The following is a 70,568-nucleotide window of genomic DNA, read 5'->3' on the forward strand; positions in this document are numbered from 1 at the left end:
TGGCTGTGTCCTACCTGCTGAGGGAGTGAGGGGTTCTCTGGCATCTCTACTCTGAGGGCGATCAGGGGAGTCCCACCCTCAGGACATCCCAAGGGCTTCACCCCCTGGGGATGAGGAATCCACACAGGGAAGTGGGGGGTCACAAAGGTCTGTTGCACATAGATTGATTTGTTCTCCACACACATCCCAAGGCTGCTGAGGCCTATTGTATGGAGAGAATCCTGCTTCCGTGGAGGGGGCTCTGAACTGGAGGCCCTGCCTGGGCAGCTTCCCGGCCTTGGGGGAAGAGGTTGATGCTGGTCTCCCAAGCACAGCTCCGGCCCAGAAAGAAGGGCTGGAGATGCGTCTTGGCATCTCCTGCAGAGACCCCGGCTGGATCCTCCCAGGCCCGCTGCCTGCACCAAGAGTGGGCCCTGCTCAGGAGCGACCCACCCAAGCTCCCCGGGCTTCTGGGAGCTGCGATGGGCCTGGCCAGCGGGCGCCCTGGTCCCCTTCGCCAAGGAGACTCTGTTCTGTTCTTGGAGGGTGGCCGGTGCCTCCCTGTCTTCAGCGCTTTCCCCTCCCTCTCCGAGAGGCTCCGCCGGCTGGGTGTTGCCAAGGGACGCGCCCGAGCAGGGGGCTCAGTCGTCCTCGTCCTCGTCCTCGTCCTCCGCGTCCTTGTTGGGGGCGCATCTCTGGAAGCACTGCACGACGGTGGCCAGGAAGAAGCTGGAGATGATGGCCGCGATGGAGACCGCCACGCCCGAGAAGATGATGATGAACAGGTCGGTGAGCGACAGGCTGAACTTGCACTCGCTGAAGCTGGCCTCCGACAGCTGCCGCAGCGCCACCCTGCGGTTCTCCGGGGGCAGCGAGCACTGGATTTGGTCCAGGCCTGTGGAGAGGCGGTGGCCAGAGGGTCAGCCTCAGCCCGGGCCAGCGGGAGTCCCGCCCCACCCCAGACACCAGGGGACAGGAGCTGGCCCGAGCGGAACTGGGACTTCTCTAGACCTCAGAGTCACCGTCGTGGGGAGAATCAGGACACGGCTCTTCCTGGGCTCCTGGAGGGTTAGGGGCCGGTTGGGTTTGGAGTTAGGGTGGCATGGGGCGCTACACTCCACTTAGGGCTGGGGACCTCTCTAGACCCGGTCACAGCCAGCCATGGCGGGGAGCAGGAGGTGGCAGCAGGTGCAGGGACTAGGAGCAGGGCCCACCCGGTGGCAGGACCCTCTGGGCTGCAGGGCCATCGCCCCACTGGATGCCACACTCCTCTCCACCGTCCTCAGGGCAGACAGGAAGAGAGGCTTGCCACCGTGTAAAGCCCACCACCCAGACACAGGAGAGGGGAGGAAGAGGGGGCAGCTGGAGGGGGCCTTCCCGTGGCATCTGGTTTTTGTTTTTGTTTTTTTTTTTTTGTACTGGGGACTGAACCCAAGGTTGTTACAGGTTTCATAAGCTGCCGAGGCTGGCCTTGAACTTGGGATTCTCCTGCCTCAGCCTCCTCAGCGAATCACTGGGACAACAGGCATGTGCCACCACCCCAGATGGAGTATTTGGTACTTGGAACTTGAGTGAAGCTTCCATGTGCTGAAGAGTCACCAGAAGACTGTGCTTGGATGCAGGCTCCCCAGGGATCCATCCAGGAGGTCCTGGGGGGGGCGCCTACTCTGCATTTTTTTTTTTTCTTTTTTAGTACTGGGCATTGAAACTAGAGGTGCTTAGTCACGGAGGCACATCCCCAGCCCTTTTATTTACATTTTACTGAGGGACAAGGCCTTGCTAAATTACTGAGGCTGGCTTTGAACTCCCAGTCCTCCTGCCTCAGCCTTCTGAGCTGCTGGGATTTCAGGGAAGCACCACTGCGCCAGCCCACTCTGCATTTTCTAATAACTGGGGTATTCTGTTGTGGCTGGAGGCAACTTTGAGAAGCTTCACTATCCAAACATCCAAGGAAAGGGCCTGAGCCCACCCCTGATACGACCAGAGGAGGCCTCTTGAACTCTGCTTTCTGTATTGGGTTGACTGTAGGATTTCACTTGAGTGTTTGACTAATTTAAGAAGAAGCCTCAAACCCTCCAGTCTAGAAAAATGTTGAAGACGGAGCCCATGCTGAGTAAGGGCCTGCTAATAATAACCACCACACCACCATCTGCACAAGGATCGCTCCATAGGACTCACCCAGGCTCTGTTCTGAGCACCTGACTTAGATGAACTCATTTAATCCTTACAACAACTCCGTAGAAAGGCCTCGATATCAGCCCCACTTTTCAGATAGGGAATGGGCTCAGACAGGTGAAGTCACTACTCAATGTTGGACAGCTAGTAAACGGCTGAGCCCGGATTCAAACCCAAGCAACCTGGCTCTGGAGCCACTATGCCTCCAAAAGGAAAAGAAAAGGAGAGAAGCCGGGAAGAGAGGGCAGGGTGGGAACAAAAGACTCTGGCACTTCCTCCCCAGGGCTGCCATCAGGTAGCCACCTGGTCATAGGAGACGCAGTTTCCAGGGTAAACAGTTCATAATATTTTTAGAGACACCCTCTGATGACTCCCCCGTTTTGGTGAGCTGTTTCTCTTGGGGTCCCCCCATCTGCTATGAGTGAAGTAGGAGGCGGTCAGAGTGGCAGGCAGGTGAAGTCTGTCCCTACCCTGGACTTAGATGAGAAGGGCAAAGATGAAAAAGGGAAGGATGGCACTCATGTTTCTGCAGTGTCCCCTGGTCCTCAGAGACCAAAGGAAGATTGGGGGTTCAACCTTGGAGAGACGCAGCTTGAGAGGGCCTGGGGGTCTCACTGTAAAAGGGGGCAGAGAGGACTGTTTTAAAAGGGGGTTAGGAACTCGATATGGGATGCCACCAAAGAAGTGGTAAGAATGACCCGATAGAGTCCAGTCCATTTTGCAGAGAACTGAGAGGAGGCGGCGGGCTTTTGGGAGTGGAAAAAGTACCAGGTCACCAGGAGACAGAGCGGGAGAAAGAGAAGAGGCAGAATTGGCTTTGCCAGAACAACATCCCTGTGTTGCCAAAGAAGGATCCCAGTGTATGCAAGAAGGGGCCAGAAGAGATGAGGAGCAAGGGGGAGTGGAGAATCAGAGGGTGGTGAGCTGAGCAGGGAGGTGGGCTGTCCCTATAGAAGCTGAAAGGGGAGGTGTCGAGTGGCTTCTTTGGGAGGGCCTGTGACAGAGGAAGAGCCAAGGAAGGAGTTTAGTTCAGTCTAAATGTAATTCAAGGGACAGTAGATAAGGAGGGAGGCTCCCTTTGCCAAAGTGAAGGCTCTAACGGGGGCAAAGGGTTCAGCCTGCTGATATTGGGAGTGGAGGCTAGAGAGACTATTGTGTACCCTGCCCCGTGAATTCCCTCCTGAAGGAAGGAGGAGCCGTCTGGGAACCAAGACTCAGAGTGAACTTGCCAAGGGGAAGGGTTGGGAAGGTCGAGAATCTTGGTGCTGGGCCAAGATCTAAGTTAACTTTTGGGTCTCAAGAAGAGACTTGTCACTGCCATCTCTAGGGGTTAGACTTGTGAGGAGGAGGGGAGGAGAAGGGTACAATCACTTCCCCAAGGTTGCCCATGTGTGGATAAAGAAGAGCCCTCCGTGAATGGAAGAAGGTGAGTGGTCATTGTCCAGGACCCTCAGGCCATGGTCCAAAGCAGCTGAAATCCCCATAGGGGTGATAAAAGCTGTTGGGGTCAAGTCTGCTCTGCAAAGAGAGGGACAGCATCAGCAAGGAGGGAGACCAGGTGTGGTGATTGGGCAGAAAATGGAGGAGTTTTTGAGACAGATGTGAATGGGCTCATGGTGTGATGTGATAGAAGGACTGGAAACGTCCACCTCAGAAGCGGGTCATGGGAAGGCACTGGCCACACAGTAGGGGATGGTCGTAAGGTAAGGGTGAGGGTCGGGGAGCAGCAGGTGAGTCTGCATGGAAGCGACTATGAGGGGAGAAGGAGAGCGTAGCCCCCAACTTTGTGAGGATGTCCCTTCCCATAAGGGGAACAGGACACTGTGGATTGACCAAAGAGGAATGAGTAAAAATTAGAGAGCCACAAGTGCAAACAAGGCTAGGTGTCTGAAAGGGTTGGTAGTCAGCCCCCAGAACATCTTGAGGACTGAACATGTAGCCCTGGTGTCTAGGAGGAAGGAGAGGTCCTACCTGACATTTTCAGTGTTACCCTGAGTTTCCATGGAGTGATGGTGGTGGTTGGGTGATGGGGACCTGGATCTTTTCAGTCCTCTGCAGCCAGTCCTAAGAGTTGGAAAGGGGAACCCAAAGGGCCAGGTGGCTGGGGGGCCCCCATGTGCTCGGGGAATGTGAACAGCCCAGTGTCCCTCTTGATGACATTTAGGACAAAAATCCAGAAATTATGAGGCTTGGGACATGTACGAGCCCAGTGACCCATCTGACCACATTTAAAACAGGGTCTGAGTGGTCCTGAGGGACCGTCCCATGGGCCAGTGACACCAGGGACAGATGGCTTGAGCAAGCATCTGCTATCTCTGCTTTCAGGCCTTCTCACCTCTCTCATTATACACCTTAAAGGTCACTTCCAGAACCTCAGCTTTGGGATTTAGAAGCCCCCTCTCAAATCATCTGTCACAAGGAGACAAAATTGCAATGTATGCAGTCCAGGGGAGAAAGAAAGCATGTCCACGTGCTTCTGCCCCTTTCGGTGCTTTATTCACTCAAATTACTCAATGCAATTTTTTTAATATTTATTTTTTAGGTGTAGATGAACACAACACCATGTCTTTATTTTATGTGGTGCTGAGGATTGAACCCGTGTCCCGCCCATGCAAGGTGAGAGCTCTACCGCTGAACCACAATCCCAGCCCTCTATAGGTTCTTAATCAAGAAAATGACAATCCTTAATGCTAGGCACTATAATAGATACAATCAATTCACAGCAAACAATTCTAGATTAATTTTAAGCTCTGCAAACACACTTAATCGTGACAGGCTAATAAGAGACCTTCCCTCTGCATGCTTATTCTTCTCAAGCCTGCTTGCTGAGCCAATCCCCCCAAACATCCTTTATTTTATAGGGGATCCAAATAATGCTTCTCCCTCCCTGTTCTCACGGGTAGGTTTTGGGAGTCTCTGCTGTGTCTCTAACAACTCTCTTCAATTTATTCTTTTCTTTATAGTACTTATAAGGTTCTTGCTTAGCACCTGGATGACCATCTTAAATGACAGCTGCCATTTTAAGGAAAACATTTCACTTTCCAGCCCAAGGGAGTTACTGAGAAAGGCTCATCACTCCCTCATACCAACCAAACCCTTAACCACCTTCATTAGGGCGCACTGAGCTCTGATTCCTGAGCTTCCCCCATAAAAGTCCCAGAACTCAAGTCTGTTCTGCCTCTCTCTTCTATACAGAGATGGCCTTCACTTGTCCAGTCTGAAAAATAAACTCATGTGTATCTCTGCCTGGTCTCTGTCTTTCATTTGTTGCTTATCTATCTTTCATTCCTTGCTTTCCCTTCACCATCATTCCAAGTTTTCAGGGTTTTTTTTTATTTTTTGGAAAAGAATCTTTAAGGACATCAATTGTACATGCCAGTGCATACCAATTAAATGTAGAAAGTATAAATAAAAATTAAAGAATGCATATCATTGTGTTCATATGGGCTCTGGATCTCCTCTCAGATAGACAATTTTCTTCAAATTAAAACTCCCCCCCTGGAGTCACATCCATATTGGATTTACTTATTCACTTACTGTTCACATACTTTTGTGGTTCTGGGGATGGAACTCGGGTCCTTCCCCATGCTAGGCAAGTGCTCTACCACTGAGCTATGTCCCCAGGTTCTCGGTTATCTTTTATAAAGTTCACTCATTTCTGAAGAAAAGCATGGGTTCTGGGTCCCTAGATTATACAGGTGAAATTGGCCAGTGTTCCAGAAGGGGATCTAGACTCTTTGATGCAGATGCACAAAGGAATGTGCAGCTTTCAGTAGCACTCCAGGGAGTGGAACCCAGTCCCCTTCTGACCCAGCCACCCTTACACACCCGGTCCTGTTTGTCATGACATCCTACATTTGTGGGCTGTCTCACAGCACAGATGAACCTAGAGTCAAAAGATGAGGAGCTCAAAGAGCAGTCTGGGTGCTTTAATCCCAGGGCTGTGTGGAGACACATGCAGCTCACAGTGCTTATAAATTCAAGGAGTCTGGACACACCAGAATATCTTCAAGTCCCTTTTGGGTCATGAAAACCCTTAAAACAACCAGTAATGACACATCTCATATTGCAGATCTTCCTTGCCTTTATTTGATCCTAGAATCCAGCAGCAGAGCAGAATGAATGCAGTTCAGAACTTCCCCCTTGCCACACATGCAAGTTAGACATAGAGTGAGAGGAATGGAAGTGTCATAAAGAGGGGTGAGGCACACAGATCGCTGTGTGGGGGACAGATGGGCTTGCTGTGTAGGACCTGGACTCTGCTGTTGAGGGCCACAGCCGAGTTGGGATGACGCATGGCATTTTTGCCAGAAGCAGTGGTTGAGAGGTGACGCTAGTGAGCCATTAAGATGATGACTTTTGAGTTCTGGCAGAGTTCCCGTTGAGTTTTGCTTTAGCTCTCCCAGGGATTCCCGGAGAGTTCCCATTGGTTGGGGAAGTGCAAGAGGAGGGTATTTCCGGGAGCCGCGTCGCATTCGGGGGAGTTCCCGGGAGCGTGTGTGGAGTGTACTGGTGATTTCAGAAATAAAGTTTGTTCCTGCTTCAATGGCTCATGATTTGTGCCCAGCCAGACTGCGGCATTTGCCGGCCCATGCGGGGAATGCCTGAAGTTTGGAGGTAAGTGAAATTGCTCGCCCCTGAGGGAAGGCAAGAGAATGGGTGACCATTTGAAAAAATAATGTGTTCCTATTTTAATTTGTTTTGTTTTTGTTTCAAGCTGCCTATCCCTAGAACTTTCTTAGGCAAACTGGGAAAAATGGTTGGCTGAAGGTTTGAAGTTGTTCACCCCTGAGGAAGAGATAAAAATAGACCACATGTCAAGAAAATAGGAAAATTGATACAACAATTTTTTTTGTTTGGTTTTGGTTTCATTCTGTTTTGGTTTTATTTTGTGTTATCATGTTAGGTTGAATTATCTTTATAGTAGATTAGAAAATAGTAAAAAAACAAACTGAAAGAGTGTTACGTAAATTGTTAGAGGTCCAGACTATGGGAGAAAACTTGTTAGATCAAGCAAAAGAGAAGGTCTCTTGAGCTAGTCAGATAGAGGAAGAAAATTTAAAGGAAGAGAGCTTAGAGGAGAAACAGCTATCAGGGGGGAAGCTACAACAGGAGGCTGCTACTAACTCTGTTCTATCACCAGAGGGCATAATTCAACCAACAGCTCCACCTATGGAGACAGCTGAGTGGCCCTCAACCCCCGAAGTTGATAGATGGAATCCTGAGACAGGACCTCAAAGATTAGCATGCCCTGTACTTGAGCTGGCAGGAGGGCAGCAAATTCACCGTGCTTTAGATTACAAAATAGTGAAGCAGTTAAAGGAGGCTGTAACAACTTACGGTCCACAAGCACCCTTCACTGTAATCATGGTCGAATCCATTACCAACTTGGACATGACGCCAGCAGACTGGGCTAATATGTGTAAATCTGTGCTAAATGGAGGACAATATTTGTTATGGAAGGTTGCCAATGAGGAATTTTGCATGGAGACGGCTAGGCAAAATGCAGCAGCTGGTTACCCTCAAAGAAATCTAGATATGTTGTTAGGAAAAGGACCCTATGAGGGTCAACAGCAACAAATTGAATATGATCCTGCTATATATTCACAAATTGTTGCAGATGCAGTTAGGGCATGGAAGGCCTTACAAGGACATGCAGATTTACAAGGTCAATTATCTAAGGTAATACAGGGAGCTAATGAACCTTACGCTGAATTTGTAGATAGGCTTATTCAAACAGCTACCAGAGTTTTGGGGGATACAGAACAAGCAATGCCATTAATAAAACAACTGGCTTATGAGCAAGAAAATAGTTGGTGCAGAGACATCATTAGACCATGGAAACATGGAGATTTAAACACATATATTAAATTATGTAGAGACATTAATGAACAAGGGCAAGTCTTGGCAGCTGCAGTACAACAGGCTTTAGATGCCAGGGCAAAAACATGCTACAATTGTGAGCAAACAGGACATTTTAAAAGGAATTTCCCCATAGGAGGAGGGTTTAACAAAACTAGGTATCAAAGGGGTAGAACACCGGGTATTTGCTCACGATGCCATAGAGGGAGACATTGGGCTAATGAATGCCATTCTCAAACCACCATAGAGGGTACTCCATTATCAAAAAATGGACAAGGACCAGCTGTTTACCCATGATATCATGGAGAAAGGCAACCCGCTCCATTGCCAAAAAACTGACAGGGGGGGCCCAATGCTCCAGGGCCCACAACACAATATAAGGGGCACTGGAGGAACCCAGAAACACCATGGAGGAACCCAGCAACACCATCAGGGTAGTGCCCAGGACACATTATCCATCAGATCCCTCATCAGAAGAACCAGAGGGAATGCAGGGTTGGACATCTGCACCTCTGCCAGAGCAGTACTAACTCCAGAGAAGGGAGTTCAAATCATTCCCACAGGAATAAAAGGACCTCTTCCCCAAGGAACAGTAGGCTTATTGTTAGGATGCAGTTCTTCTACTCTAAAAGGACTTATGATAAGTCCTGGGGTAATTGATCTCGTTTATGAAGGTGAAATAAAAATTATAGTTAGTTCTCCAAAGGGTATATCAGTAATTTCACCAGGAGATACAATGGCACAATTATTAATAATACCCAGCCTACATGATAAATTTTCCAGTAGTACTATAGAAAGAGGTTCCAGGGGATTAGGCTCCAAAGGTGTAGATTGGGCTATGCTGTCTTTAAATTTAGATTCTCACCCAATGCTAAAACTAAATATTCAAGGACATGAATTTAATGGGCTACTGGATACAGGTACAGACCTTAGCATCATATCTCATAAAGAATGGCTGAAACATTGGCCATTACAACAGGCCATTCAAACGCTTTGAGGCCTAGGAGTGGTGACTAATCCCCATACAAGTGCAATGGTATTAGATTGGAAGGATCCTGAAGGATGTGAAGGAACTATACAGCCATATGTATTGGATCATCTTCCTATAAATTTATGGGGACGAGATGTCCTAGATCAATTAGGTTTGACATTAACAAATTAAATCAATTCAAATGCACCCACTATTAGGGCTAGACACGGTTTTAGGAAAGAAAAAAAGATTAGGAGAACAAGAACAAGGTATAGCAGCACCAATTCAAATAGATCAAGGAATAGATAGACATGGATTGGGTTTTCAGAAGGGGTCACTGAGACAATAAAAATTACTTGGAAATCAGAAAGACCAGTATGGGTTCCTCAGTGGCCCCTGACTAAAGAAAAGATACAAGCAGCCCATGACCTGGTCAAACAACATTTAGCAGAGGGACATATACAACCTTCTGTATCTCTCTATAATACTCCCATTTTTGTCATTAAAAAGAAATCTGGTAAATGGAGATTATTGCAAGATTTAAGAGCCATTATTAATGAGATGGTTATTATGGGACCTGCTCAATCGGGGATTCTTCAATTGTCTGCTTTGCCAAAAACCTGGTACATTTTAGCTATAGATATTAAAGATTATTTTTTTTTCAATTCTAATTCATCCTGAGGATAGTCCACGTTTTGCATTTACTATCCCTGCACTGAATCATGAAGGTCCGGATCAGAGATACGAATGGAAAGTACTCCCTCAAGGGATGGCTAACAGCCCAACTATGTGTCAAATTTATGTTAACAAAGCAATCCAGCCACTTAGAAATCAAAATCCTGAACTACAAATATTTCACTATATGGATGATGTATTATTAGCACATAAAGATAATAACACATTGCTAGAATGTTATGCCACACTTATAAACTTATTAAAAAAATTATAATCTAGAGATAGCAATAGATAAAGTACAATTAAATTTTCCAATTAATTATTTAGTAGTTCTATTATCCTCAACCATGGTCTGTCCACCAAAAATTCAAATACAAGTAGATCAACTCAAATCACTTAACGACTTTCAAAAGTTATTGGGAGACATAAATTGGATAAGGCTTTATCTAGGCATACCAACAGGAGAGATGGGACCTTTATTTGATATCCTAAAAGGTCCATCAAATCCAAATTCACCCCAGATGTTAACACCTGAAGCAAGAAAGGCATTAAAAATCATTGAAACATATATGGAAAATATGCATTTGGATAGAATTGATATAAGTTTGCCTTTATTATTTATTGTACTACCAACAAAAAATATTCCTACAGGAATATTTTGGCAAGAAGGTCCATTATTGTGGATACATTTATCTTATTCTCCTAACACTATTCTACTAGGTATCCTGGGGCTGTAGGACAATTAATACTCAAAGGAATAAAATCAGCAAAGGGAGTGTTTGGAATTTCTCCCAATAAAATTATTACTCTATATACTATGGATCAAATTGATGAGTTAGCTAATGAGTTAAATACTTGGGCAATAATCATGTGCAAATCTAATGTTTCATTTGATAACCACTTGCCATCTAATCCTTTATTGTCTTTTTGGTCTTTGCATCCTCTAGTTTTTCCAAAAATGACAAGAAAAACACCTATCATGAATGCTCCAAATATATTCACTGATGGGTCAAATAATGGTTCAGCGGCAGTAGTAACCGCTGATCAAACTTTTACATTTTTAGTACCCAAACAATCAGCTCAAAAGGTAGAGCTTAATGCAGTATTACAAGCTTTTGTGATGTTTAAAGATTCTGTATTTAATTTATTTTCCAATAGTCAGTATATAGTTAATGCTATAGTATCCCTTGAAGATGCTGGTAGGATTTCCCCTTTCTCTACTGTTTTCTCTTTGCTTTCTACTATACAAAGTCTAATCTGGGACAGAAAAGATCCATTCTTTATAGGACATATCAGGGCACATACAGGTTTGCCTGGAGCCCTTAGTTTGGGCAATGATTTAGCAGATAAAACTACACATGACATACATATTTTCTCTACGCTAGAAGAAGCTACAAATTTTCATAAAAGGTTCCATGTCAATGCTAATACTTTACAAAAGTGTTTTAAAATAACTAAGGAACAAGCTAGACAAATAATAAAACAATGTCAATATTGTGTGACCATTTTACCACAAATTAATCTTGGAGTCAATCCTAGAGGATTGATACCTAACCATATTTGGCAGATGGACATCACACACTTGCCAGAATTTGGAAAATTAAAACATTTGCATGTTACTGTTGATACTTCTTCTGGATTTTTGATGGGCTCCCTTCATGCCAGAGAAAAAACTAAAGATATTATAGCTCATTGCTTACAAAATTTTGCCACTGTGGGTGTTCCAAAACAGTTTAAAACAGATAATGGTCCTGGTTATACTTCTACCTCTTTTAAACAATTTTGCTCATCATTTGGAATTACTCACATAACAGGAATTCCATACAATCTTCAGAGATAAGGCATAGTTGAAAGCGCTCATCAAACTATTAAAATGTACTTGTTAAAGCAAAAAGTGGGAATTGGAAAGGGGTATATATCCCCCAAAGATAAACTTAAAATTACCCTTTTTACTCTAAACTTTTAAAATTTGGATTAAGCAGGGCTTAGTACTGTGGAAAGGCATATGTATCCAAAAAATGTACATAAGCCCAAGGTACTTTGGAAGGATATTCTAACAGGACAATGGAAAGATCCTGACCCAGTGATTCTCTGGAGTCGGGGTTCTGTTTGTGTGTTTCCATAGGGAGAACAGCAGCCAATTTAGATTCCAGAGAGACTAACCAAAGCGATTTCTACAGACCAAAAAGAAGATGATTTGACTCAAATTCATAACAGCTGATATCCAGAGCTCCAGCTTGGCTATTCTTACATCTGCGACAGTGATTCTCCCACACCTGGAAGCTAATGAATAATGAACACCATTAAGGCCTATTTCAAATGTAAAACACCTTGAGGCTTGCTTGTGGGAATACCTTCATAACCATATGCAACTTACAGGAAAAAGGATGGGATATCCAAATAAGAGTCAAACCCAGGTGGTAACCAGGATGCTTTTTTCAATATCTATTTTATTATTGCCTTTTCCCACATCATGAAGTTTTATTTTATTTTTGGAGCTCATACAGACCTAGGTTAATGTTTTCCTGATCAGTTCTGTTTTTTGACTGTGGAGTTTTTAAACATTGCAATGGAGATTTCACCTGTGAAAAGCTACAAGGCCTTTACTATTATGTTATGTGTTGTATTATTGTGTTATGTGTGCACATTCGGTTTTGTGTTGTATGTTTGTATGGGTGTATGTCATATATCATATATGGGGAGCGCTCATGAAAAAATGGATCCAAATATTTTATTTTATTCACATGATTTATATGGTTTAATTTAAATTGAGTAAACAGCTGTTGAGGATTGTTTTAATATGTGAACAAAAAAGGAGGTTAACAGATCTGTTTGTTTACTTTCACATTTCCTTTTCATTATATTTAATAATTCTGTTCAGGATAATGTAAATTGTTCAGAAAATTGTTTTCTTAGTACCTGTTGGAATGTTACATAATTTTTTTTTTTTAGCCATCATTGCCAGAATTCCTATCTTTATCCCAGTGCCAGTGAAGACAAAGATAAAAACCCAAACTACAGCTTCTTCAATAGCTATCACAGTAAACTGTATAAACTGATGCATCAATGAATAATAACTCAAAAAGTAATGCTCAATCAAGGAGTCGATTTACTTTAGGAGGAAATGGACATATTGATAGATTCCTCCTTGAACTGCTTGCAGAACTTGCCTGGACTATGTATCACTTGTATGCATTGTGAACTATCTGTTAATGCAGTGAATTGTGGTAGTGCTGGCGTATCTTTGCAGACTGTGTCATCGCTGATCATCTGCTTATTCATAACCTTGTGGCCCTGGGTAGGGAGAGATGGGACGTTTTAGGGGAAGATCTGTCAGTTATGTGCAGCTTTCTCTCCCAGCAGGAGGCGGTAATTTATAAAGTTTAGTTTAGAAACATTTGCAAGTGTTATCTACCTATATAATTCTTTTATTTTGATGAAGGCTAATTTGGATGGTTTCCCTGGCCATGACTACATTAATTCAGGAAAGACATTGTAGCAGGATGACAGGAAAGGTTTTGTGAGGCCCAAAGACCCTATTTTATTCTCATTGCATCCAAAGACAAAGACACCAAGTTTCTAGGCCTATGTGGAGACCCACACGGATGGGCGAACCTTGAGTGTCTGGGTGGCACTGAGGTCGCCTAAGAAGGGCATTTTGAAATTTTACTGTCCACTTAGAATGCTCCAGGCTTCCAGTGTTCCCCTACATGGATTATGACACAGTGTAGCCACAGATAATGACCTGATTTCAGTTGGATGCTTTGAGTCTCTGGGAATGAACCTCATTGATCACTAAGTACTTGGTGGTATTTCTCCATCAGCCCCTGGAGAATTCCAGTGTCAAAATCAGAAAACTGGGTGAAACCATCATGGAAGATGTCAGAGACTAATCTTGAGATTCCATTCATTTCAGACAATTTATTGATGGACCATCCATGAAACAAAAAAGTCTCTTCATATGACCATGAAGCCTAAATCCCATTCTAAAAACCCAGGCCCCTTGGGATGACTCTATACAGACATATGGCTCTATACGGAAGGTCCATTCTTCGGGGGCTTCCTTCCAATGTGGCCCCCAGCATCTGATTCCTTTCCCCATCCACACTTCAGGCAGTGTCTGAAATGCTGGCCTCTGAGTTCCCTTCATGATCCCTCTACATCCTGGTTATACATCCAATTGCGTAGAGGGCAGCTTTTTATACACACCCAACTAGGTACCTGTTGGACAGGAACAGTGATTGAGGCCCCGGTTGTAGAGGAACATGTAGCCACATTGAGGACAGGGCACAGTATAGAAAATAAGGACCTGTGGCTGCCTAAAGTCCTTCAATAGTGCCGTGAGCTCAGCACAAAGTTGGGAACATCTCCCTGGGTGGATGGCACCCTGGGCATTGTAGCTCTCCAGAGGGGCAGGGTATAGCTCTACGCTCAACTGGCTCAGCCTGGCAGTGTGATAGAGCAGGTCCCTGAGGACCGACATGGAGATGCCATTCCGGAATAAGCACAGGGTCCTGAGCTGGGAGCAGCGGCTCAGGGCAGGCAGGATGGCTTGGAGCTGGGATTCCGTGATCTCACAGGCTTCCAAGTCCAACCTGTTCAGGGTGGCTGCAACAGTCTCCAGCAGAATTTTGAGGGGCTCTGGACTGAAATTGGTCAGTTTGATGTATCTCAGATCCAGGTGTCTTAGCTGGCTGGTGTTTGGGCACCGGGAGAGATAATTCCAGTCGGAATCCGAGAGCGGGCACTTGGTTATCGAGAGGGACTCCAAGGGGGTCTTCAGGTGCCTAAGGAGGAACCAGGCAGTTAGTTCTGAGGGAGAAGACAAATTGGCTCAAATCCAAGGTCACTGTGACCATCTGAACATGCTTGACATTTTGTAGAATCTGCTCATTCAGGTCACTCCATTTCAACCTGAAACTTTCACCACTACTTGTGTGACCATGTGGGTCCTCCATCTCTATGAATGTCACCCTCAATGACAAGCAGAAAGCCACATATCTAGCCACAGCAAGTCAGGAAGAGTCATGTGCCAAAGGCAAATCCAGGAAAGATGTGTCACAACACACTGGGGTTGACCCTGCAGGGCTCACTCCCTGCCCCCTCAGCAAGGTCTCACTCCCTGCTCTTCACTCACAACCCCTGAGTCATCACCTGGAGCTCAGACCTGCCTTCCCCAGGAGGGCATTAGAAGTGGGCTCCTCTGCTCCCAGAGGGAGGACACAGGGCTCCCTCGTTGAACAGGTACAGGTGTGGGGGCTTCCCTCCTTCAACGTCCTCACCTTTACCCTGCTTTGTACCCCTGTCGCTGGACAGGGCTCCCAGGGAAGGAACCTCACACCCACCTCACTAGCTCCTGTCCGCATCAGCTGGCTTCCCAGCATGATGTCACTTCCCAGACCATGAACCCTGGTTTAGCCCTTTGCTCTAACACAGGTTAGGAGATCGAGCTTCAGGATACAGCAGGAACAGATGATGGGTTATTTACCTTCCAGTGCCTTGTTCACCATGAGAGTGTCAGTGGCTGGCACACAGTAGGTGCCCTTTCAGATTTACTGATACTGGTCTGCAGAGGAAGCTCATCCCCCTACTTACCCTAGCACCTGCTCCAGGTGTCCCTCGAGGAGGTGGATAGCATCCATACAGAACTTCCTCAGGCAGTCCATCCTGAGGAATTGGGAGGTGAGCTGGGCAAGCAGCCACTCCTGCTCCTCTGGGGAGGTGTGGGCAGGCATGCAGACCTCGGAGACAAGCAGCTTCCTCAGGTTCCTCATCTGGCCCAAGAAAGGAGCATAAGCCGCCAAGGTGGAGGGCACCCAGGTGCAGTGCACTTCCACCTTCTGGACAGAGTCCAGCTGCAGCAGTCCCAGGACCTTCCTGGTGTGGTGGGTGGGTTTCCCAAAGATCTTCAGCCTATTGCAACACAGGTGCAGCCTGTCCCTTCTCTGTGTGACCCATAGGAACAAAAGGGTCAGGAATTCATCCAGGGGCCCCTCTATGAGACACAAGTCTATGAATATCTTCAAGGGCAACTTAGCTGCCATTGCTGGACCAAGTTTCAATGTTTGATTCTTCTTAATGTCCTGTGGTGAGCAGGCATCGACCACGACTCCAGACCATGTCCTCCAGAAGTTCCATGGAACCATCCGCAAATCCAGCACCTGCAGTTTCCACCTCCTGCGGGGACCACAGCAGAGTCTCAGCCCTGAGGCCCCTTCCTTCCCCTCTCAGCTGCTGCCCCCTGCTCCACCTCTTCCTTCTGTCTCACTTTTCTCCACCCACTTCCCTCCAATCCAGCCTGGTGCCCCCACCCGTCCCAGCTGAGGGAGGGGCAGGTACAGCCTCATTCAGGGGTCAGCACAGCTGCCACAAGCACCTCCACATCTGGAAGCCTTCCCACATGGGGCTCAGTATGGCCAAGGCCTCTCCACCCCTCCTTGCTGGCAGCACAGGAAGCCTGTGGAGCACACGTCAGCACCCACTCTCCCTGCCTATACCCATCCCTTCCCTGGCACCGAGGGTGCTCCCTCCCAGGCCACCTGGGTCCCCCTCACCTGGGGCGATCCTGCTGGGCAAGCAGCATGTCCAGCCCATCCAGTGCCATTTGGAGCATCTCAGGCTGTGGCTGCCTCATCAGGGCCCCCAGGGGCAGGCAGGGGAAGGGCCAGGCCTGCACCATTTTCTTCAGGACCTCAGTGTGTCCCCTGCTGAAGGCCTCCACAAAGAGTGGTGGGAAGAGCTCTATGGGCAGGTCCTCCAGATCCAGGACGGCCCTGGACTTGTCGCTCAGCAGGCTGCGTCCTGCCAGCTCCAGCAGCGTGGGTGGGGACTGGATGCTCATCCTGGGGAGTCTGAAAGAAGAAGGATCCTGGAGAATGGTCCAGGGAAAGGCCACTATCCCATCCATTGCCAGACACTGGGAAGGGGGTACTGGGGAGTCTAAAACTCACCCCAACCTTAATGGGGAAAGCCTTTGCTTATTACCTTGTCCTTATAAAATGGGAATTGGAGTGTTATGTGACTTAATGCAGTAGGCTCCTCAGTTTCAACAACTTACAGAGGCTCAGAAAGGAGTTGCCCTCACATGGGTGATGTTATTTTTAATTTCAAAAAATTAAATGGGCAATTATAAAGCATGTGCCCATATTATAAAACACTTGGAAATTACAAGAGTCTCATGGATATCTGTTACCCATGTGAGATTCTGCCACCTTAGGGGGAGTTCAAGAGAACAAACAGATCAGAAGAACAGAGTCTCTGAAGTGTTGCATGAGATAGTTTGAAGCTTTTGGTTTATTTGTTTAGAGAAATTATAAAATTACAAAACTACATAAGCCTTAAAGTACAATTTGGGGGATGAGGCGATATTGGCAATTGAATTCAGGACACTGAACCAGTAAGTCACTGCCCCCAGCCATATTTTGCATTTTAGTAGGAGACAGGGTCTCACTGATTTGTTTAGCACCTGGTGCTGCTGCGGTTGGCTTTGAACTCTAATTCTCTGGCCTCCTCAAACTCTGGAGGTGTTGGGATTACAGGTGTGTGCCACCACGCCCAGCAAAACAGTATAATTTTAAGGGCACACAAAATAAATATTTTTATTTTCAGAAAATCGAATTCCAATCAATTAGAATGAAATAGGATTGCAATCCACTTCCTTGCTTAAGTAATTTTAAATTGGCTTTGCCTGGAGCTCAGTGGAAGAGCGCTTCCCTAGGACATGGAGGCACTGGGCTTGATCCTCAGCAGCACGTAAAAATTATTAAATGTTGGGCTGGGGACATACCTCTGTTGATAGAGTGCTTGCCTCCCATGCACAAGGCCCTGGTTCAGTCACCATACCACCAAATAAATAAATGGATAAATAAACTATATTGTCCATTAAACTTTAGAAAACAACAATTGAGAAAAAGAAAAGGTGCGGGGCATGCGTGCACAAGCCTGTAATCCCAGGGTATCCGGAGACTGAGACAGGGGGATCATGCGATCAAAGTCAGCCTCAGCAAGAGCAGACGCTAAGCAACTCAGTGAGACCCTGTCTCTAAATACAGCACAAAACAGGGCTGGGGATGTGGCTCATGTTTGAGTTCCCCTGGGTTCAATAGCCCATACCAAAGAAAGAAACAAACAAAGGAAATTGAAAGTAATCATAAACCAAAGTGGAAGTCCTAGAGTTCAGGATCAAGGTAAAACTACACTGAGAGGCAAAATCGACGTTGTAAATTGGATCATGACAAAAGACAGGGAAAAAAAATTGTTCCTGAATCCGCACAGGGAGGCGGGAACCGGGTGGTGCTCAGGGCAGTGAGGGACTTACGGGATCTGTCCAGGTGTGCAGGGTTCTCGGAGCCTCACCAGGCCAGGCTGGTTCTCCTTGGGCTCCAGGACTCTTGTGTTTCTCTTCTGGCTCCACAGAAGCTTTTATGGACCTCTCTGACCACGCCCCCACCTCCATCTGATTGGCTGGCATCCAATCAGAAAGCAGTATCTGATCAGGTTCTCCAGTCTCCACCCACTTAATCCTGATGGGACTTTCTTCCTCCAGGTTGATTGATTGAATCCGATCTCATGAAAGTGCGCAGAATCCGGGAGAGTGTGAGAGTCAGGGATGCGTCCCTCCATGCACTCCACACCATGGACTCAATTTCGTCCATATGTGACCCTCCTGTTCCTCCTCTGAGACAGAAAAGCACTGAGTCCCTAAGAAAAAACAACAACTGAAAATATCTTTCAAGGGGGTCTTTGACCATATCAAAATTATTTGAATTTTTTCCCCAAAACTTCCATATAAAAACAGCTTTTTGAAGACAGTAGTGTCATCCACGAAGACCACAGAATGGAACCATGTTGACAACAGTCACACAGGTGTCGAGTTACCTTGCAGCAAATCTGGGCACACTCAGAGAGGAAGAGCAGACAAGGAGGGTGGAATCAGTCTTCAAGACTTAGGGCAAGACTACTCCTGTTTGTCTGTCTGTACTGGGGAGTGAACCCATTGGTTCTCAACCACTGAACCACATCCCTGCCCTTTTTATTTTTTGCTTTTATTTGGAGATAGTGTCTCACTAAACTGCTTAGGTCCTGACTCAGTTGCTGAGGCTGGCCTCAAATTTGCCATCCTCCTGCCTCAGTCTCCTGAGTTGCTGTGATTACAGGCGTGGGCCAACATGCCCCTGATGGCGACTTGGAAAATCTGAAACCCACCGAGGGTGGAAACTGTGGGCAACTTGGGAATGGGAGAGAAAGACAGGGGGTTGGACAGCAGGTGTTCCTGACATCAGGGAGGCCACCCACTGGAGAGTCTCCCTGCAGAATCAGGGACCCCCAGGGCACATCTCCCAGCAGCCTTTGCTCCAGGCAGTTTCCAGGGCTCTTTAGGCTGTGAGAAGTTCACAGGCAAAGGAAAAATTGAAGAGCCTGAGTAAAAAGTAATTCAGGAATTGAGGAAGGAGAGACGGAAAGAGAGGGAGTGCTTGGCTGATGAGCCATGTGAGGGGAGGACTTACAGGGAAGACGTAGAAGGAATGGTTTGATAGGCAGCAGATACAGAATTGCATTTCTGCTTGGTTGTTCTGTCTTTGTGTTAGTCAGCTTTTTCACGCTGTCACTACAATACCTACCCCAACAACTACAGAGGAGGAAAAGTTGATCTGGGGACTCATGGTTTCTGCGGTCTCAACGCACACACAGCAGATTCCATTCCTTGGGCCCTCACTTCAAGGTGAGGCTGACCATTATGGTGGGAGATTGTGGCAGAGGGAAGGTGCTCACATTATTAGAGAACAGAGAGGGAGAGAGATGGCCCCTAGCCAGATACAAAATATACACACCATATTCACACCCCCAATCATCAGCTTCCTCCAACCACACCACACCTGCCCCCTGCTATCACTCGGTTATTCCCATTAGGAATTAACTTACTGACAAGGTTAAGGCTATAAACCAATCATGTCTCCTCCCAAACCATTGTCTCACAGGTGAGCTGTTGGGAGACACAGCATCTAAACCGGGATGGTCTTCTTGGGTCTCTTGTTGGAAAATATCCCTGCTCACATCCCAGTTGGATACTTACAGTTGGCTGAGATGATCTTTGGTTTCTGTTTCACATAATGACTTACCACAAATGACCACATTTAATCTCCTATGTGTGCAGTGAAGTAGGACTAAGGCTATTTCAGAGACCTCATTGCTTTTTAGGCTCCACAACAATTGAAATCTAGTCTCTCAATTGAATTCTGAATTTCTCTGCCATTTGTCTGTGTGTAGCCAGCTGAAAGGGTGACTTCACGCCACAGCCCTGCCTTCTCTACCACCCTTGACTTGGTGCAGGGGGCAGGTAGATGTTTCTGTCAACCTGAGTCACAACAGACAGTGGCTCTCCAAAGAACAACGGTAGTCAGACCTAATAGGGCAGGAATGCAGGACACCCAAAGAAAGACGAGTCAGAGCCCCATCCAGGAGGCAAAGGGAGACAGGGTGTCAAAGGCAGCTTTGAGTCAATTCTCACTGGCTCCACAGATTCAGTACCAAAGGTGGCGTCAGTTCAAGGACAACAGGCAGCAACTGGCCAGGTGTCCTAGAAAACATGGGGGTACAGGTTGGGGTAGGTTTTATGCACAGCTGAGGTTGGGGCTGACTGGTTTGTGATAGTTCCTGCCATCAGGCAGAGCTGCCCAGGGACCCTCCCGTCACAGCACCCTGCTTCCCCCTCATCAGGATTTGACACAGTTCCTGCCTGTTGATTTGAGCACCATTATGTTTCCCCCTTGGGATGAAGATTTTTTCTCTGGGTGCATCACACAATGGTTAGGGTTGGATTCTCTCTCAGTGCCAGGATGGACTTTTCCTGGTTGCTCCATCTCCCATTGGAGGGAATTAATAGATGAGTGGGAATCAATGTTGAATCTCATTGAGCCACATTTGAACAAGGTGGGTTTGGAGGGAGTGGCTCTCAGTGTCCCTCCACCAGGAAGTCACTGTTAAATTCAATTTTGCCTGTTCATTAGGCCTTGGCTATCTCATCTGCAAGCTCTGGCCTTTATTATTCTAGGAAGAGTTAGACTTTTGCAGAAATTTTATGAGTACAGGTGTTCATTTTTAAAAAATATTTAGGCCCTGAATTTATTTATTTTTATTTTTATTTTTTTAGCATTGAGGATTGAACCCAGGAGAGCTTTACCACTGAGCTACATCCTCAGCTTTTTTCATTTTTTTAATTAATTACTTAGTTAATTAAATTATTCATTTATTCAGTTTGGGTACCAAGGTTTGAACCCAGGGGAACTACACCTCTGAGCTTACATTCCCAGCCCATTTTTTTTTAAAGAAAGAGAGAGAGAGAGAGAGAGAGAGAGAGAGAGAGAGAGACAGAGACAGAGAGACAGAGAGAGAGAGAGAGAATTTTATTTTATTAGTTTTCGGCGGACACAACATCTTTGTTTTTGTATGTGGTGCTGAGGATCGAACCCGGGCCGCACGCATGCCAGGCGAGCACTCTACCAACTGAGCCACATCCCCAGCCCCTCCAGCCCATTTTTTTAAAAAAATTTGTTTTGAGACAGGTTCTCACTAAATTACTGAGACAGGCCTTGAATTTGAGATCCTTCTGCCTTAGCCTGCTATGTAGATGGTGCTATGGGGAGCCCCCCAGAAAGCAGTCTAAGTCTGAATTTCAAATCAAAAGAGAGCTTTACTTGCCTGACTAGGGACTGTCACCCACCACAGAGACTCAAGCTCTGTGAGAGGACAGCAGCTTCTTGGTCCATCCAGAAACAATATCAGCACAAAATTCACAACTCAGTGACTTGTTTATCGTCATGTAAGCTAGAGGGTTGTTATCTGGTCAGGGAAAGCCAGGCATGGGTGAGTTCCAGGCACAGGCAGGCATTCCAAGCAAGTTTAGAAATTGCAGTAATTTGTCGTAAAACAGAAATGACCTTTTCTTGTCTTTGTGATGAGGTGGCTCCCAAACTTAAGATGGAATTAGGCTGGGCTCATCGCATTCCTCTGTCCCCCCTCCCCTTGGCTCAGTGTGCCTCTCTGGTGTTATACTTCTGCATTGTGGGAAGCAAGGACTCCCTGGTAAACAGAAGGAGAACCAACATTAGACTTGGAAGCCTACCCTTATGTTTTTTTTTTAACATAGACTGGATTTTGTTTGTTTGTTTTGTTTTAGAGTAGTTTTAAAACCACAGCAAAACTGAGCAGAAGCTAGACGCTTCCCAAGTCCCTCTGCCTACCCAGCCTCCCCCAGAACCAGCATCTCACACCAGAGTGGTACCTATGCTACAATTCATGCCTCTGAGAAGCTGATGTGACTCCATTTTTGAAAACAGCTTCTACCTCAAGGCCTGTCCAGAGGGAGGGGGTGTGACCCTTGTCCTTGAAAAAACCCACTGAGCTCTCCTAGGCACATACCCACCCTGCTGAGTTGTTTGTCTGCAAATAACAGGAGACATCTGCAGCACCAGGTGTCCCTGACTCAGTTAGGCTAGGCAAGGACCCATAGCAACCCCCTAGCAACCACCAATCAGCATGAGACAGGGAAAATACCTGGAATGCCAGATGACCCCCCAGTAGTCTTGGTGGTTGATAACGTGTTGGGAAACCATGTAGTTTAGCACATACACCCCTCATGGATTAAACCAATCAGTTCAAAGGAATCCCCCTCTTGAACTAACCAATCACCCCTACCCAACTTTTTCCCACCAGTGAATGTGCTAATCAATGTTAAGAGTTGTTTGATTCTCCTGTGGTGTGTGATGATTTGCTGTGTGACGTTGTGACACATAGAGTATCCCCCACTACCTATAAAATCTCACTGAACAACGGACCAGGACACACTCCCTGTGACTGCTGCATCGGAAATGGTTGTGAGTCCAGGTTGAGTTTGCAATAAAGACTCTTCTGTGATTGTATCGGATTCAGCTCCTGGAAGTCTACTGGGGTCCCACAAATCTGGCATTACACCTCTATTGTGACACATCAGTGTTATGCAAAGTCTATAGTTGACTCCGGTTCTAGAGTCTACACTTCTGGGGTTAGAAATGCCCAATGACATTATATCCACCATTATAGTGTCCGGCAGAATAATTCACAGCTTACAGCCCCTGGGTGCTCCAGCTGTTCAGCCCTCTCTCCCACCCAAACCTGGCAACCACTGGACTTTATCCTGTGCCCCTGGTTTTGTGTCTTCAGGAATGTCTACAGTACACCACCCTCAGTTGGCTTCCCTCCCTGGTGACTGCACTTCAGGTCCCCTGCACCTTTTCACAGCTGTGTGGACCACTGTGTGTGTCTCCATTCCCCAACTGCAGGACATCTTGTGCCACTGAACAGAGCAGCTGGGGTCCCCACCAGACCCCCGGAGAAGCTTCCCTCATGTGGTGAATACCTGGAGCTCCAGGCTGCATCCTGGGCTAAGGATGTTTTCCAGCTGTTTACTGGACAATCTCACCTGATGGGTGGAGCTGCCCCTTGAAGGGCAGGGGCTGTGTCTCCATCTCCCTTGGAGCTGAGCATGGAACCTGAGGCTATGGTCACTACGTGAGTGCATGTGTGAGTGTGTGTGTGTGTGCATGCGTGTGTGTGTGTGTGTGTGTGTGTGTGTGTGTGTGTGAAAGTCCAGCAATCCTAAGGGGTCCATGTGGGCAACCTTCACTCGGTTTTCATATGTTCTTTGCCCACGTAATGCACAACCACATTCTCCCTGTAAAAGGTCCAGTAATGCAGACACCTTCCCTGCCCTGCCCTTCATCCTGTACCTAGCATGGGTACCTCTTGGCTTCTCAATGTCTTCTCCCTGTTTTTAGCTCCATCTCTCTTCAATCTTGTTTCATCTTCTCTCATAGATCATTTTTGCCAATTTAGAAACAATTTTCCATTGAAAACAAGGAAGAAAATGAAAAGAAAGAAAAACCTTTCTCACTCTCCACCCCCACTCCAGCCATCGATTCATTCCTGCCCAGGGGACCTTCTCAGCCTTCCCTTCTCTCTCTCTGAATCTCCCATATATGTTTTGCATGGTGGGTGGGTACTTGGGATTTAATCCAGGGGCGCTTAACCACTGAGCCATGTCCCTAGCCCTTTTTATGTTTTATTTTGAGACAGGGTCTCACTAAGTGGCTGAGGCTGATTTTGAACCTGTGGTCCTCCTGCCTCAGTCTCCTGTAGCTGGGGTTAACAGGAATGTACCATCATACCTGGCAGACAAATATTTCTCCCTGTGTCAATTGAGAGGATTCTTTTTTTTTTTTTTTTTTTTTTTTTGCTTTATTCCATTGATATGGTTAATCAATGAAATTGTTATTCAAATATGAAAGGAGATTTGCATTCCAGGTTTATTCCAAAGGTTAAACCAATCTTGCATCCTGATGCATTTTCACCCCAACCAATCTTACCTGGTCTTGGTCCATATACTGCCAGAGGCAATTTCTTTCTTCCCCTTCCTTCCTTCCTTTCTCCTCCCCTACCCTCTATTTCTTTCTTTTTTCCTCCTTTTTTCTCCCTCCTTTTCCCCCCCCTCCCTTTCTTTCTTCCTTCCCTCCCTCTCTCCCTCCCTGTCTCCCTCATTTCCTCCCTTCCTTCCTTTCCCCCTGTACAAAGGATTGAACTCAGGAGTTCTCTGTCACCAAGCTACATCTCTGCCCTTTTTATCTTTTCTTTCTTATTCTGAGACAGGGTCTCACTAAACTGCTGAGGCTGGCCTGGATCTTGCCATCTCCTGCCAGCTTCTCTGAGTTCCTGGGGTTACAGGGGGGAGCCACCTTGCCTGACTGTGAAAGGCAAATTTACCCAGACCTCAAAGTCAGGAAAAAAAAAACAACATGAACTTGACTTAAGAAGCTCTGCTAATACCAGAAACCTGCACTGGGACCCTCAGGCTTGTCTCAGGGCTGGCAGACTCCCAGCAAGAAATCCAAATGTGAATCTGAAGATTCTTCTGGAATCTGTAAGCCCCTAACTCACCACTTTCCCCAGAACTAACATCATTTAAAGATTTGATGCGTGAACCTCAGCTTAATTCTTTAGTGATAAATAAAACTAGTGCCAGAGATTTTCTCTCCCTCTGGAGATAGCCTGCACTCTGCCTTGAGTGAGTATTCCTTGCTTTACCCCAAAGGCATCTTCCTTGAGATTGCACCATTCTCCCTAGAATTTGTATCTACTTTACCAAATAAACCTCTCTCTGTGGCTTAGGGGAAAAAACAGTGTCAGAGCCAAGTGTGGTGGCAGATACCTATAACACTGGCCACATCGGAGGCTGAGGAAGGAGGACTGCAAATTCAAGGCTGACCTCACCAATTTATCATGGCCCTAGAACTTTGGCCAGAACTTGTCTCAAAATAAATGAAAGGACTGGGGAGGAAGTTAAGTGGTAAAGCATCACAGGGTTCCATCACCAGCATTTAAAAAGGGTGGGGAGAAGGAAGATGGCGGGCCAGAGGGAGGCCGCGTTCTGTGTTGGTCCGTGATGCAGATCTCACCTGGTTGGAATACTGCGTCTCAGAGAGTGTTTGTGAAGAACCAGCCTCTACCTCAGAGCAAAGCCTGTCCAAGGAAGGGACATCACTTTTGTCCTTGAAAAAACCCACAGAGCACTCCTAGGCACATTCCCACCCTGCTAAGTTGTTTATCTACAAATAACAGGAGAGATCTGCTGAGCCAGGTGTCCCTGACTCAGTCAGGCCAGGTGGGGACCCATAGCAACCCCCTAGCAGCCACCAATCAGCATGAGACAGGGAAATACCTGGGATGCCAGATGACCCTCCCAGTAGTTTATGGTGGTTGATAACATGTTGGGAAACCACGTAGTTCAGCACATACACCTCTTTTGGCTTAAACCAATCAGTTCAAATGAATACCCCTTTTGTACTGACCAATCACCCCTACCCAACTTGTGCCCACCAGTGAATGTGCTAATCATGTTTTAGAGTTGTTGTTTGATTTTCCCAGGGTGTGTGATGATTTGCTAAGAGATGCTATGATGTAAGTGGGGTCCCTGCCTTCTCCAAAGAATGTATAAAACTGCTGCAAACCCTGGGCTCAGGGCCTCTCAGCGTCACCAGTTGCTGTGTGTGTGTGCGGAGGACCGAGCTAGCTCGCAATAAACACCTCTTTGCTGTTTACAACGATCTTAGGTCTCTGGTGTTCTTTTGGGGGTCCTGAATTCGAGCATAACGTTTCAGGACTCCTAAACAGCTCCTTTCCACAGAAATCACCAGCGCTGTGACCCCCCACAGGGCTTCAGGCCTCAGCATTCCAGCAGGAATGAGTTTAAAAAAAGTGGCCTATATACACAATGGAATTTTACTCAGCAATAAAAGAGAATAAAATCATGGCATTTGCAGGTAAATGGATGGCATTGGAGAAGATAATGCTAAGTGAAGTTATAAAATCCCCCAAAAACAAATGGCATTCTAATGTTTTCTGTGATATAAGGTGAGGGACTCATAGTGGGGTAGGGAGGGGGAGCTTGGGAGGAATAGATGAACTCTACATAGGGCAGAGGGGTGGGAAGGGAAGGGAGGGGGCAGGGGATTAGCAAGGATGGTGGAATGTGATGGACATCATTATCCAAAGTACATGTATGAAGAGACGAATTGGCGTGAACATAACTTATATACAACCAGAGATATGAAAAATTGTGCTCTATATGTGTAATAAGAGTGGTAATGCATTCTACTGTCATTTATTTTTAGAAAGCCAATTAAAATAAAAGAAGGAAAAAAAGGGTGGGGGCTGGGGAGGCAGAGCCAAACTAAAAAAGCTTGGTTTCAAATGCCAGTACCATAAGTAAGTAAATAAATGAATCTAGTTATCATAGAGTTTTTAAAAGTAGTTACTATTATATAATATATGTTAAAAACAGTTTTTGCCAGGTGCTGTGTCTTATGCCTATAATTCCAACATTTTGGGAGGCTGAGGCAGGCAGATCACAAAAAAGATCATCATTACCTCAGTAATTCATCAAGGCTCTCAGCAACTTAGTGAGACCCTGTCTCAAAATAAAAAATAAAAAGGGCTAGGGTTGTAGCCTAGTGGTAAAGGCCCTGGGTTCAAACTCCAGTACCAAAAATAAATAAATAAATAAATAAACAATGGTTTGTGTGGGTCATGGTGATGAATGCCTATAATCCCAGCTACAGAGGCTAGGGCAGGAGAATCCAGAGTTCAAAGCCAGCATCAATAAAAGTGAGACACTAAGCAACTCAGTGAGACCCTGTCTCTAAATAAAATACAAAATAGGGCTGGGGATGGGGCTCAGTGGCTGAGTGCCCCTGAGTTTAATCCTCAGTAGCCCCACCCCTGAAAAAAAAAGAAACAGGCCATTTTGGGCAACTCAGTGAGATCTTGTCTCAAAATAAAAACTGAGAGGAGCTGGGGGGAGATTCAGTGTTAGAACACCCTGGGGTTCAGTCCTTGGTAGTGCAAACAACCAATCAGAACCAAACCAAGATGAAACCAATTGGTTCTTATGTTGTATTTTATGAAGTTGCTTTTTAAAAGCTCAAACAGACGTGAATATGTGAGAGAAGGCTGGAGACTGTCGGAGCAATTATCATAGACCTTTCTCACTGCTTTAGTACTTAGAGCCAGTAACCCTGCTTGGGGAGGGTTTTTTCCTTTCTTTCTTTCTTTTTGCTAAAATGTTTGATATTCAATGTACCTGAGCATGCCTCCTGCTTGCCCTGCTTCCAGAATGTTCTCAACTGAAGTCTGCCATCTCCCCTAACGAGGGCGAAACCTGCGAGGGAGATCTAGATGAGCTGCACAGGGGAAGCCACCGTGATCTCAGCATCTGGGGACATGGCACCCTGTGTGTGAAGAGGAGTCCACTGTGGAAAGACATTTGTCTTCAAAAGCAGGCGGGAAGGGGAGGGCGGAGGGAGGGGGCCAGGGGGTAGGAATGATGGTGGAATGAGTCAGACACCATTAGCCCAAGTACATGTGTAAGACACAAATGGAGAGAAAATACTCTGTGTACAATCAGTGTCCTGAAAAATTGCGCTCTATATGTGTCATATGGAATGACTGCATTCTGCCATTGTGTATAACAAAATAGAATTAAAAAATAATAAAATAAATGAACTAGACATTCCCTCCATATTTTCAAAAATTGTTCATGATATTAGCTTATTTAGAGAGTCTGCTGGGATTACGAGAGTCTGTACCTCAAGGTACAATTGACTGATATTTCTTTATAACTCAGGTTAAATATGCACAACTGACTGAAATGCTACAAAATCAATTTTAAAAAGGCAGATCCAGGGGGAAACAGCAGGAGCAGCAGAGGCTGCAGCTCTGCAGAGAAAATAAATGCTTCCAAGGAACGTGCAGCAGGAGCTCTGTGCCACCTGGCAGGACACCGCTGTGGCTATGCTTCTGGTGGACAATGTGCGCTGGCACTGGGAAGGTCCCACATGGGTTGCCCGGGGACTGGGGTGCACCAGAGATTCCCAGAACTGGCAGTAAAGTGGATGCCAGTCCCAGAGGCTGACCGGAGCACCCAGGTATTTTCTGTAGTTCCTTCAGGACATAAATTGTGATAAGGACCTATAGTTCCTGAGTTCTGCCCAGGTCCCCTGAGCATATTAATAATACTTTGGATGCTCTTCCAGCAGTGTGATCTGAGGTGAATAATTTGGGCTTATAGTAGTTCTTGCTTTCTTTTATTTTATTCTATTCAACAGAAAGAAATTTGTACCCTAATTGATGAAAAGTGATGTTTTCCTGTTAACAAAGCAAGCACTACTACCCTCAATTTTATTTTATATTTTCTTTCTTTTTTTTTTTTTTTTGTACCAGAAATTGAACTCAGGGGCATTCAACAACTGAGCCACATCCCCAGCCCTATTTTGTATTTTATTTAGAGACAGGGTCTCTCTGAGTTCCTTAGCGCAACAGCATCCTTGCTGTTGCTAAAGATGGCGTTGAACCCACGATCCTCCTGCCTCAGCTCCCTGAGCCGCTGGGATTACAGGTGTGTGCCACCATGCTCAGCTTTTATTTTTTATTTTAAGACAGGGTCTTGCTAAGTTGCTGAGGGCCTCATTAAGTTACTGAGGCTGCCCATGAACTTGTGATCCTCTTGCCCCAGCCTCTCCTGTCTCTGTGAAAACAGGCAAGTGCCACCATGCCTGGCATCACCCAATTTAAACACCTTGAAGAACAAACACGAGGTTTTGATCAGATAAGCAGGCCTCCACCATTGATTTATTAGTTGGTTAAATCATGTCATTTTTTTAAAAAAAAAATTATAAAGTTGTATTTATTTTGGATATATTTTTTTCTTTTTTGATATTATGGATTGAACCCAGGGGCTTGACCACTCTGCTACCTTCCCAGCCCTTTTTGTTTTATTTTGAGACAGGCTCTCACTAAGTTGCTTAGGGCCTTGCTAAATTGCCCAGGCTGTGATCCTCCTGCTCAGCTTCCCCAGTTGCTGGGATTACGAGTGTGTGCCATCGCACCTGGCCAGGGAGTGTCTTTCAATGTGGAGTTCCCCGGTTCATGGATTGCTTCTTACTCGAATAAACTATTTTATCTTGTAAATGCATTAGATTTTAATATTGAACATTATGGCTTTAGGAATGTTCTTTCCTGAAACAAGAAAAGAGTGTTCATTAGATTAAAAGAAAATGCCCATATTGGGTGGGGATGTAGCTCTATGGTAGAGGAGTTGCTCACTGCAAAATAAAACAGAAAACTGGGCCTGATGGTGCACACCTCCCTGTAGTCCCGGCCACTTTTGAAGGCTGAGGCAGGAGCATCACACACTCAAAGCCAGCCTGGGCAACTTAGTGACCGCTTTTCTCAAATAAAATTAAAAAGGATTGGGGATATAGCTCAGAGGTAGAGCACCCCTAGGTCCCACAAAAACCAGTACCACAAAAAAACCCCAAAGGCAGCAAGAGCAGAGCTTGAAGTAGATTGACAGTTTCAAACTTATTTTCCCTGTAAGGAGGGGCAAGAGGTGGAGCAAGAGAAAAATCACTGATTGGTTAACCCCAGACGACTTCAAGTCACTTTTTTAGGGGTTAAAAGATGAAGTCTCATACTCCCATACCCTGGACACCTCTTTTTCCTGTAGTTAAATAGCAAACTGGGAGACCAAGGCAGGAGAATTGCAAATTCAAAGTCAGCAATTTAGGAAAACTCTGTTCAAAAGAAAACAAAAAACAAACAAGAAAAGGGCTGGGGATGTATCTCAGTGGTACAGCACCTGTGGATTCAATCCCCAGTACAAAAAAATAAAAACAAACAACAAAAAACAAAAAAGAATGAAAGGAAAGAAGGAAGGAAGGAAGGAAGGAAGGAAGGAAGGAAGGAAGGAAGGAAGGAAGGAAGGAAGGAAGGAGGGAGGGAGGGAGGGAGGGAAGGAAGAAGGGAGAAAAGGAGGGAGGGAGGGAGGAAGGGAGGGAGGAAGGGGTATAACATTAAACTGAAGTCAGGCATGGTAGCCCAGTCCTATAATTTGCTCCCCCGAGGCTCAGCAGAAGGATTCCAAGAACACTGCCAGCCTGAGCAACATTGTGAGGCCCCTATCTCAAAACAAATTAAACTTAATAATAATTGAATTACTTAAATGTGTACGTACACATGTGCACCATTTTTAATGATTCCAGAAAGACGATTTTTCAGAAAATATTTTTTATTTTAAATTATCTTTACATCTAGAATCAAGTGAAACATAACTTAAATACCGGACTTAGTTATATTGCATCTGATAGGGCTTCATGAAACAAGTTAATCTAGTTAAAATAAACATTAAATATTTCTGAGTGAGGTAGATATAGTAAAAAGAGTAGTTTGTTGGTCGGGCACAGTGGCACATACCTATAATCCTAGTGACTTGGGAGGCTGAGGCAGGAGGATGGCAGGCTTGAGGCCAGCCTGGACAAGTTAGACTGTCTCAAAATAAAAAATAAAAAATAAAAAGGCTATGAATGTAGCTTAGTGGTAGAGCACCCCTAGATTAAACTCTAATAAAACACACACACACACACACACACACACACACACAGAGAATGATTTCTTTATCCATGTTCTTCAGATATTCCCCTGCAATAGGTAAGCTGTACATAAATGGGGTAGGAGACTAAATGTTCCCAGGAAACTGTGTTCCAAAATGAGTGTGGAGGACCAGAGGGCTGCTGCTCTCCGAGTCTGGGCAACACAAGAGTGGTCATCAGTTTTTAAGAGTAGCCCTCACAATCCACAGAATTCTATCACAGAATATATCATAAAGTTATGTGGCTCTGGGGGAGGTACAGGGGATCTAAACCTGGACAGCACACATGCTAAGCACGTGCTCTACCACTGAGCTATACCCACAGCTCAAAATACTCATGATGTTGGTCAAAACTTGTGAGACAAAGCCAGGTATGATATCACACACCTATAATCCCAGCTTCTTAGAAGACTGAGGCAGGAGGATCATAGGTTCAAGGCCAGCCCCAGCAATTTAGCAAGACCCTAAGCAATGTTCTGAGACCCTGTCTCAAAATAAAAAATAAAAAGAACTGGGAACATGGCTCATTGGTAAAGCACCCCTGAGTTCAATCCTCGGGATACATTAAAATAAAAAAAAAGATAGTAATTTTGCTAGCAATTTTTGTTTGTTTGTTTGTTTGTTTGTTTTGGTACCAGGGATTGAACCCAAGGTTTTACACACGCTGGGCAAGCACTGTTCCACTGACCTTCTTTCCTATCCCTGTTATTGATTTTTTAAATTTATTTTTTGGTACTGGGGATTGAACTCAGGGGCACTCGACCACTGAGCCACATCCCCAGCCCTATTTTGGTATCTTATTTAGAGATACGGTCCCACTGATTGCTAAGAGTGCCTCACCATTGCTGAGGCTGGCTTTGAACTCAAGATCCTCCTGTCTCAGCCTCCTGATCCACTGAGATCATAGGCGTGCGCCACTGTGCCTGGCTTCCCCAGTCCTTTTCATTTTTAAACACAAACTTGATATGCTGCCGATGGTCTTACTAAATTCAAGTGCTGAGGCAGGCTCAAACTTGCAATCCTCCTGCCTCCGCTTCCTCAGTTTCTCAGACTACAGACCTGTACCACCATGCCTCGCTATTATCGAACACTCTTTAAAATGTCATTGTTCCTTAGACTTTGCTTTTATAGGATCAAGGACCCTGGCACTGTGTGGGGCTCAGCCTTGCCTGGGAAATGCCCCTGTAGGAAGAGCCCTGACACTGAAAGGCTCCAGGTGGTGGCTGCCATGATGACAGGGACCCACACTTTGACCTACATTTCTTGCTCCCCAACATCCTGAGAGGTACCCACAGCTTCCACCCTCAGTGGCTTCAGACATGGCAAAGTGGCCTTCCCAGGGCTGGTAGTCGAAGCTGTTCTCTGGTCTCAGGTCCCAGCTCATATTTGGTGACAATATTCTCAAGCCAGTTTGCTGAGCTGATCCCCCTGAAACACCCTCTACCTTGTAAGGGAACAAAAGACTGCTTCTCCCTCTCTGTCCTCAAGGGTAGCGAGAGGTTTTAGGAGTCTCTTGTGTCTCTAGCAACTCCTTTCCAATTTCTTTTCTACTGAGCCACTTTTTGTATTTTATTTTGAGACAGGGTCTTGTTGAGTTGCTCAGGGCCTCGCTAAATTGCTGAGGCCAGCCTTGAACTTGCAATCCTCCTGCCTCAGCCTCCAGAGCTACTGGGATTAGAGGTGTGTGCTGCCACGCCTGGCTTCATAAAGCACTTTTGTTTTTGTTTTTGAGATGGGTTCTCACCCTGCTGACCAGGCTAGCCTGGAGCTCCTTGCTTTAGGGATTGTTCTCCTTCAGCCTCTGGGGCTGCTGGCATAGATGGGATTTAGGAAGTGAGCCATCACACCTAAGAGGTTTTAACTCTAGAACATGTTCACAATATCAGTGTGGCCACGGACCCCTGAACAATGAGCTTTCAGGGGTTTCTCTGTGTCCAATGTCAGATTAAGTCCTTTGGTGTCTCATGCTCAGAGCTGAGGGTGACCCTGTGAATGAAGCTCTGTGAAAGAAACCCCTGAGAGCATCTCCACCCACCCAGAATCCCTTCCCCTTCCTGCCTGGAGATCTGCTAAACCAACCAATAAGCTGAAAATCCAACCAGGATTAATTGGATGAGATTCAATAATCTAGTCAGATATGAGCTTCTGATTGGAAGGGAGGGGTTTGGAGAGGAGGGATAAAAGCTTCAGAGCAGCCAGAGAAGGTTCCATAGAAGGTTCCATGGACCAAGAGTCACTGCCTGGACCTGTTGACACCTGGAGAGCCAGACCGTTCCATCCAGACGTGCAGAGAGGGTAAGTGACAGCCCCCCCCAAGGATGCGCCCCCCTGTCTACCACAGCCAGTCTGCCCTGGTGACTGCAGCCCAGTTTGCCACCACTGCTGCTGCTGATTCTTAGGGATTGAACCCAAGGATGCTTTACCACTGAGCCTCATCTCCACAGACCTGTGTTTTATTTTGAATCAGGGTCTGCCTAAGTTGGTCAACGTCTTGCTAAGGTGCTATGGCTGACCTGCAACTTGACTTTTTGTGGACTCAGGATTGAACTCCGGGCTGCTTAACAAATGAGCCACATCTCCAGCACCTTTTACGTTTTTTTTTTTTTTTTTTTTTTTTTTTTTTAGACAACTCCGAAGTTGCCTAGAATCTCCCTAAATTGCTAAGGCTGGCCTTAAACTTTTGATGCTCCTGCCTCAACCTTCTGAATTGCTGGGGTTAGCAGCACGCACCACTGCACCCAATGAATTTTTTTTTTTTTTTGGCATTGAAGATTGAACTCAGGGGCACTTCACCATTTGAGCCACATCTCCAGCCCAATTTTTGTATTTTATTTAGAGACAGGGTCTCACTGAGTTGCTTAGACAGAGTCTCACTGAGTTGCTTAGTGCCTCACCTTTGCTGAGGCTGGCTTTCAAGATCCTCCAGTCTTAGCCTCCCTAGCTGCTGGGATTACAGGCGTGTGCCACTGCGCCTGGCTCAGTGCAACATTTTTAAGCGAGAGCTATGTATTTGATTTTGAATTGTCTTGACAATTTTCATATGTAGTCTATATTCCTTTAAATGACAGTGCATGGAATTTGTGTATTGTGGTTTTACAAGTCATTTTGTATTTAGAGCATAAAACAGGGTGAAGGTGTTGCTCAGTGTTAGAGGACTTGCCTAGTACAAGGACCTGGGTTCAAACCTTATCACCACAAAACAAAGGAATGTGTGCGCATGTATGTGATGTATACATCTTATATCAATGTTTTATTACTGGATTTTGGTGTCACAGTTTGAATAGAATGTATTCTCCCAAAGGTTCAAGTGTTAATGAAAGGGGTGAGACGATTGGGTTATAAGATCCATAATCAGCACATTCATCTATTTAACGGATTTGATAGGACTACATACTGGGTGATAAACTCTAGGCAGGTGAGGTGTAGCTGGAGGAAATAGGTCCCTGTGGGTGTGTCTTTGGGTTTATATTTTTGGGACCAAAGGCTTGGTCCCCATCCTCCATGCTGATCCAATAGCAATGACAAGATATTGAGAAAAACGAAAAAGGTTTATTGTTTTGCTAGCAAAGAAGAAATACAGGGACTAGTGTCCCAAAGCCTGTGCTTCTGCCTATCCTCAGGAACAGGGGCTTTTATAGAGGTGATCAAGAAAATGGGATTAGGAAGGAGAGATCAGGAAGGACATCAGGGAGATCATGAAAGAGAAGGTTAGAGAAAAGAAGATGCGGGGGTGGGGGGAGAAACATGTGAGTTTCAAAGCCACAAGGGATATAGTGAAAGCATCCCGTGAACCCTTGTTAACGTTTCTTGGCACCGTGCCCACCACCTCCAGGCTGCCCTGTACTGATCAGCTTTTCTGGGGCTCTGTTTGGTCATGTTCTTCTGCCTCTTGAGCAATGGAGCTGGCTGTCTGTGAAATGAACCTCTGAAACCAGGAACCCCAAGTAAACTTCCTCTAAGTTCAGCAACCAAAAGTTCTGATTTTCATTTTTGGGGTCCAATGGGTACATAACCCAAGGCTATATGTGGGCTTGGTAACCTCCTATATCACTGAGCTACCACCCTCAGCACAGCTCCTAAGCTATAGCTATATGTAGATTTACATCTGTGCAAGTCCACATATGTATATACTTTTGTGTGTGCATGTGTGGTACAGGGAATTGAACCCAGGGCCTCACATGCTCAGCAAGCTCGCTACCACTGAACCACATCTTGAGCCTCGGACAAGGTCTTGCTCAGTTTCCCAGTCTGCCCTTGAACTTGAGGTTCTTATTATTTAAAAAATTATTTTTTGGTAATGGGGATTGAACTCAGGGTGCTTTACCATTTAGCCACATTCCAGCCCTTTGAATTTTTTATTCTGATTGGATCTCTCACAAGGGCCTTGGGTCTTGTTACGTTGCTGAGGCTGGACTTGAACTTGTAGTCCTACCGCCTCAGTGTCCCAAGTTGCTAGAATTACAGGCTTGTGCCACCAGGCTGGGCATTGGCCCCGACATTTCCATTCTCTTTAAGGGGATCCTAAGTGAGGTTTAGGTTTGGGATGTGGATCGGTGGCTAAGGCACTTGCCTGACATGCATTCAGCCCTTGGTTCACTCCCCAGGATCTCAAAAGTGAGGATGAGTCACCTGTCCATAGGGGGACTGGTGAGCCTTCAGACTCCTTGATAACCAGTGGGATTAGCGTTGGGAGGATCAGAGTGGACCTGGATACTGGGGATTTGAGCCCCACCACCACAGAGCTGTGGCTTACCAGGATTTGGACCTCGGCTGGATGAGAAGGGGTTTTTTAGGCTTGGCCTGAAAGGGTGCCTCTGTTCCCTGCAGAGTCAACAGGATGAGCATCAGGACCATACCCACACTCCAGGGCCTGGTGATACAGAATATACTACGCAATGAGGCCTTGCCCATTCCCAATCTGGAGTACCTGCCCAGGGTGCTTACCCTGCAGTTGTACAAGGAGGCTATAATGGGGGGTCACATGGAGATGGTAAAGAAGATGGTGCTGTCCTGCCCCCTGGTCTGTCTGCCTGTGGACTACCTGCTGAAGACAAGAGATGTGAAGGCCTTAAAAACCCTACTGAATGGGCTAGACTTGCTGATTTCCCAGAACATTTGCCCCAGGTGAGGGGGGCCGGGAAGAGACATCTGGGGGAGGCAGGACAGGGTGAAGGGTGGACCAGGTGGTGCCAGGGAGGAGGCTGCCCTGCTCCCTCTACAGGAAGGGTCCCTGGCTGGATTCAAGGAGAAAGGACATGGAGAAAAATAGGAGAGCAGAGGAGCAGCCGCCCAGAGCAAGGGGTTCACTGGGGTCTAATGCACAGGTTGGAAGTCCGCGGTTCTTTGTCTATTTTTTGAGCCTCCTTCCCATTTTCTCCATAGGAAATGGAAACTGAAAGTAATTGATTTTCGGGAAGTGAATCAGGACAGCCCCAATGAGTGGTCCAGAGCCCCACTGGGTGCCTGCTCACAAGAGGCCACGTCTCCAAAGGAAAGAGAGAAATGCAGCCAAAGAGCAGCGAAGCCACACTTGAAGATCTTCATAGATTTTGATCTGGACCAAGTCTTCCAAAGATTCCTTGGCAGTCTCAGGGAGTGGGTGGAGGAGAGAAAGGGGGTGGTCCGTATATACTGCCAGAAGCTACAGATCGGGGGTTTCTACTTGAAACTCTCTAAATTCCTGAGGACTCTGCCATTGTACTACGTGCGGGAACTGGAGGTGAATGCTCAGCACTGGACTCGAGAAATAATGGAACATTTTTGTTTTGTCCTGATCAAGATGAGGAACCTTCGCATCCTCCATCTCTCCGACTTGAGCCCACAGGTCTTCACAGGCCGCTCCATAAACAGGTGGTATTCCCACAGATACAGCTTTCAACTGCGGAAGGTGAACAAACTCCAAGAGCTCTACGTGGACAACGTCTTCTTCCTCTACGGAGCGCTGCACAAAATCCTCCTGTAAGCACGAGGGGTGCGCATTGCCGCAAAAGCCATTTTTGCTTACTGAACATTAAAAGGGCTTGAGCCCTGGCCACTAGCCATGTCAGGGAAGGAGATGCTGGAGAGTGACCGAGTGACCTCAGGTTCTGGTCCCCTGCTCATTCCTGAAGGATGGTCTCATCACCACCCACACAGAAGTAGAGGGCTAAACCAGGGTGCATGGTCTGGGAAGTGCCACCATGTTGGGAAGCCAGCTGGGAGGGACAAGAGCTAGTGAGGGTGGGTGAGGTTCCTTCCCTGGGAGGCCTGTCCAGGGAAGGAGGTGGGAGACGGGGTAGAGGAGAGGGTGCTGCAGGAGGGAAGCCCCCACACCTGACCTTGCAACAGAGAAAATCTGTGCTCTCCAGCGGGGAGCAGAGGAGCTGCCCCCAATGCCTCCCTGGGGAAGGCTGCTCTGAGCCTCAGGTGGTGATTTGGAGTTGAGGGTGAGGAGGAGGGATGGAGGGTACAGGGTGTGAGCCTCCCCAGTGGATAACCCGGGTTGGTTTCCTTCATCTTGCCTGGGTTTGTCCTTCGTACATGACTCCCTCTGACCTCCTGTGGCCAGAGCTGTGGCCTTGGGCTTGGCAGTGAGTGGAGGAGCCTTAGAGATGATGGGCCCACCTGGTCACTCAAGTGGTGAGAAAGGCTCACCCTGAAATGGGTGAGTGTAGGAGCAGATTCTGCAACCCGCAGTGTCCTGGGGGTCCACCATCATCAGAAGGTCAGGGCGACCTTGGGTTTGGGATTAGTCAGTTCTCGCCTACCATTTCCACTATATCCACTTGGTGCCCTCATTCTCCAGAAGTAACTCTTTGCTTTCTCTCCAGGAGTCGGACCCCCTTGAAAACACTCTCGCTGAGAGGCTGTCCGCTCAAGGAGAAGGACTTAAAGCATCTGTCCACGTGTCCGAGCACTGATCAACTGAAGTGTCTGGAGCTCAGCTCTTTTTCCATGCAACGTATGAGTCCTGAGCCCCTGCGGGTCCTGCTGGAGAAGGTGGCACACACCCTTGAGACCCTGGTCTTAGAGTTTTGTGAGATAACAGAGTCCCAGCTAAATGCCATCTCACCAGCCCTGGGTCACTGTTCCCAGCTCAAAACCTTCAGTTTCTGTGGGAACCAAATCCCCCTGACTGCTCTTAAGAACCTGCTGAGCCACACCGCTAGCCTGCCACTGGAACAAGCAAAGTACCCTGCCCCTCTGGAGAGCTTTGATGAAATCCTCTGGGGTTTTTGGACTGAGATCAACCCCATGAAATTTGACCAGGTTCAGAAGGAGCTGATTCAGCTGGTGAAGGACATCAGGCCTGTCCACGACATCCAGATTTATTCTTATGATTGTATTCTTCACCTCAGACATACAGATTTTATTGCCTGAAACCCAGTGGCAATTCGGTAGGAGGGAATTGTTGACATGCACAACACATTAGCTTTCTTGGGCTGGGGGTGAGGCTCAGGTAGAGTGCGCCCTTCAGGCATGAGGCCGTGAGTTAGATCTCCAGAACCTCAAGAAATGCTTCTTATAAATTTCTGATGGGGTTCATGTGTGCACATGGCCTCAAGTTGAGTCCAGTCTTGACAACTCGGGATGACCGTCTCACAATAAGGGCTGGGGATGTAGCTCTGGTCAAATGCCCTGGCTTTAATCCCCAGTAACCCTGAAAAATGGGTTAGGGTTGGCCTTCAGGAGGATAGGTATAAGGGCCTTCATTTTATTATGCTATTTGGTTTTTGGCTCTATTATTCCATAATAAAAATGTACTAAATTTTCACTGCTATGATGATTTGTGTGTGTGTGTGGGGGGGGGGGGGATTTGAATCAAAGTGTGCTCAACAATTAGGCCACATCCCCAACTATTTTTAAGACAGTTTCCAAGTTGCCCAAGACATAATTAAGTTGCTGAGGGTAACCTTGAACTTGATCCTCCTGCCTCAGTCTCCCAAGCTGCTGGGACCACAGGTGTGTGCTACCACACCCGGCTGCTAATTTGAAATCCTTTGGAAGCATGGGACATAACTGCCATACCTGCCTTGCTGGATTTGAAGCCCTGCTTTTTTTCTGTGCCTCTGCTCAGGGCCAAGAAGCAAGTCTGAGCTACCAAGACAGACCAGCAGTCCTGTAAGCCTGGTGCTGCCTGCAGATTTGTTCAGGGAAGTGAGGGGGAGGTTAACTCGTAAAGATCAGACAACCATAGCCAAGGTCAGAGGACAGAAATCGCAGGTACTTTAGAATTTAGTCTGCACTGTGTGACCAGGCTATTTAAAAGGACTTCCAGTTGCCTAATTCAGACACCACTGGAGGTTCAAGGCTACCTTCTGGCATAACTGAGGAACAGGATTCAAGACTAGGATTATTTTCTGTTTGGTGGGGGCTCAAAATGGGTTTTTTTGTTTGGTCATTTGCTGATAATCTGCCCAGTGTGATCAATAAAACAGGACACTCCTGGACCCCATTCTTGTGGATTTAACCAAACCATTTTTCCACTATTCTTTTTGCAATCAAATAACTCTCTCCTTGTTCCAAGCATCTGCAGCTTCCAGAACGAGCGGATGTGTGTTCTGAAGAGGCTCAGATCTGTACAATTGTGGCCAGGCCACCATTTGGGAGGAGAGTAGAGAAAGATCAAAGTGCTGTCACCTTCTGCAGCTGCAGCATGTTGCTGAGGTCACTCTCCTTCAAGCAGCCTGGCTCTCTCTCCCTCTTGGGGTGAAAACCTGCTACTTGCCAGGCAGGAGCAGCAGCTGGAGAAGGGGTTCAACTACTTTGGTGACTGTGGCTCTAGCTGTGGAAGGGGCAGGCAGGGGGCTCTCTGCTGTCCCCATATGCCCCCTACTCCCCAATACTAGACTGGCTCCTCCTCCAGGTCTGAGTTGGCATCACCTCAGAGGCCCTCCCTGAACACCCCATCGTCCACACCATGGTTGTTCCATAGAAGGAATGGATCACAGTGGGCACATTGCACATTCTTGCTTCTTATAGGTGGCCAGCCCCAGAGACAGGGACTCACCTGCCATCTTCATCCATGAGGACGGTACCTGACCCTCTGTCTAGCCACACAGGTGCTTAATACATAGTGTTATGACTGAGCTACATCCCAGTCCTCATTTTTTCTTTTGACACAGGGTCTCAAGTTGCCACGGCTGGCCTCCAACCTGTGATCCTCCTGCCTCAGCCTCCTGAGTTGCTGGGATTACAGCTATGAACCACAGTGCCCTCTGGTCTTCTCTGTATGTGGCCTGTTGCCCACCAGGGCCTCCCCCTGATGGGTGCACTTCTCAGCCTGGTGGTCTCAGGAGGGCTGAGCTTCCTACATGACAGTGGCTCCCAAAGGGCAGGAAGCACAGCCTGCCAGGTGTGTTAGGCTCCTCTCCAGGGCCCAGTTCAGCAGCACTCCAGCATATTCATATTCTACTCCTCAGAGCAGGGCTGGGGATGTAGCTCATTGGCAAATACCCCAGTCTCAATCCCTTATACCAGGCTCAATTCCTTATAAATAAAAAATAATAATAATAATAAGGAGCGCTGGGTGTGGTTGCACATGCCTGTAATCCCAGTGATTGTGGAGGCCGAGACAGGAGGACCTCAAATTCAAGGCCAGCCCCAGCAATAGGGAGACCCTATCTCATTAAAAAATTAAAAGGCCAGGACATGTGGCTCCGTGGTAGAGAACCCCTGGGTTCAATCCCCATCACAAAAAAAGAAAAAAGAAAAGTCATTGTCCTGTGGATGCCAGGGAACCACTGTGAAGCTCCCTGCCCGTCCCATCCAGAGCCCTTGGACTGCTGGGTCTCACTGGGCACATGACTTCCCTGTGAGCACCAGTGTCCACGAGGGAAAAGCAGCTAGTAGGACCAGTCTGGCGTGGAGATTTGAAAACTGTGGAAAGTACTTGGCCTGTGCTAGGAGCTCACCGGGTCACCGGGTCACCCGGTCATCATCAGCCTGACTCTCTTCATCCTCCATCCTCTCAAGGTTGGAAAGACCCCAGGGCACATCTGTAGTCACTCTCCTCGAAGAAGCCCAGGGTTCTGAGTGACACAAGTGCAGAATCCAGGACCCTACCCCCACTCCATGTGGACTTCTAACACTAGGCCCAGGGACCCTGCTGCCTTGCAACCTAAGGTTGGGGGTGCTCTTGCAGGAACCAGAACTCATGGCTGATCACTAGTGACTATCCGTCTCTCCTGGGGAAACTCAGCCCACTCACTTCCAATGGTTAGAAATACCTAGAATTAGTCTGCACTACCTTGTGGGTGGGGGGGGAGGGGCTGGAGATGAAGCCTAGGCCTCCCACAGGCTAGGCAGGTGCACCACCCCTGAGCTCCGCCTGCCACCCAAGACCATTAGTTGTTACTTTTGGTTCTATTCTAATTTGTCTTCTGTGTCAATGTGTCTTTTTTTTTTTTTTTTGAGGTGCTGGGGCATGCATGTCTCTGCTGGACTGTGTGTGTGTGTGTGTGTGTGTGTGTGTGTGTGTGTGTGTGTGAGATACCGGGGATTATGCACCTGGGGCACTTTAATATTTAGGTACACCCCAGACAACTTTTATATTTTTATTTGAGACAGGTTCTGACTACATCTCCCAGGCTGGCTTGGAACCTCCAATCCTCCTGCCTCAGCCTCCCAAGTTACTGGGATTGTAAGTATGCACCTCAGTACCTGGCCATAGAGCATTGAAAACCCTCAAGAGATTACATTGCAGTGGGGAGCAAGTGCCATAACTAAAAGGAGAATAATAGCCTCAGACTGCAAAATTCCTCTGGATGAGTGTTATACCAATACCAAGACCCTCAAATAACTCTCAGACCACACATTGCCATTCCAATTAAGCCTTTATTGCTGGCCAGTAGCAGGCATCTACTCTCTAAAATCAAGATGGTCAGAGTGGTGTATCCCCATCAGTGATGCTTCATATTTAAGCCAAAAAACCACAAAAGAGAGATTTGGGGGTCTAGCCAATGTAAGAAAGCACATTGAATATGTAAAGAAGAGTAGTGTACTACAATTTTATTGATGTTTTTATATTAACCAAGTTACAGACTCTGTAATATGGAACAATACTCTAAAATAACAGTTGCTGTTTCACCAGAGATGTACAACCCTTCATTTGTCAGGTTAGTTGCTCTAGAGAATAAAACTTAACAGTCATAATGTAATTAATATTTTAACAAGTGTTTGTCTTTTTAATATATAAATCAAACTTTGGTTTATATCAGTAAATTTTGGTTTATATAGACAAGGCAATACTTGTAGACGGACAGTACTCTGGTGTCACTACACAAGACAGAAAACAAAAGCCTTGTAGGTTATTTGTTAAAAACCTATTAGACTGAGAATTAACCCTTGTCAATTGGCCTTAGAACAAAGCAGAATGTAATCAGAAAATCATATTAACCCAGATGTATCCGATCAAAATTATGAATTTAACAAATATAGACTTCCAAAAACCTTCCTGGCCTTCTTCCTGAGGTGGTCCTGCTCATCAAAGGTGAAAAGAATTCAGGGAACGTAGACAAATGACAGGGCCTTATTCCTCCCTGAAGGAACTTCCCAAAGAGGAACTCCATTGCTCTCCTCGGGAGAGTCACCCAGGTTGGGGTCCCATTGTATGGTTACATATGAGAGTCCAGTCTCCATTATCCACTGAGGGTGGGAACTGTGAGCTCTTTGGGAAGTTGGGGAGCAGAAGATACGAGTCAACGGCAAGTGTCTCTGATATGGTTTGGATGTGAGGTGTCCTCCAAAAGTCTCTGTGTTAATGCAGGAAGTGAAATGATCAGATCAGATCATGAGAGATCTAATCCAATCAATGGATTAATCCATCAAATGGACATATTTCTCTCTCTCTCACTCTCGCTCTGTGTGTGTGTGTATTCTGATAATTACCATGTTTTCAATCCTAGATAACCATTGACAAACTGCAGTTTCAGATGCCCTCTCTGCCTGCTAAGGTCCTCTGACAATGACTGGTTTTAGCTGGGTTTCCATAACCCAGGGAAGTGCCATCCCAACCAGGATACAGTTCAACTTTCCTCCTCAGGGGTCTTCCTGGGTCTTCTCCAAAGCTTTTGTTTGTCCAAGGCCTTTTCCAAATTCAAAGAGTCCTGTCCTTTCTGTCCTACAGTCTTTCAGTCTGATACCTTGTCAGGACTCTCGAGATTATCTTATGACCCAAGCCACTGGAGTGAGAAAAGGTGTCGGGGGATGACCAGAGTGTCTGGCTGGGAGCTTCCCACAGAAGGCACATAGGAGACCACTCATCACCTGGAACTAGGGGAGAGCAGGGAGCTGGGGCTGGAGAGGTGGCCCCAGGCAGGGCTTGCTAAGTGGCAAGTGGCAGGCTTGGGCAGGCTTGGAACATGGCCTGAGCTCTGTTTCCATTTCCAGAAGGCTGTTGAGAGGACCATGCTCCCTAGAGGGAATTAACAAGAAACAGAGACACCATCAGAGGAATTATTGCCACCAAGGTGAGAAAGACTGGCTTGCACTTGAGTGACTATGGGCAGCTTGGCAGACCCTGGAGGTGGCCCTGGGCAACTTGACCCGAGGTTGCCCTTTTGCACCACACAGAGGAGTAAAGCTTCTTTTGGGCAGGGAAGAAACCTGCAGTGGCAAGGGTAGTAAGACTGGCCTTGGGGGGGTTGGGGAGTTGAGGCCCTGGGTTCCCAGAGGCCACGGGCAGCCAGGCTCTGCCTGCACCAGGGGTTACAGGAGCTCTAGTCCAGGAAGGAACAACTCCCAGCAGAAAAGCTAGATTCACACACAGCCGGGGTCCAGTTTTCTAGTTTCGTCTCCCCAGGGCCCGGCAAGATGCCTCATTTCTCAGATGGAGAAACCAAGGTCCAGAGGCATGGTGAAGTGTGCCAGCACCTTCATATCTGGCTGAGACAGACCTCAAAGTGAGCCCCACAAGAGTCAAGGCTAACTATGGTTTGCCTTCAAGTTCAAGCTCTCCAAGCATCAGGACACTGCCCAAGTGCACCACCAGCACCTACATGCTGTCCAATAACAAAAACAAACAAAATCACTTTTGGGGGTTGGCGAGGTCTGGTTTTGAATTAACTTTCATGTCTGCTTTCCAGAGTCAGTGCCAATCACAGAAACCAAATTTGAAGTCAGAGCCACCTGTAAATCAGTGTCAAATGAGCCACTAGGGGACAGGCTTGTCTCAGGGTGTCCTCTCTCCCCCAAGCAATTTTCTACTGCTGGGTTCTAGTCTAGAGCCAGATGTCATGGTGCCCCTAGAGGAAATGGTCAGCTGGTGAGTGGACTCTGCCTCAGGTCTGGGTGTCCACTTACCCTTAGCTGTTTTCTTTTTCTTTCTCCTCTTCTCCTCCTCATTCTCGCTCTGCACCCCCTTTCTCCTCCCCACCCCACCCCCTTTTTTTTTTTTTTTGGTACAGGGGAATGAACTCAGGGGTGCTTAACCACTGAGCCACATCCCCAGTCCTTTTTATGTTTTATTTTGGACAGGGTCTCCCTAAATTGCTTGGGACCTCGCTAAGTTATTAACGCTGGCCTTGAAATTGCAATCCTCGTGCCTCAGCCTCCCCAGCCCCAGACTGCTCTCGTGCCCACTCTGTTGCCTTTGAATGTCAAACAATAGCAGTCACCACGCACGGAGGATATATTATGCATAAAGTTTGGGCTCATTATTCTTATCTGAATTCGACATTACCACATTACCATTGTACCCATTTGATAAGAGGAAGAGACCGATTCAGAGATGGGCAGTGAGCCTAGGAGGAGGGGGACTGAAATTCCCACGTCTGTCAACACTCTTGGCTGTTACATCATACTGTCCCCACACTCAGCAATGCCTTGCTCATTTTATTGCTTTGTAATAAAATTTTAGATTCAGGGCCTCCTGCTATAGCTGGAGGAAGACTTCAAGGACATCAGGGTCAGGTCTAATGTTTACTATGCTTTCTTCCCTGCAGAACCTGTTACTCCAAAGAAATTATATAAATCGACAAATAGACTCGCTCAGCTTAGTAGAGTGGCTCCCAAAGTGAGGTCCAGCAGCAGCACCCCCTCTGGGAACTTGCTGGAGAGACCGTTTCTCTGCCCACCTCAGACCTGCTGATCCACTCCAGTGGACCAGTGACCCTGGGTTTCAGGCCCCCGGGGGAGTCTGGTGCTGACGGAGGCTGAGTGAGACGGGGCGCAGGAAAAGCCGCCTCCTGGGGGAGATGGAAAACCCTCCCCTCGCTCAAATGGAGCTGCTGCTGCTACTAGTTGTGCACCCAGATTTGTTGATGGGTGGCCCATGTCGACTTGTGAACATTTGCTCCTCCAGCTCAAGTACTTCCGGCGCCTTGGAGCTCACGGTCCCTTGCAGCATGTGGGTTGAGTGTAAGACCAAGGAGAGCTGACCACGTACAGAAAGACACCGTCCTTGGGCTCCACTCATGGCCTTCGCACTGCCCGTGACCATCCCAGCTGCCCAGAATGGACAGAGTGTAATGGAGGCTAGCAGGACCAACAATGTCAAGTGCAGAGAACCCCCACCTTGTCCCTTCTATGATGTCCACACCCTCATCCCGAGAACCTGTGAATAGGAGCTTATGTTCAAAAGGGATTCGGCAGGTGTGAATCACTGAGGGATTGTGGGTGGGTGGGAGGATTTTCCTGGACTGTCCAGTGGGCCCAGGAGGGTCCTTGTGAGGGGAGGCAGAGGGAGAGGAGAGACCCCCCTGCTGACCTCAGAGGTGGATCAGCCATGAGCCATGGGAGGTAGGTGTCCCCTAGGGGCTGGGAAGGCAAAGGAAGAGTCAGCCAAGACCCTCCAGAAGGCAGGCAGTCCACAGACCCCTTGCAGACTTTTGGCCCTCAGGACCATACAAGAACAGACCGGTGCTGCTTTAAGGTGCCGGGACTGTGGCATTTTGTCACAGCAGCCATAGCAAACTGATACACACTCTTGCTGGGCTTCTAGCATCTGCCAAGTGACTCAGAGCCCCACATGCGCTATTCCAGGGACCTGAGCCAACCTCTCGCCTCCTGCCTGTCCCTTCAGTTTTCCCGCCTTGGCCAGAAGTCTATTCCCAGGTAGGCCCCCCCAGCCCCTCCTGGCTGGACCAGGCCTCCCCGCCTCCACTGTGGCTCTTTGCTCTGAAGAACCACCCGACCTGATCTCCCTCATTCCCTCCTTCAGTGGCCCCAAGGTCTCTAGTCCCCTATGCCTGTCCCCAACGCCTCTGTCCTATATTCATTGACTGTTTCTCTGTATCGTTTCAATTTTAGTATATGTGCTGCCAAAGCCGGCACATATTGACTGTTTCTCTCCTCCTGCTGGGCTGAGGCTCCATGAAATCAGGCCCAGCCTAATCAGCACCACAGCTGTGTGTGGAGCCATTGGATGGGGTTGGCCAGGTGAGGAAGGCCAGGGCCACTCTATGCTCAGCTGTTTCCTGGAGCTCTTCTGGCACAACCTTTCTGCACATCTCACTTCTTTCTGTCATTCAATCACTCAACATTTATTGAACACCTAGTATGTACCCACCTCTTACTTCCAGTCCCAGGGGACAACAGTGTCCTAAACAGATGAGGACACTCAAAGGAATAAGGAAGGAAGTGGAGTAGGTGCTGAACTAACCTTAGAGCCTGAGGCCAGCAGGTGGCCTGTGAGCGGATGACACAAACCCAGGCTTCCCAGCTCTGAGTCATACTATTGTCTATAGCGCAAAATCATCGCCGAGACAGGCTCATGCCCACGAGCCAAGCACACAGGGGGCCGAGGGCTTCCGCTGGCTTGTGTGCCGTGAGGCACGAGGTACAAGGGTGAAGCACGCACACCAGTGACCACAGCTCCTGGACCCAAATCCTGGCCCTGGGCCTCAGTAGCTGTGCAACCTCAGGTCACTCAATCTTTATGAGCCCATTTCCGCATCTGGAGACAGAGGTGACCCAGTGATCTTGGTTCTACCTTAGGTAATGGGATCCGATGAAGGATCAGCCCCTGCGGGCCCAGACCCTGGCTCCAGTGCGTGCTCAACCTGCAATAAATGCCAATCTTGGCTTCTTTTTTTTTTTTTTTTTTTTTTTGGTCATTTGCTAGAACGCAGTAGCAAGTGCCAAGAAGGTAGGAAAGACATTCAGGGTAGAATAGTTCTCTCCATGATCTATTCGTTGTTTTGTTTGGGCGGCAGAACACACGGGCTGAGCTCATCATCAGGTCTGCTTCTCCCATTGGACCAGACGCTCCCTGAGGGTCTGGGACCTGACTCACATGGACACAGGACCGAGTTACACGGACACGCTGGGATGGGGGGTGGTGGGTGCTAAGGACGGGAAGGCAGACAGCTGCCTTCCTCTCTGGCTCTCACAGGAGGAATCCACGGGAGGCACTTTGCTCTGAGTCTGGAGGGCGAGACCCTGAGCCCTGGGAAGAACAAGGATCTTCCGGAACCAGACTGGCTGGGCCTGGACATGAAGGTCCACGTGGGGTGGAGGCTTATGGGGCCCAGAGACAGAGACTCAAGGGCGTGGAGTGAGGGTCCAGAGAGGAGCCCTTAGAGAGACCGTAGGCCTTTCACACACGCAGCCAATGATCCACGTTGGGTGGACTCCTGGCCTGGGAGAGGGCAGCGCCTGAGTTCTTCTGTCAGTAGATCTCCTAATGCCCTGACCTCCTACCAGAAGGCTCCCCTTCCCCAAATCCCTAAAAAGACTGGAGAGCACAGAGGCCCTGGACGAGCTGGACTCCAGCCTCACTGCCAGCTCCCAGGGTGGGCTGCCTTCCTCTTGGCCACATCAGCCGCTCCCGGGGTCTTCGTGGTGGGCTCATCATCAGTTCTGCTTCTCCCACTGGACCAGACGCTCCCTGAGGGTGGGAGCAAGCTGTGAGAGCCTCGGGGAATCCATCCCTCTCTGGACCTCAGGTTGCCCCTGTCCTTGTGAAACGAGGGGTAGAGCTTAAGGCCCCCCTGGCCTTCTCCGACAGCGGAAGCCTGTTTCCTGCATGAACCCAGCCCTGCAACCACATCAAAGAGCTTTAATTGTGGGATGGAGAAGACAGAATCGTGGGTTGGGGGACAGGCCTGATTCTAGGAGCTGCTCCATGGGCGAGCTCCAACACTCCACGCTGGCCCGTCCAGGGCTGCCCGGGCTCTCCAGGTGGCTCATGCGAGCTGCTGGTGGGGCGGCAGTTCTCAGAAGTGTGGCTTCAGGCGAGGGGGAGGCACGGGGATGGCATGCTCCCGCCTGGACATAGCGCTCAAGGGCGGTCTGGGGTAGGAAGACGTGTAGACGCTCTCCCTCCAGCCAGTCTTGGGGAGCATCCACCGCTGCTTCAGCCGCTCATAGAGTCCGTAGTTTGTGGGCGGAGCTGCAAGAGAAAGCGAGTCTGGGTGACAGGGTTTGGAGCAGTCTTGTACACACTGACCATGGAGACGCTGGAGGCTTACCCAGGCTGTTGCACCAGCGACAGAAGCTGGCAGGGCAACCAGAGGGTAGGGCTTCCTACCCGTGGCCCATTTTCTTTCACCCTCTCTGAAATTATCTTATTTGCCTGATCATCAGCTGTTGGGTCATTCATGGTGTATTAGCTTTCTCCCCACTGGAACGTCACCTCCCCGGGGCAGAAATCCTCTGTGCTTGTCACCACTGTGTCCCCAGGTGCCGCTACAAGATAATGCCAGTGGGGAAATAGTCCCTGCGTGCTGAGAGAATGACCGCGGGGAGGCTCCCTGTCACCTGGGCTCCAGGTAAATGCAGCCTGGGCTGCCCAGGTGAGTGTCATTAGGAGCATGTCCCCAAGTTCAAGAAGAGCGAGCAGGTGGAGGCCCTGAGCGGATGATAGGACTCCCCCTGCTGCTTGCTTTGAGCCAGAGGCCTCGGGTGATCCTCCTACACAAGCCCTGTGCATCTGTGACCCTTACCAGGCCAACACGGGGGGGGGGGGGGGGGGGGGGGAGCAGGGGGAGCGGATTCTGAATTTTGAAAGTACCAAGAAGGGGGAAGTCGACCCTCTCTGGAAGCCACAGCAACTTCTGTCTACTCCAGGTGCGGAGAGCAGGCAAGGCCGGATTGTAATTATGCCTGTTGTAATGGTCGTCATAAGAGCTGATCAGGTAGCGGTGGGAGGGCTCCTGGTGGTGGGTGATCAGGTTTTTGTACGGGATCCCCTGGAAGGACAGACAGAGCAGGCACATTAGCCATCAGAGCAAGGTGTCCACCTGACCATGGATGGAGGTAGGAGCAGCCCTTCATGAAGCTGTGGTCTTGATGGAGAGGAGCCCCCCCACCCTGGTTGGCAGTAAGTCGCAGAGGCCCCCAAAATGGGAAATACAAGTGTTGGTCTCCCTCTGATGCGGCCTTCCTTCCAACACATGTCCCAGCTAGCCACAGGCAGCCTATGCAAGCCCATTCATCCCTGGAATGAGCGATGGTGGCATTTTAAAGTCAGGACCCTGGGTGAGCGGGAAGACTCAGACGCTCACTGTGCTCCCAAGTGATCCGAAATTACACCCTTTGATTTGTCTCAAGTTCACCCACCCAAGTGCCTATTTCCAAGGCCAGTGGCAGATGCTGGGTGCCAGCCTGGTGGCCGCGCCTCACATTCCAATCAATTATACCGTGGGAAGAACCCGAGGGGGTCCGTAAATCGCCTTCCCTCGCGAAGGATTTACAGCTCCCTCGGCTAGGAAGCAGGGGCACCGACTCTTTGGTGGGGAGTTATTTACGGGGAGAAAAAGACCAAATTCGTACGGAGATGGAAGGTTTGACTGAGTCAGTGGATTTCTTGAAAGAGTCCCCTCAGTCCGGAAGGGAACCCTGGGGAACTGGGATGATTTACTGGGGGTGATAATGTGGATTTCCATGTCTGTCCTCTTGTTTGGAGCAGACAGGGAGGTCTGAGTCGGCCACGGTTGGCTACACCCAAGAGTTCAAGGGGTGGCTCCATAAATAAGCCAGATCACAATACCAGAGGGGACGAATGACAGTGGGCACAGACACTAAGCAAGGTTCCCAAGATCTACACCATCAGGTGCCCGGGAGTATTTCCAGTGCCAGGACAGTGAGCCGAGGGTATCCCCCCAACAGAGTGAGTGCAGAGGAGGCCCCAGAGCAGGGGGAGGAGAGGCCACGGTGGGGGTTCTGGACACTTTGTTTGGTTCTGGTGTGGCCTGCTGGCTTCACTGTGGCTTGTTTTAATCAGGTATGATAAGGAGGCAGACATGGGAACAACCACCTCTGAAAGAAGAGTCCAGTTCTCATGTGGAGGGGACATGCCATAACCATTCAGGGCCACTGGGGGGCAGCACCGGGCAAGACAGCAGGTAAGTGTGGGGGACGGACCTCAGCTGCCTCTGGGGTTCCTGTGGGAGGGAGGCAGCTAGGCAGGGTAGGCACCTTCCAGCAAGTTTAGGGTTGGATAGTTTAATTTCAGAGAGCTCTGGGACACAGGAGTGGTCTCTAGTTTTCCAGCCCTGGGTCGAATTAGAGCAGAGGAAATATTGACCTGGTGTGCAAGAATGAGATAAGTAGGGGAGGTGGAGCTGCTGGCTTGGAGTCGTGGTTTGCACAGGAGAGGTGTACGAGAGGTGTACTCCTAAGCAAGTGGCTTATTAGGGTTAGGAATTAGCTAACCCGGGGCCTCTCTCCAGGATTCAAAAGGCCCCTGAGATGTCAAACCAGCATCAAATACAGGCTATTTAAAATGTGATTACTACACCTGCTGGGGGGGTGGGGGGGTCAGGAAGAGGGCCCTCCCTGGGCAATGGCTCCAGTCTATGGTCATTTTGGAGACCATAGAATTTGCCTAAAAAGGGAGAAAAGTAAGGTGGGGGTGGCAGAGGAGAAAGATGCTGTCCTAGGAGGAGGGATCTAAATGAAGCTTGGAAATGAAGGAGCTGCTTGGGGCAGTGCGTGGACACCCAGGGCCCTGGCACACGGACAGGCGATCATACACTTAGAAATGAGTGGACGATTTTTTTATTTTCCTATTAATGTGTGTTGGGTTCAGGGGGCTTTTTATTTAACCAGACTTCCTTAAGCTCTTGAGTCTAGGTTTGTGTGGGTCCAAAGGTCTTTAGGAAAGGCTTCCTGGTGCTCTGTGTTGAGAGAAAATTGACCCCACACGTGGGCAGAGGGGACTGGGAGCCCCAGATGGTGGGTTCTGAGAGTGATCCGCTGAGGTTAAGGGGCACTCCTGTCTTCCATGTACACTAATGGTGACAGCCAGCGGCTGCAGAGTGTCAGCACGGCTTGGAGATGCCAGCATCCTCAGCTAGAGATGCCGGGTGATTCAGGGGTGCCCACAGGGCCTGGGGGTGTCAGTGTGGCCCAGGGATGCCTGCAGAGAGCTGAAAACCTGACACTATTTATCCTGACATGGGTCCCCAGGTGCAGAAGACACGTGGTTGCTTTGACCAATTTACAGAGCAGCCACCTGCTTGTCCCCTAACCAACAGCCTCCCGGCTTTGGTAGATACCACCTCTGTGTACTGAACAGAACCATCTCTTGGTCCCTGTGAGCTCTAAAAGGCCCTGATTGTGAAAAACTTCCACTACCATGCTCCAGGCCTCCCCATCCAGGTTTAAGCAGGTCAAGGTTCAGGGAATGGGAGACTAAGATGACCTCCAAGCGGACAGGCTGGCCAAAGAAGTCACTTGGGGTTCTGAGCATGATAGAGCTGGTGGGTGAACGGGGTATGCCTGGCAGGTAACGCCCACAGCGGTTGATGGAGGAGGCTCCCTGCTGCTCCTGGAGCAGCCAGGATCTCTGTGCCCTGAGGCGTCTCAGATGCCCCCTGTGTTGGCATGTGTCCTGAGGTTGCTTCCTGCTCCCAGAGCACAATGACAGCCCCCCGAGCTTTGGAGGGGGCACTCCTAAATGTGGGGTGCGTTCCCTCTTACCTCATTTTTCCTCTCCCCATACCACCTGGAGATCCGATCAGGCTTGTGGCCAGGGAAGGGGACGTACTCCTTTCTATGAAGGCTCTGGGGTGTCTTTTCAGTGGCTTTGATGAACTAGAAAAGACAAAATATTCAAGAAAATATCTGAGATGTGGCTTCTCAACCTTCTGCTGAGTTCCCTCACATCCTGGGCCATCAGAAGATGGGCTGAGGGAGACAGAGTTCAAAGTCAGGACATTCCAGGTGACACAGGAAAGACACACTTGGGGACTGAGCACCCCCTCAGCACCCCTGGAGAGCAGCTCCCCGGCTGCCTCTCGGCCTCACTCTGACCTTTCTCACCTCCTCTCCTCTCTCCTCCTCCTCTCCTGTGGCTCCTCTCTCCTCCTCCTCTCTCCTCCTCCTTTCTTCCTCCTTTTTCCTTCTTTGTTCCTCACTCTTCCCAACTCCACTGTCTCTCTTTTTGTTGTATCATGTTTTCTAATTAGTTTTCTTAAAATTTAATGTGGCCAGATATTAAACATTTACAACTTTGGGCCATTCAATAGCATTTTGATGGCATTATGTGTGTTCCCGTTGCTGTGTAACCATCACTGCCCTCCAACTCCAGAACTTTCCATCCCAAACTGAGCCCTTGCCCCTGTCAAACACCCCCTCCCCATTCTCCTTCCCTAGCCATTCTACTTCCTGTCTCTATGAAATTGCCTGTTATGGGCACCTCAAGTAAGCAGAATCTTACAATATCATCCTTTGTGTCCAACTTATTCACTTAGATGCTATTAGATTGGTTGGCTGGTTGGTTGGTTGGTACCCTGATTGAACCCAGGAGTGCTCAACCAATAAGCCCCATCCCCGGCGCTTTTTATTTTTTTATTTTGAGACAGGGTCTCACTAAGTTGCTTAGGTGCTCACCAAGTTGCTGAGGCTGGCCTCTAACCTGTGATCCTCCTGTTTTACCCTCTGGAGCCGCTGGGATTACAGGCTTGCTGTCTTCAAGATCCATTCATCTTGTTGCATATTTCAGAGTTTTCTTCCTCTTAAAGGCTGAATAACATTTTCTTGTGTATATATGCCATATTTTGTTTTTCTGGGCACCCATTAATGGGTACCTGGACTGTGCCCACTTTTGGCTGCTATGAATAACTTTGCTATGAACATGGAGTCCCTGCTCACCATCTTCTACAGATCCAGAGAATTCCCGGATCATATGGTAATCCTGTGCTTAATTTTTTCTACACCCTTTCACATTCCCACCAACAATGCACTAGAGTTCCCACGTATCCATGTCCTCTCACCAACACTTGTTCTTGTCCTTTCTTTCTTTCTTCCATCTTTCGTGTGTGTGTGTGTGTGTGTGTATGCACATGCACCCATGCTGCTGGGAGTGGGACCCAGGGCATCTCCCTTGCTCCACCACTGAGCCACTCCCAGCCCCATTATTTGTCAGTGAGTATGGAGTGGTAATTTCATTGTGGTTTTGTGTTATTCTAATGATACTGGTGGTTCAACAGTTTTCATGTGCTTATTTCATAGCCATTTGTCTATCTTCTTTGAAGCAATGACTATTCAAGTCCAATGCTAATGTTTAAATTGGGTTGTTTGGATTTGTGTTGTTGAGTTGTAGGTAGCCCTACCTGTATCTTGGATGTGTAATTGGCAAATATGTTCTCCATCCCGTAGGCTGCCATTTGTCTCTGTTATTAGTGTTCTCTGACATTGACTTTTTTTTTTTTTATTTTGATGACGTCCAACTTAACTGTTTTGGGTTCTGTTGTCTGTGCTTTTGGTGTTATACTCAACCACTGCCAGATCCTAGCTCATGAAACTTTCCCCCTATATTTTCTTCCAGGAGTTTTACAGTTTGAGGTCTCCTCTGGGTCTTTGCTCCACTTTGAATTAATTCTTATCTGGTGTTAGGTAAGGGTCCCCCCCGCCACTGTGCTGCCTGTGGACGTCCAGTTTTCCCAGGTCCCCATGGTGAAGAATCCTTTCTCCAGTGAACAGAGTTGACGACCTCATTTGACCATAAATAAAACTGTTTATTTCCAGGCTCTGTCTTGTGTTCCATTGATCTGTGTACCCACCTTTTTGCCAGTGTCTCATTGTCTTGATCACTGTAGATTCATAGAAACCAGGAAATGTGAGTTCTTGAGTTTTGTTCCTCTTTTTCAAAATTGTTTGGGCTATTTGAGATTCCATGAGTTTTAGGATGGATTTTTTTCCCCTATTTCTGCATCTACTGTGATTTTCATAGGGAATGCAATGAATCTATCTAGATTCTTTGCATAGTATTGGCAATTTTTTTTTCAGTGCTGAGGATCAAACCTAGAGCCTCACATATGCCAGACAAGTGCTCTGCCACTGAGTCACATCCCCAGCCCAATACTGGCATCTTAAGTATTCTGTTCTTTTCAGTGTTCCATTATATGGAATTGTTTTCTTGATTTCCTTTTCCGATTTCTCATTGTTCATATATAGAAATGCAACTTGACTTTTGTGTGTTGATTTTGTATCTTGCAACTTTGCTCAATTAGTTGATTTCACTGTGTGTTGATTTCACATGGGAGAGAGGGAGAGAGGACAAGGGGATCTTTAGGGTTTCTACATATAAAAATCACATCATCTGCAAAAACAGATAACTCTACTGCTTCTTTTCCAAATCAAATTCTTTTCTTTACGTTTCCTAATGGCTCCTGTTAGAACTTCCAGGACTGTGTTGATTAGAAATCTTTGTCTTATTCCTGATCTTGCAGGAAAAGTTTTCAGAATTTCCGCACTGGTATCAGGCTAGCTTGCTTTTCAAATAAAGTCTTTTTATGTTGAGTACTTTTCTTCTGTCCCTAGTTGGTTGAGTGAAAGTGACTTGAAATGTGCCAAATGCTTTTTCCTGCACCAACTGAGATGATCATGTGTTTTTTTCTTCATTATAATGATTGATTTTCATGTGTTGAGCCCTCCTTGAATTCCAGAAATTCCAGAAAATTCCCCCACTTGGTCATGAATAATGAACAGTCCTTTCACTATTCGATCGATTTCAGCTTGGTAGTGTCTTCTTGAGGATTTTTGCATGTTCTTAAGAAGGACTGTCTGTACTTTCTTTCCTTGTGATGTCTTTGGCTTAGCATCAGGGTAAATTTGGCCTCATAAAATGATTTAGGAAGTGTTTTTTCCTCTTCAATTTTTTGGAAATGTTTGAGAAGCATTAGTGTTAATTCTTTACTTAAATGTTTGATAAAATTCACCAGTGAGGTCATCTAGTTCTCAGTTTTCTTTCATTTTTTAAAAATTGGTTGTTTACTTATTTATGATAGAATTTATTTTGCTATAATTGTAACACACACACACACACACACACACACACACACACACTCATTCCAAATGGTCTATAGTGTTGTTCATGTCCCCTGTTTCCATACTGGCTTTCTGTTTGGTTGTTCCATCCAACATTGAAAATGGGGTCTGGGATCTGGGGTTGTATCTCAACAGTAGAACGCTCACCTAGCATGTGCAGGGCACTGGGTTCAATCCTCAGCACCACATTAAAATAAAATAAGCTATAGTGTCCAACTACAACCAAAACAAAATATTTTTTAAAAATAAAAGGGTCTAGACATAGTGGCACATGCCTGTAATCTCAGCAACTCAGGAGGCTGAGGCAGGAGGATCACAAGTTCAAGGCCAGCCTTAGTAACTTAGTTGGCTCTAAGCAACTTAGTGAGACCCTGTCTCAAAATAAAAACTAAAAAAAGTGCTTTGGATGTTGCTCAGTGGTTAAGCACCCCTGGGTATAATCCTTGGTATTAAAAAAAAATGGGGGTACTGGTCCATCTTACTATTAATTTAAAGCCATCTCTTTTCCCTTCAATTCTGTCCTCTTTGCTTCATATAATCTGGAGTTCTGATATTTGGTGCATATGTATTTATAACTATTACACTTACTTGGTGAGTGGGCTCTCCTGTTAATATTTCATGTCCTTTTCTGTCTCATAGCAGTTTTTAACTTAAAGTCTATTTGCCTAACACCATAACAGCCACCTGTTCCCTTCGGCTACTGTTGCATGGACCATATTTCCATCCTTTCCCTTTCAACCCATGGTGTCCTTACACCTAAAGTCAGTGCTTGTGGACAGCATAGAGTTGGATCCTGTTTTTAAAATTCTTTCCTTTATCCTGTGCCTTTTGATTACTGAGTTTTAATTCATTTACATTTAAGTGAACCAGGGGTAGATTCACTTTTGCCATTTTGCTGTTTTTCTGTGTGTCTTGTAGATTTTTATCCTTTATTTCCTCCTCCTTGCTTATTTATTTATTTATTTGCATTGCTGGGGATTGAATGAAGGTCCTTGCACATGTTAGCCAGGCACTCGGCAACTGAGCTACACCCCCAGGGTTTAGTACCTTTTTTGTGTTAGTTGATTTTTTTTTAGTGACATGTTTTTATTCCCTTTTTACTTCCTTTTTTGTACATTCCACAAATATTTTCCTTGTGGCTACCATTGGAGATTACTCCTGACATCCTAAAATTGTGATAATCTAGTGTAAACTGATACCAGCTGAAATTGCATGCCAAAAGTCTACTTCTCTGTAGCTCTGCCTCCCTTTATGCTACTAATGTCACAAATTGCATCTTTCTATATTGCCCTATATCCATTTACATAAGTTTTATAAATTTTTACATGTTTGTCTTCTAAATTCTACAGAAGGTAAAAGGTAGAATTACAAATCAAAATTATAATGACACTGGTTTTTATGTTAGTTCATGTATTTATCCTTACTAGAGAATCTTTATATTTTTCTGTGGCTTCAAATTGCTAACATTCTTCCATTTCCGCTTGAAATATTACCATTAGCATTCCTTGTAAGGCAGGTCTATGGAAGATGAACTCCCTCAGCTTTCATTTATCTGGAGATATCTTAATTTCTGCCTCATTTTTGAAGGCAGTTTTGTGGAATATAGAATTCTCAGTTGTTGGTTTTTCTTTTTTTATGTCATCCCACTGCCTTCCAGTCTCCAAAGCGTCCCCTGAATAAACCACTGATCATGTTTATCTTTGACAAGTTACATTTCTTTTGGTGATCAAGATTCTCTCTGTCTTTGGTTTCCAGTGGCTTGATTATGATGTGGGTCAATGTGGAACTCTTTAAACGTATCCTATTTGGAATTCACTGAGGTTCTTGGATTTGTAGAGCCATGTGTTTACTCAAATTTGTAGTTTTTCAGTCTTTAATTTTTCAAATAATCTCTTTACACTTTTGTTTTTCTTCTCCTTCTAGAATTCCCTTAAGGCATATATTACTTACTTGATGGGGCCCCATAAATCAATCCCCTGGGCTCCATTCACTATCTTCAAGTTTTCTGCTTCTTTTTTCTGTCTTTTCTAGCCTGCTGTTAAAACAATCTATTGATTTTTTTTTCAATTAACTTTTTTCTGTTTTTCAGATCTAAAATTTATTTCATTCCTTTTATAATCTCAGTCTCTTTTTCAATATTCTCATTTCGTTCAAATACTGTTTTCTTAATTTGCTTTTGTTTTGTTTTAGTCTGGTGACTAAAAGCAGGGATGCTCTACCACTGAACATGTCTTCAGCCCTTACATCTTTTATTTTGAGACACTGGCCTCAAACTTTTGATCCTTCTGCCTCGGACTTCCAAGTAGCTGAGATTACATCTTTTTGCATATAGGTATGTGCCATCAAACCTAGCTGTCTATAGTTCATTTTTTGTTTTGTTTTCTGTACTGGGGATTGAACCAGGAGTGCTTAACTACTGAGCCTCATCTCCAGCCCTTTCTATTGTTTTAATTTTCAGGTAGGGTCTCACTAAGTTGCTGAGGCTGGCCTTGAATTCGCAATCCTTCTGCCTCAGCCTCTTGAGTCGCTGGGATTACAGGTATGTGCCACCACACTCAGCTTACTTTCATTCTTTGAATATGCTTTCTTTTAGCTCTTTAAGCATATTTAATAGAGTCATTTTCAAGTCTTTGCCTACTACTTTGATGCTTGTGTTTCTTCAGAATTTCTAATGCTGTGTTTTGTTGCTTTAGCTGAGCCATGTTTTCCTGTTTCTTTGTATGTCTATCAGTTTGTTATTGTTTGATTATAATGTGACTCAATGTGAAAGTTGAAAAACTGGGCATTTGAAAAAACTGCAAACCCTCTCAATCTTCATAGCCTGGATCTGGGCAAGGGAAGACCTTTTTCAACTAGCAGGTCATGTTCTGAGACTGAGGTCAGCCCTTCATGAAGGAAGTATCCTCAGGCCTTTTCTTGGCACACAACTTGCAGGGGTCTGTACATACTTTTCAGATCCCCCAAATACGTTTCTCCTTTTAGATGTTTTAATTTCCCAAAGAGTCTCACCCTTCCCTGCTTCTTCTTGGGGCCTTGTGTGTTCTACTCCACCCACAATCTCTTGCCCCAGGATTATCCAGGTTTGTAGCCCCCTGGCAGTTCACTAGCTATGCCTGCCACTACTTTCCCTGGCTTTTCCTAGCCTGGGTTGTGAACGAGGCTACTCTGCCATCTGGGCTCCAAGTTCAGTGAAACAGAGGCCAATCTCCCAGGCAGGTTAGAACGCTGCTCCCCTCCTTCAGATATGAGGGCAGGAAGTGTAAACTGGGTTCTAGACCCCCGAGATTACAGATAGCACCATGCCATGCTGGGAAGGGGGTAGGAAAAGGGCAAGTAGAAACCTCACAGAAATTCTTTTCATATGAATGTCTCTTTTTCTTGATTCAGTAATCAATTTGTTGCTGTAGACCTTTGTTTTCAAGAGCTCCTATAACATTTTGACCAATTTAAAAAATGTTCCCATGAGAAATGAGGCCCTGAGTTTTCCTAGTCCACCATCTTCCTGACATCACCCCAACTCCGCTGCCTATTTAATATGCCCTAGGTGTGAGAGCAGACCACACTATCACTGAGTGCTGCATCCCCTACACACACCTGAGTTTATTGCTCAGTCTGTCCTTCTTGCTCTTGCTTTGATACACATCCCAAGAAAGCCATGTGCCGTTGAAATATGATGGCCACAGTCCTTGTGTCTGGCCAGAGGGATGGTGACTGCTAATGTTCTCCATGAAAACAGCCCTTTCTGGTACTCAGCTGTCACTGTCAAACTTCCTTGCACCAAAGCTGCCAGTTCTATCTTATCCTCTGTTATGATTTGGATACAAGGTATCCCCTGAACACTAATGTTAGTCAATGCAAGACTGTTCAGAGGTGAAATGGTTAGATTGTGAGAGCTGTAACTTGATCAGTGGATTAATCCATTTGATGGATCAATAATATGAATGGACTTCTGGGTGGTAATTGGGTGGGGCATGGCTGGAGGAAGTAGGTCACGGGGTGGGGGGGGGTATGATTTTGAGGATTAAATTTTGCCTTAGCTTCTAATGCGTTTTCTTCCACCATGATGTTCTCTCTGCCTCACCTCAGGCCCAGAGCAGTGGAGTCAACTGACCACACTCAACCTCTGAAGCCATGAGCCCAAACAAACTTTTCCTACTCTAAGGTTGTTCTTGACCCTTATTTAGGTCACAGTAATGAAAAGCAGACTAATGCATCCTCTTTTCCTGGCCCATCTCCCAAGAAGATTTGAGAATGTCTAGATTTCTCTGAAAAAAAAAGTAACTTTTTTGTTCCTCTGGGGGGAAAAAAAAGTTAAAATGTGGTGGCCACAAATGAAGATATTCGGTTCCAATTTATTTCCCAGTGGCTTTGAAAGCACAAAGGATGACCAAGAGCCCATTTGTTCTGTTTTGAAAGTAAAAAACTGAAATAGACCCATAGGGCAAGATTGTGGCTCAAGTGCCGGGAAGTAGGAGCGCCCAACCTTGGACGTCCCTGCAGGGTGGGCCAGGCCTGCCGTGGAAGAGGCCACATTCAGGAGGAGTGGACGTTCTTCCAACAAAAGTGCAGAGGAAATTGGGACTATCCAGACACCTAGAAACACTCAACTGAGAGACAAAACCGTGTTGGCACCTCTGCTGTGGTGTTTTCAAGCCGTAGTAAAGGGGCCTTGTTGATTGTTGGAATGAAATTCCTTATAGAGAACACAAAGACCCTATTGACAGTTTCTTCAGGTGCAACCACCTGCTGCCTTTGATTCGAAAATAACAATGAACATTCCTCCGATCTCTCCCTCCCCATCCCTCCTACCTCTCCCTCCCCATCCCTCCCGAGCCTTTCCCGCCCTCCTCCCTCCTTACCTTCCCCCTCTCTTCCAGCCAGTTTCCAGTGAGCACTCTGGTCGAATACTGTTTCTCAATCTGCCAGCTTGGAGTAGAGAACGACTGTGGAGCCACCCCCAAAAATACCATGGTAAGGATCTCTCCCAGCCTCCTTGGATTTGATGGGTTTAGGGGGCAGAGGAATTACAGAGTTGCCGCACTATCTTCCCAGTCACCCTCCTGCGTGGAATAAAAAAAAAAATAAAAAATAAAAAAAAAAAAACTCTGAGAGTTCACTTTCAGCCTCCAGGGAGAAGGACTGGATCTGGGTTCTCTATTGTTTACTGTCTCCGTGGGGACAGACTCTAAGTATAAATACTCTCCTTCAGGGAACAGCTGATTCTGCAGGCGCAAAATTGACCCCATAAAAATAAACCAAACCAGCAAGTCTCACCACAGAAACAGAAGTGGAAAGACCTGGTTTCTGAGTTAACACCCCAAAATGGGCATCAGCCTTGCCACATTTCTCCCATGGGGAGAGTTGAATTCTGCTACTTAATGAGTGCCAATCAGTGAGCTAGACCCAGGCTGAGATATTGACATGTCTTCTCTCTCAGCAGTTTCTGAGGCAGGTGCAACTATTGTACCCATTTTCCAAGTGAGAACACTGAAGCAGAGAGAGATCAAGCAGTTATCTAAAGTCACACAGCCACCACATTAAGCTTAAACCCCTGGATTCCATTCACTACCTGTCTGCAGTTTTGCTCAAGGGGCTTCAGTGAAGAATCTTGTGTTTGTGTTTGTAACCGATACAACACGGTTCGCTCAGTCTTCATTCATTCACTCCACAGTCGTTTCACATTGTATGTTTGGTGCAGAGCTGCAGCTTCCATGTATTAGTGACTAGACCTCAGCAGAGCCCCCAGGTCTAGTCACGAATACATCTCTAACTGAGCTCAGCTCAGCAGGAAAGAGTCCACTCTCTTGCCAATTTGTTAGACAAAAAAGTCAAGACCCACCTAGATGTGTATTGACTGAGGGCTGGTTCAATAACCTGTGCTCCTCCCATATAATTAAATTCTCTGCAGCTATTAAGAAGGCTGATGCAGGAAGATGCCTGTAACGCTGGTTAAGTTGAAGAAGCAGAACCCTGCTGCTGTGGGCTTGCTTGCTACAAATGAAAACACTGGATATCAGTAAGTGATTCGAAGAAAGTGTTTTCCAACTGCCTTTGACTAAAAGCAGGAGAACTCCTAGAAACTGCTGGTTTCATCTTGATGCCAAATTTGAAGACCAGGAAGATGTGTCACTGAGCAGAGCAAGCCTCTGTCAGGGGCCACAGTGTGGGCATGGCTGGTGTGAGGAAGACAGGGTCCTATCTTTTTAATGAAAGTTCCAGGGGATCATGTGTTCTGTGTAATTCCACTTGTAAAACCTTTCATTTTAAAATGTAACTTAAACATGAACAGTTTCAGTAAAAATAAGTCTACAGATGCATATGCTGGAAAAGCAAAATCTCACAAAACCACTGAGTAGGTCAAGGAAACATTGCCCACACTCCACAGTGTTCCACACGCCTCCTGCCACTCAAACCCATTCCGCCCCCAAGAAAACTACCATCCTGGCTTTGTGACAATAGCTTCCCTGTTTATTGCTATATGCCCAGCACCAAAGTCTATCTTCCTAAATGCTAATGTAAATCTGGGGAGGGGGGGTGTAGCTCAGTGGTAAAGTGTGTGCTTAGCCCTGGGTTCCATCCCCAGACCAAAAAAATCAAATCAAACTAAACTAGCATTTAGTTTTGCATGTTTGTTGGTTTCATATAAATATAATCTCATGGTATGTATTTATTTGAGTCTAGGTTCTCTTTTCTTCAATGTAGTTAGTACTTTTAAGTTTCAATCGTGTTGCAGGTAGCTGTTGACCTCAAATAATAACAGAAAGGGCTATCTTTGATACTACACCAAAAGCTAAATTCTTTTTTCCTCTTGGGAGTTCAGTAAATTTTTTTTGTGTTGGTGCATTATAATCATGCATAATAATGGAATGCAAAACTCAAGAATTTAAGGAATTATTATATTATAATCTGTGATGTGCATGCTGTGATCAATCAGGCACTTCCAGGGAGGTTGGGGCAGTGAGAAAAAAGGAGAAAGAGGTGCTGCAGGTTGTTTGGAAATAGAAGTTCGCTGGTTACGGGGGTCGATCGCGGGAAGTGACATGTCCTGGCCACAGCCGAGAGGGTCTTCCCAGAAGCAACCGGACTGCAGGCCTGTGGATTGTTAAGGGTGCTTGCAAGGGTGCGGTTAGAAGTGGCTGTGTCTGGAAAGAAGTGCTCACAGAAGTGGCCCTAACTGCCAGGTTGTGTCTGGCAGTCTCTTGTGATATTCTTGCTTTGGACAGATGTGTGGGAGAGTTTCTGTGGGCAAGGATGATGCCCATCTTGGGCGTCAACTTCTTTTTATTAGGGTTTGACAAGTGACTGGATCTTGATCCTCCCAACTTGCACCTAGTTGCGGTTGCTATGGCAGCATAATACGCTTCTCCCCGTGACCAGATGTAGCCCCTTCTCTAGAGCAGAGGTTGTCAAACGTTTGGGTCTCAGGACCTCTTCAGTCTTGTAAAAAGACTGGAGAACTCCTAGAAACTGCTTCCCCCAGCCGCATATTGGGAATTGAACCCAGGGCTGCTCTACCTACCACTAAGCCCCATCCCCAGTCTTTTATTTTTTTTAATTTTGAGGCTGGATTTCTCAAAGTTGTCCAGGCTGGTCTGGAACTTGCAATCCTCCTGCCTCAGCCTCCTGAGTCACTGGGATTGTAGGTATGTGCCACTGCACCTGACTCAGAGGGCGCTTTTTTTTTTTTTTTTAATCTGGATTAAATTTAGTGCTACTGGAGCCACGTCCTATCAGGTCATGTGAACCAATTGTCATGGTGGGGATATTTACACCACGGAATTGGCTACTACTGTATACATATCAGGGTGTTTTCCTTTGCTTGTTTGTTTTTTTCAGAGAGCCAGTTTACCTTCAGGACACCAATTAGTTTCAATATTCACCATATTAGAAATTCAAACAAATCCAAAGTATGTTTATTGATTCCAAAATTGCAAAACTCGTTGCATGTTAACATCATTGCAAATATGTTTCATGTCTAAACTGATAAAGACAGATTCGTACATCTTGACTGCCTTCATGCTGTTGGATATATTGCTCAGATTACTTTGCACAGATTTACTTTGTGTGTCTGTGTATGTGTCTATGTGTGTGTGTGTGTGTGTGTGTGTGTCTGTGTGTCTGTGTGTCTGTGATGCTGAGGATCAAACTCGGGGCCTAATGCTTGCTAGGCAAAAGCTCCACCATTGAAGCTACACCCCCAGCTCTGTTGTTTTATTTAAAGGAGAAAAATCCAGCCTCATATATATCTGTAGTTAAAAAAAGAAGGGAATATTTAAATAGTTCTTGATGTGAACTGTGGATATTCCGTTGTGATGTTGTAACATAACAGGAAATACATATTTGAGCTACATGACCAGTTCCTGGCACAAAGCTTATAAATTACTTTAATATCCTGAGTAATAGGTGACAAAGGAGCACCTTTTGTCAATTGTTAACAAGTCCCTTTTAACCATAAGGGAGTCCCTGCTAACCGGGTGACTCTTGGTGACTCCTGGGTAGCTTCAGGATGGGGCTGCTTGTCACAGAACCCCATTCTCTGACCTCCATGTAGGGGAGAGGGACTGTGGTGAAGTTAGCCTCCAATAGCCAATGACTTAATCGATCATGCCTATGGAATAGAGGCTCTGTAAAACCCTAAATGAAGGGGTTCAGAGAGCCTCTGTGTTGGCAAAAGTATCCAGCACACCCCAGAGATCACAGAGACCACAGCTCCTGTGCGTGGGTCTTCTGGACCCCACCCCGTGTACTCCTCATCAGACTGTCGTTGGTGTCCTTTGTGACGTCCTTTATAGCAAACAGGTAGGAGTTTCCTTGGCTTCTGTGAACCATCATAGTGAATTATTGAACATAAGGAGGGGCCATGGGAACCTCTGACTTACAGATTTATAGCAAAGGCAGGCAGAAGTGGGGGTAACTTGAGACCCCCAACTTGTGGTTGGCATCGAAAGAGGGGGCAGTCTTACGGGACTGAGTCCCTAACCTGAAGGTCTGCAGGACTTAGCGTCAGAACTCAGATTGTCAGACACCCAGTCGGTACACGAAGAGGACTGGAGACTTGCTTGGTGTGCTGGGGAAAATCCAATACTTCTGGTGTCAGAAATGTTACAAGGAGAAGTCAGATCACAGAGGTTGTGCCTTTGATCCTACATCAAAACTCTTAAAGAGTTGTATTGTGGCATTAAAATCCACTGGTTCATTTTGTGCTTTGAGTAAATTTTTTACCTGTTCATCATTTTGTCACACTGCAGAGGTCATTTGGAAAATATTAGTTTCCTGAGCTGTGTGGATCTTTCAAGTGTTGACGTTATTTAAAAATCATATTTGTTAGTATCAATGCAAATCTCATCAGAAAAAGCATATGTTTAGGAAGTTGTTATCCACAGTTCCCCGTGGTAGGTACGAGTTTTCCAAAATCCTAGTTTTACCTTTGAAAGAACAAAATTTTGCCACTGGCAACTATTCTAAGTTTTTTTTTTTGTTTTTCCTGAAAGTGATAAACTTACTTCATTTCAAGAAAACATCTGACAAGCCTGCACAGTGGTACACGCCTGTGATTCCAGCAACTCAGGAGGCTGAGGCGGGAGGATCACAAGTTTCAGGCCAGACTCAGCAATTTAGGAAATGATGAATGAGCATGAGCCAGTGCAGAGGGAACCGGGTGGTTGTGGGATGGTGCATTTGGAACACAGACCTACTGGAAATTCCAGTTCCACCACTTACTAGCCATTTAACTTTGACCAAGTTCCCTGGCCAAAGCCATGCTGGTTTCCTAACGTGTAAATTGGGACTAAATACTATGTACTTCATAAGATGGTGAGAATGCAGTGAGCTGTTACCTCTGCGGTGCCTGGGAAAGTGCTGGTCACATCTAGAAGGTCAATAGGTGTTTGGTTCTTTCTTCCCTTTGTGCCTAAACCAAGTTTATCTTAGTAATAAAATGTATTCTTTTCCCTACAGTTAGAGGAGTATATTTGGGAAATTGGGACAGAAAAGCCCCAAGGGGAATAATTCTCAATTTTCTTCGAACAGAGGATTTTCTACATATGAGAACAGCTTGCTCATCCCGCCAGGGAGTTTGCTATGACTCTGATAAACAGCACCCATGTCTGGTGAAAAACTTGTACTCACCCCCTGTTCTGCATTCTTTACAGGGATAACTGCAGGCATTAGGCATGATGAGCCTTGCTTCTAGATAAGAAAACAGAGGGACTAGGAGGCTAAGTAAATGCCGGGCCTCTGGTTTGCTCTGGACTGTGTGTTCATCACTGCCTCAGGGAAGGCTTTGCAAAAACAGAGGCAGGAGCCCAGAGTGCGTCTCTTCAACTTGCAATTTATGTCCTTTAGGGATGACACAGGCAGAGAGGTGTTTCATCTTAGTGGAAATGGATCCTTAAGGGTTTTTCTATGAAAAGAAATGCTTTGAAACTAAACTGCCAGCACCACTTTTCCTGATTCAACCTGGGGCAGCATTTGCAAGCCAGCCAGCTGGGATGTTGGTGTTCTGACCTGAGGACAGAGCAAGCCTGACAGCTTGTGAAACGGGAGCCAGTTTGCTGACTCTGGCATCCTTTGCTTTGTAAGACAGAGGCAAAAATATCAGACAAAAACCCAATAATGGCTTCTTTGAGGGTAGGATCTTTCCTTTTAAAATACAGACATGGCATACCCTCTCTGTCCCCCTCTACCAATTGTCAAAACAACCATTTTTCTTTTTGTATTTGGGGGTTGGATGCTACAGTCCTCTTCCCTACAAATTGAGATCTGCTGGAATACAGTAGGCATTTCGGTTGTATCCATCAACACTTAAAATGTGCCCAGCCAGGTGTGGTGGCACTTGCCTGTAATCCCAGCAATTTAGGAGGCTGAGGCAGGAGAACCACAAGTTTTAAGGCTGACCTCAGAAACTTAGCAAGACCCTGTCTCAAAATTTAAAAAAAAAAATGGGAGGGGGGGGCGGGGCTAGGGGATGGAACTCAGTGGTAGAAATGTCCTGGATTCAATCCCCGGTAAATAAATAAATAAATAGATAAATAAATAAATTTAAAAATGAATTAATTAAGAAATAAAATGTGCCAAGTCAACAGCTCTCCTTTTTGAATCTATCCCTGAAGCAGAAGAGAAGAGGGTAAAGAAATGTCCATTATGAATTTGTCACAGTGAAAACTTGGGAACAGACCAAATGTGCCCACCAATAAAGAGAATACCTGAAAAGTGTCATGTAGCCACACCAAGGAACACTGTTACCAGAGTCCTCCACCAAAGGCCTGACTCTGGGGGTGCCCAATAAATGAGGTCGAGCCACTTGCCCCAAAAAACAAATGAAAAAAGTATTGGTGGAAGGTAAAAAAAATAAAACAGGGGCTGGGGTGGTGGCTCAGCGGTAGAGCGCTTGCCTAGCATGTGTGAGGCACTGGGTTTGATCCTCAGCAGCACATGTAGATAAAATAAAGATCCATTGACAACTAAAAAAAATATTAAATAAAAAAAAATAAAGCAGGAAAAGAACGAGAATCAACCTGGCCTCCGTGGGAAGCAAGTAGCTCAGCATCTCAGCCCTGTCTTAGGGTTTCTGACGTGAGACTTAGCTTCACACAGAGGGAGAATTGGGGCAGGGAACCAGGGGTTTGCGTAATGAAACAGTTTTAGTCAAACTGCTTCCTGGTTGATCTTTATCCCAGTTCTGGTTCTGCAAGGTTGTTCCAGAAAAGTCCTTATCACTTGAATGGGAATCTCCATTTGCCTCACAGGATATTTATCTATCCGCCATGTAATCCTGGGAGGGGGCGATTTGGTTCCTGCAGGATCACTGACTGATCTGCTTGGGGTGCAGGGCAGTCTGGTGATGGGGTGATCTGCCTGCAAGGCTCTGCCGCTCCTGGGAGGTGTCAGACAGTGACTGGAGACTTCTAGGCTCTATCCCAGGGGTCTGGAAACAGGATATTATAAAAATCTAGCAATTCATTGTCCTTGAAGATCTTGAAAATACCTTAGTTATTCCTATCTTGCTGTTTCCATCCTTGAAGTGGGGGACTAGGAGCTTTAGATGAATACTCCTTAAATGATCAACATGTCTATGTGCAGAGTTGAGCAGCGATTGGGCCCAAAGTTTAAGGTAACAAAGGAAACAGAGACAGAATGAAGGCATGGATGCCACACTCTTCTCCCGCTCTTAGTTACCCACTGGGTGCCTGCAAGGCCAAGTGAAGACTCAGTGCTTTTGAGAAAAGCAGGCTCTAAATCCCTGTTCTAATACCATGCTGCAGCTACAAAGAATAAAATAAACCTATTTTATAGGCTAGATTCCTCTGGTATATTACTGAGTGAAAAAACTCAAGATGCCCAACATTGTCAAGCGCACACTGTGACACATTTGCTTCTTTCCACCATGTCAGAGTTTACTGAATAATAACACGTTCATAGGCTACACCACTTCCACTGGTGGCAGTTCATGGATTCCTTGTGGGTCACCTGATAGTCATAAGCCAGATTCTTTTAGTCCCATCTTCACTACTAATATCGGTAGCACTCAAGTCAGACATCACACAAAACACACACACACACACACACACACACACACACACACGTTACAGAAAGGCTCAGGGTTAAGGTAGCCACTGGGCTCAGGGGACCAAGCTGAGAACAAAGGCAGGGAGAAGCTATGATGGCAGAAGTCACAGAAGGTGGCCAGAGAAGATGAGGAAATAGCCCAAGGACTTTGTTCAGAGTGCAGAGCTGTCAAAGCACAGGAACTTATTCTAGGCCAAGGTCCCGAAGGGTGGCAATTTCAGAGAGTCAGCTTGGAGTGGGCCACGCGTGGTTGTCACAGGCAGGAGAAACCGCCCTCAGCTGAAGCCTGATGGCATAGGAAACCAGAGGCTCATCACTGTGCCCATTTTCCTGGGCAAAGCCCATGACAAGTCACCAGGTGACAGGGTCAGTGTGTCACCGCCTCCAGTCTCAGGGTGCTTCTGCTTTTGTGGGCCTCAGGTGAGGGGCTGCTTCATTTGGTGGTCTGCTGGGTTCCGAATGCTCATGGGCCTGGGTTTCCATGGCTTCTGATCAATTCAGTAGTCCCCTGATGGTCATTTTTATTAGCACGATAATTTTATTTATCAGTTTGTGCCTCACCACAGGACTAGGCAGATGGTGGTTGTTTACTTGTGTAAATAAGATACAGAGTCATTCCGCTTTAGCACTTGAATTCAAAATGGAGTAAGTCATGGCAGGCTACTGCTTAGGCACAGCCTGAAAGCCCGTACATCATGGAGCAGCTCAGAGCAGAGAACAGCCTGCTGTCCAAAAACATGTGAAGAATAATACAATATTTGGCAAAGTCATCCCCCAAATAATACTCTATGTTTTCTGTGGGTATATATCTGTGTATGTAAATGCAAAGAAACAGGCTTGAAAGGAGTAGAACATCACACTCAAAAAAACAAACTAAAAAAAAGATAATAGTGGATACATCTTGATAAAAGGGAATGGATTTGAGAGGAGGGTAGTCCAAAGTGACTTTAGCCTTACTGCTAATGTTTTCTGGTTTTCTATTTGGGTACCATTGATGCAATTTAATTTTTAAAAAGACAGAATGGAAGTGGAAATATGATTGAGAGTGTAGTGAACTATAAAATTATCCAAAAATAGTCACTGCCCCTCTCAGAAGACGACTATGCTTCTCAGTCCCATCAATGTGAGGCTTAACAGTGTGACTGCTCCAATTAGTGAAAGGCAAACAGAACTCCCCAGCCATGAAAGGTGAACAGAAGTGACGAGCTTCTTCTGAGACATTGAGAGAGACAGTGTGTGGTTTGCCATGTTATATTTCCCTCTGCCACAAGCCTGGAGATATTTTAGACACAGCCTGCTCCATTGGCCTGGTCCCAGGAAATAGACCTTTGCTGTCGTAAACCACTGGGACGGTGGGGCCATTTGTCATTGCAGCGCAGCTTGACCTCTACTAGCCTGTGCTAGCTCAGGGATAAGACAAGGGAGCAAGTGGTCCCTCTGGGAAAAAACATAGGGAAATGTGGATTAGGCTTAGAAGGGCAGGAAGGTTCTTCATGGGGGTGAAGTGTTTCTGAGGCAGACACTGACAGGAAGCGGGGGCGGAGACTTTAGACAGATTTTGCTAATATTTCAACTTTAACCTAGACAATTGTCCTCAATTGCTATTGATCCAAGAAAGCAATTTGAGATGCAAAGCCACTGTCCTTTATCATATTGCACTAGCCCTGAGCTAACTGGCAGATCTTTCTAGGGAAGTCCTGGGGTCTTCCATCCTTGACTCTGGGCTTAAAGGTCAATGGGTACCCTCTCCCCTGAGCAGAGTCAGCTGTGTACCTCAGCGGTACATTCAAAGAGGGGCCTAGAGTAACTGATTCTAAAGCAACTCAGACTTAGAGAGAGAGCTGCAGTCAAGAACGTAAAGGCTGCTCTGAGCCCGGAATCTGGGCAAGAGCAAGAAAAGGGACCTTGTGCCCCCAGAACTCAGAGCTCCACTGGAAAAGTCCAGTGAGACTTCAGATGGTGCCCTTGGGCCTTCCCTGGGTATGGCCAACCAGGCCCCACTGTCACATAGTCCAGATTGGCCTAGACATTCTGAACTCTAGCTAAGGAGGACATGAGAAACCTTGGTTTGCAGATTCACTCTTGCAAAATGGCCACTAAGGATGGTCATCTCCAACTTTCCCAGTAGTGAACGTGAACACAGAGCCCCAAACCTACCTCTGCTTTGCACTATTTGATTGTAGAATCCAGAGCAGGAAGGAGACAATCACTTATCCCTACCCAATATCACCTAAGGTAGCCACAGACAGCCCTGTGGGGGGACACTCCAGCAGGAAGGAAGCAGGGTCACAGTCCCTTGATGAAGTGGGTTATCACGTTGAGAATTCTTGCAGAGCATGGGAAGTGCAAACAGCCGAAGTCAAGGGTGTTGAGCACGCCATGAAAACCATCCTCCATGTGGTGCCACGTCACCCGCACCCCCAGGTCTTCCAGCCTCTTCTTGTACAGGAGCGAGTGGTCCCGGAGAAGATCATACTCGCAGCTCACGATGCAAGCCTCTGGGAGCTGAGACACCACGTCATCTCCCGCGATCAGGGGTGAGCACGCCGGATGCAGAAGGACGTTTGTCTCCAAGAAAGCAGCTTCGTCCAAGGGCGCAGGGGCCACAGGGTGGTAGCCTCTCTTCTTAAACCTCTCTGGGATGTTTTCTGAGTCCAACCACTTTTTATACTTCTCCCAGACTTCTGGAGGCAAATGGGCACCTTTCTTCATGGTGCTTTGCCAGGAAGGGTTGATATCCAGGTAACAGCACAAACAGTAGAAGGCAAATGTCCAGGTGAGCAGAGGGACATTCTTGTTCTGCTGATAGGAAGGAGACTGGAAATCCAGGCCTTGGAGAGCCGCGTAGATCATAATTTGAGCGCGGATCCGGGGGAGACCCCGACAGCTGACCAATGTTTGACAAATGATGGTGGCCACGCCCCCTCCCACACTGTCACCACAGACCACAACCCGAGCGGGGTCCACCCCATAGGCATCCAGGGACTGCAGGAAGTGGATGGTGGCCACAATGCAGTCTCTGACCATCACGGGAAACTTATACTTGGGTGACTTGCGGTACCTGAAAAGAAATCAAGGAACACAGTTTATGCTCATCATCCCAGGAAAGCCCAAAGTAGCTGTGTCTATAGC

The 70,568-nt window shown here is 46.7% G+C and overlaps 4 protein-coding genes across 4 annotated transcripts in view; 1 reads left to right on the plus strand and 3 right to left on the minus strand.

Annotated features, from left to right (window-relative positions):
• Positions 1 to 620: 620 nt before the first annotated feature.
• On the minus strand, positions 621 to 16,502 carry LOC143404553 (PRAME family member 20-like). The gene is made up of 4 exons (XM_076862657.2): positions 16,216 to 16,502; positions 15,257 to 15,838; positions 14,048 to 14,448; positions 621 to 874 (listed from the first exon to the last, which is right to left on the minus strand). The coding sequence occupies exons 1-4, from the start codon at positions 16,500 to 16,502 to the stop codon at positions 621 to 623; spliced, it is 1,524 nt and encodes a 507-aa protein (XP_076718772.2).
• A 19,009-nt stretch (positions 16,503 to 35,511) lies between these two features.
• LOC143404554 (PRAME family member 12-like) lies at positions 35,512 to 38,033 on the plus strand. Its single transcript, XM_076862658.2, has 3 exons — positions 35,512 to 35,798; positions 36,057 to 36,632; positions 37,484 to 38,033. Exons 1-3 carry the CDS (start codon positions 35,512 to 35,514, stop codon positions 38,031 to 38,033), a joined length of 1,413 nt encoding a protein of 470 aa, XP_076718773.1.
• A 9,776-nt stretch (positions 38,034 to 47,809) lies between these two features.
• Positions 47,810 to 59,839, minus strand: Cfap107 (cilia and flagella associated protein 107). Its single transcript, XM_076862660.1, has 4 exons — positions 59,729 to 59,839; positions 51,519 to 51,632; positions 48,607 to 48,784; positions 47,810 to 47,985 (listed from the first exon to the last, which is right to left on the minus strand). The coding sequence occupies exons 1-4, from the start codon at positions 59,837 to 59,839 to the stop codon at positions 47,810 to 47,812; spliced, it is 579 nt and encodes a 192-aa protein (XP_076718775.1).
• Positions 59,840 to 69,722: 9,883 nt separating this feature from the next.
• The window catches only part of Aadacl3 (arylacetamide deacetylase like 3), a 12,434-nt gene continuing 11,588 nt past the window's right edge, over positions 69,723 to 70,568 (minus strand). The window contains exon 4 of the mRNA XM_076863358.2: positions 69,723 to 70,497. Within this exon, the coding sequence (XP_076719473.1) occupies positions 69,723 to 70,497 (775 nt within the window). The remainder of the gene's footprint in view (positions 70,498 to 70,568) is intronic.

This window comes from Callospermophilus lateralis, chromosome 7 (genome assembly GCF_048772815.1).
Source record: "Callospermophilus lateralis isolate mCalLat2 chromosome 7, mCalLat2.hap1, whole genome shotgun sequence".
Lineage (NCBI taxonomy): Eukaryota > Metazoa > Chordata > Mammalia > Rodentia > Sciuridae > Callospermophilus > Callospermophilus lateralis.

Coding starts and splice junctions, on each gene's coding strand:
- LOC143404553 (XM_076862657.2), bottom strand. CDS start 16,502: ATGAGCATCCAGTCCCCACCCACGCTGCTGGAGCTGGCAGGACGCAGC. Junction 14,449..15,256: donor CACCTGGAGCAGGTGCTAGG/GTAAGTAGGGGG, acceptor GTTCCTCCTTAG/GCACCTGAAGACCCCCTTGG. Junction 875..14,047: donor GGAGAGCTACAATGCCCAGG/GTGCCATCCACC, acceptor GCCTCTCCACAG/GCCTGGACCAAATCCAGTGC.
- LOC143404554 (XM_076862658.2), top strand. CDS start 35,512: ATGAGCATCAGGACCATACCCACACTCCAGGGCCTGGTGATACAGAAT. Junction 35,799..36,056: donor TCCCAGAACATTTGCCCCAG/GTGAGGGGGGCC, acceptor TTTTCTCCATAG/GAAATGGAAACTGAAAGTAA. Junction 36,633..37,483: donor GCGCTGCACAAAATCCTCCT/GTAAGCACGAGG, acceptor CTTTCTCTCCAG/GAGTCGGACCCCCTTGAAAA.
- Cfap107 (XM_076862660.1), bottom strand. CDS start 59,839: ATGGTATTTTTGGGGGTGGCTCCACAGTCGTTCTCTACTCCAAGCTGG. Junction 48,785..51,518: donor ATGGGGAGAGGAAAAATGAG/GTAAGAGGGAAC, acceptor CTGTCCTTCCAG/GGGATCCCGTACAAAAACCT. Junction 47,986..48,606: donor GGTCGACTTCCCCCTTCTTG/GTACTTTCAAAA, acceptor TTTCTCTTGCAG/CTCCGCCCACAAACTACGGA.